Raw genomic sequence first — 72,089 nt, forward strand, 5'->3', positions numbered from 1 at the left:
AAGGTTCGAAACCAACCTGATCAATCTTGGATGTTACAAATAAAGTAACCGCTCAATTAGATGGAATAGAAAACCGGACAACGGAAAGAATATTCACAAGGGTAGGCTTCTAAACCCACTTTTTGAATACCTTACCTCATATGCAAATGTGTATTACATGAATGACAGCTTAAGAAAAATTCGGCAGCATTTCCCCTTAGCTCCCAAGTATATATAAAATTATATACCCGAGGAGCAAAGAGAAAATAACAAGAGAATCTTTCTTAAACAATCAATCATGTAATACACATTCATATCCTAAATGAGGTAAAGTATTCAAAAAGCAATCCCAAAACGGGGACTGCCCGAAACTAATTTCTAAATCAATTTCGAGCGGGTGTTTGTAGGCTTTTGATGATTTAAACGGAAGAGACTTAAACTAAAAAAACCTAATTTTTTATTATAGCATTGTACTTTAAATAATTCAGTTATTAAATTATAACTTAGTAGATTTAGCGTCCTAATTTTCCATTTAATTTTATTTTTTATTATAGCATTGTACTTTAAACGATAGTGTATATTTGTTATTTATATCATCTTTCTTTTCCATATTTTTATTTTAATGTCAACTTATTTTTTTTTAATTTTTCGATTATGACATTGTACCTTTTCATATTTATTTTTATTTATAACATCTTAATTATTTTGTTTTTTATTATAGTATAGTACTTTAAAAAGACAATGTAAATTATAACGTCCTATTTTTTCAATTATAACATCCTATCATAACATACATTATACACACATATACATACGATATACACAAATATTCTTTCACATAGATTTTTCACATACATTTTTTCATATATATACACACATATACATACATTTCACATTCAAATACACGTATACATATATTTTCACATATACTTTTTCATATATATACACACATATACATACATTTCACATACAAATACACTTATACACACATTTTCATGTACATTTTTTCTTACATACAAATACATTTCATATACAAATACATATACATTTCACATACAAACACCTACATTTCATATACATACATTTTCAAATACAAATACCTACATTTCATGTACATACATTTTCACATATATATAAGCATATACATACATTTCATATACAAATACACTTATACACATTTTCACATACACATTTTCATATATACACATACATTTCATATACAAATACACATACATATACATTTTAGATACATATTCATATATTTCATATACATTTCACATAAAAATACCTACATATCATATACCTACATTAAGAACAGAAAAAGAAAGAAGAAAAACCTATCACTGGGAAGGGAAGAAATTAACTGTCGCCAGAAAACAGAAGTTGTCGCCAAAAAACCAAAGCTGGCGGTGACGACGGTGTTGCTGTGGTGGTGGTATTCACCTGTGACAACAGGGGGTGTGGCATATTCACTTAAAAACACCAAAATAACGTAACTAGGGTGAAATATTGGTAAGAAAATAAGAGAAAGAGAAAAGGGAAAAGAAAACACATGTTATCGGAGGTTACAGGTGGTGAGTGTTGTCGTCGGAAATCACCGGATAATGCCGGAAATCACCGGAAAACGACGGCCTAGAAGCAATCGCTGGCCAATGGTGGTTTATGTGGGTGAATTATGCTGGAAAATCGAACCACAAAGCGGTGGTGAGTGTTGTCGTCAGAATTTTGCGAGAAAATTTGCGTAGGAAATGGGTCGTCTGGGACGAATGAGGATCAAAAGGTGCTTACCCTTTAGCGGCGATGCCTTTAGCAGTGACACTAGGGCAATAGCAGCGATATCTGAGAGGGAAACTTATGCGCCTTCTGTCGTGTTTTATTAGCCTCCCGATATACGGCCAAGATTTCGTTCACACAGATCACCATCATTAGCGACGACATGTCGTCGCAATTGGTGTCACCTCTATTACCTCCCACGAGATTAAACCCTAACCGATGGATCGGTTTAAAGAGGTACGGTCAGGATCAAGTTTCGTGTGGGACGACAAGATCGCCGGTGGAAGGCCTTTAGCTACGACAGGAACCTTTTGCGGCGACAAAAGGCACGTTTGTCTGATGTCGTCGCTAAATGTGTGTGTCGTCGCTAAGGTGGCGTCACTAATGGGCTTATTTCCTCTTGTTTGAATGATTTGTACAAGTCATTGATGTAGAAGTAGAAATAGACCACCATACAAGCAATGAGTGATGGAGACTTAAAAAGGTCACTCGATAAAACCTATACAAAAAAAAAAAAAAAAACAACAACAATATTAAACTCAATACCTTGCTGTCTCCAATATATACTTAGAAGACCCTTAAGTCATTCCAAAAGTCTTGCCACAAAAAGTTAAATCCTAATCAACTTAACTGTTACAAATTTCTTCCTCTGTCACAATCTTTTCTCAATGCAATAACAATACATGGATAATGTTGATTCAACATGTAATAAAAATAAACTATTATAAGAAAACTTTTGAAAGCAAAATATTGCAATTCAGATTCCAAAAAAGATTAAAGTTACAATATCGCAAGTGTGAATATGTATAGTAAATTAAAGAGAATGAGTTTTTCAAAATTGCTTTAGCCTTATAGAACAATGGGATTGACCTCGTATCAAATACATTAAAATCAATAACATGATACACAACTTGTACAACATGCAATCAAAGCCATACATGGCCAACAATCATATTGAAAAACTCCATGTTCCCCTACTCTTATTCTGTTTGTGAATTTTAGTACCTAGAAATTTGTACATTGTCTTGACCATATATTGTTTGTTTTCTAGAATCAACAACAAGCCTTCCTATTGTTAAATTATTTAAACATGTATTCTCAATCATGGTCATGTCACAATGAGTAAATTCATGAATTTATTGATCCCAAAGTAAGCTTTCTATCGAATCAGATCTTCATCCTTCCCTAGTTATAAACTTGCCCATCAAAAGAAAATATTAATCTAAAAATCGAAGCCAAAGCCCGGTAACACAATGTTAGGCCACCATTATGATACATGTATTCTAGAAGGTCAAGATAAGAAGCCAAAGATGAGTTAATTAGTAAGGAGGTGGGTCAGGTACAAGGGCGGCTCAACCAGTTTGAGAGCTCTAACCGAATCAAAAATATGGGGCCCTTATGTCTTTACTATAATCATTGTTATAAACCCTTATATTTTAAACTTACTTGGCTGGCCCTAATAGAGTAATAGATAATAGAAAATTAGAAACGCATACCGTTATAGTTGAGGATATGAACAATTGAGAAATGAGAAGGAAGAACAAAAGATAAATGACACTTCAGTTTAAGAATCAAGATCGTTGCACTCCTGTCTCCTACCGCATGTGTTTTGCTCTGTCGCTCACTGTGATTGCCGATTGAAATTGTGGATTGTGGCTATCGGACATTAAGACAATTACTAATAGACGAATTCAGTAATTGAGATTTGAGATATATTGAGTTAAGTTTGGACAATATGAGGCTCTTTAGAATTTGGGGCCCTAAGCCCTAGCATAGAATTTTACAAGGTTGAGACGGCCCTGCTCAAGTATCGTCTTATGATCATTTTATTTCCGATTGATGAGATATGTCCTGTTTGTCGCAAGGCATGCTTGGACTCCTTTGGGGAGCATGCAGTTTATTGTAGAGAGCTCCTGAGTTTCAAGTACCAACACGATCTGGTCAAGGATGTTATGATTGACATATTTAGGCACGCCATGTTTCTGCCAAGAAAGAGGCACCTGCGAACTTTCTTTCTGACTCACCCGTTGGAAGAAAGATCAACACTTAGACCGACTGGTGTTTTAGTTTTTGGATGGGCCGGAGGGAAGCATGCATGTGTGGATCTAAGAAGGGTTTCCCCTCTTATGGGCTTGGGGAGTGGGGTTTTCAATGTGGGGCAAGCTGGTTTAAAAGCTGCATTATGCAAAGTGGCAAAACATGAGAAAGTGTGCATAAAAAATCAATACACATTTATACCTTTTGCATTTGATATTTTCGGCTTCCTTGCGCGTAATGTTGTGGAACTCCTCCATAAGTCCAAGTACAACAGGTCATGCATAGTAATGTTATGACCCCAAGATCTATGGATGTTTTTAAAAAATTAGTTTTGTCATCCAAAAAGGGGTTGCGGCACAACTTGTTGCTCGTTTACCCGATACGTCTGTATAAAACTTTTATTATTTAGTTAATGATATTAGAAAAGTCAACAGAAGTTAGTTAGTTCAGGAGCATCGTGTGTCATGGGAGAGGGATGGAAATCGGTTAGAAAGATGTAGGTGAAGAGTATTAAGGTACTGTAGTCGGTATCTTTCATTTGTAATAGCAAATTCCGTGGAGATCCAAACCTCTTGAATGTTGGAAATCATGATATAAAGAATCACCACTGCCACCACAATCTCCACCGTGTCCTTGAGCCACAACAAAACACATGACTTCACAGCAGATCACAGTTAAAATTTTTTGAAGGCATAACTTTTGTAAAGCGGATAACTATTAAAGAGTTAGTATATCAATAAACAGCACATAACTACTAAACTTGATTTGGATTTGGAATTACAACAATGCCCGAGGATATGACGTTTAGACAGAATTAGCAACACAATTAATATTCTTGATGGGATGAACTAGTAATGCAATAAAGTATACATGTACTTGTACAAGAGTTACACTACAGAGATGACAAATGAGAAGCAAGCTACACACAGCACAATCAGGAACCTGCAAAACACCCTGAACGAGCATCAGTTTTTCTAAGATGACTTATACATATATACAATATAAATCTATCTATACAGATTTTAAACAAGATCAACTGCAGCCTGCAGCCTATATTATTAACATGTTGGTCAATGAATTTAAACATCAGGTTCAGTGTCTTGTTTCTTCATTCATCGAGGGCAATACTGACAGATAAGTTGACAAAATATTATTTTTTTAAGATAAAATCTATAAGTGGGGTCACATTAATTAGGGGCATCTCTCCCCTCAGTTATACTACTGTACATCCGCCTTTTTTCTAGAATCTGGATCACATTTATTGCTGGATAACAAACAAGCTACAACACAATAATTTGACTACTACGTGACACAATCAATACACATAAATTATGTCCAGCATAGTCAACCATTTTGAAAAAAAAAAAAAATCCATACTTGATAATACAAACAATTAATTAATCCCATCCAACCTCTTTGCTACTGATTGACAATAAGTATTGGTTTATAATGTGAATATTTTTATAAGCGCCAGCTTTCCATTCAAGTAAGATGCAAGCATAATATTATAAAATGTTTTTTTTCTGAGTTCAATCTATTCAAAATACCACATCTATTTGTAGCAAGTGTAAAAATTCTTAAAAATTCAATAAAAATGAGTAATTCAAAGTTGCTTCTCTCATTGTTCCCTTTTCTTTTCTTTCCCTTTATCTGTTTTGCTTCTTCCTCTTCTTTCAATACCACTCCCAAATGCTCTCCTCAGCAGACCCTTGCGTTGCTTCTCTTTAAACAAAACCTTTCTTCAATGCATGCCCCAGATGATTTGGCATGTCGTCATTTGCTTGGCTCTGATTATTATCCAGTTATGATGAACTGGAAGAAAAATACAGACTGTTGCAAGTGGAATGGTGTGACTTGCAACCACAACACTGGTGATATTATCGGTATCAACTTAAGTTGTGGGATGCTACAAGGTATCATCCACCCTAACACCTCCCTCTTTGATCTTCCTCATCTCCAAAAACTAAACCTTGCTTACAATGATTTTACTGCTTCCCAACTTCCACCTGAAATTAGTAGGTTTTCCAATAGTCTCACACATCTAAATATCTCTTCATGTGGGCTTGTCGGCGATATTCCTGTGGAAATCTTGTTCCTTCCTAAATTGGTTTCTCTTGATCTCTCTTCAAACAATGGATTGAAAATGAATCCTTATGTTTTAAGGAATCTGTTGCGAAATTCCACTCATTTGAGAGAGGTTGTCATGGCTCATGTTGATATAGGTTGGGTTTTACCCACTTCTCTTAATATCTCTTCTTCTCTAAAATCACTAGATCTTAGCTGGACTGGTTTGCAAGGGAAATTACCTGATAACATGTTCAATCTTCCATATTTGGAAAAACTTGACTTGGCAAACAATTGGTACCTTACTGGTCCATTGCCCAATGTTAACAAGAGCATTAACATCCCTCTAAAGTATTTGGGTCTCTCATCCACCAATTTATCAGGAGATACATTAGACTCAATCGGCTATCTCACGTCCTTGAAATATTTGGATCTCTCTTCTTGTAGTTTGCTGGGGGCGTTTCCCAAATCCTTATTTAACCTTACACATCTTACCACTCTTAATGTAGAAGGTAACATGCTTAATGGAACGTTGCCTTCTTCGTTATTTACTCTTCCCTTAATAGAAGACGTTGTTCTTGGTTTTAACTTGTTTAGTGGAGGCTTACCATCAGAGTTGTTCAAGTGTTGGTCATTAAAACAGTTAATCCTTCGTGCGAACCAATTAGATAGCGAGATTAATCAAGCCTCCACTCCTTTGTTATTCATCCAACTCATCAACCTCAGTCTCCTTGACCTTCAATCGAATAATTTAAGAGGTGTGTGGAATTTCGAAACCTTGTTATCAAGCCTACCAAACCTTACAGGACTCGATCTCTCCTATAGTGGCTTAACTGTTCTCAGCGACGATTCCCCTACCTATGTCAACCCTAATTTCTGGTTTTTAAATTTGGCATCTTGCAACCTAAATGTGTTTCCGGAGTCCTTACGAGCTATGAAAAAGCTTCAATATCTATTATTATATGGCAACAACATAGGGGGTCATATTCCTGATTGGGTAGGGGAGATAGGAGGAAATCAGTTGATTGCTGTGGATCTCTCAAATAACTCTATTACAAGCTTGCCACAGTTTCAATGGGGTGGAGTAACTCAAATGTCCATCAAGTCCAACATGATTCAAGGACCATTCCCTCCATCAATTTGCAACATGAGAAATCTAGAATATCTTGATATGTCCAATAATAGCTTTGATGGAGTGATTCCACAATGCTTTGGAAATATGAGCTCTCTTGGGATGATACATTTGGGGACCAATCTTTTTATTGGAACCATTCCAAATGTGTGCGCATATAATCGACAATTAAAGTGGCTTATTTTGAATGGAAATCAATTTGATGGAGAGGTTCCTATTTTTTTATCCAAATGTAGAGATTTGGAAATACTTGATTTGGGAAACAACCAGTTGTATGGCACATTTCCTGGCTGGTTAGGAGACCTTCCAGGGCTACAGGTTCTTGTTCTTAAATCAAACAATTTTCATGGTCCTATTGAAACATCTTCTACAATTAAACTCCCATTTTCACTTCTGCGAGTTCTTGACATATCTCATAACCAGTTTGCCGGACATCTCCCCGGGAAATATTTTCAATATTTCAATGCCATGAAGGATGCGGTACGGATGGGCTCGACACCAGAATATTTCGAATTCAATGGAAAGTATTACTCTATAGTAGTTGGGGTGAAAGGTCATCAACTTCCATTTCCACAGCTTTTGGTTGACTACACAATTCTTGATTTATCCAGTAACAAATTTGAAGGAAAGATTCCTGACATCGTTGGCACTCTTAACTCACTTATAGTGCTCAACTTATCCCATAACAACCTCAATGGTGGAATCCCACATACTCTGGGTAGTCTCTTGGAGATTGAATCATTGGACCTATCATGGAACAAACTTACAGGAGAGATCCCTCAAAGTCTTGCAGACATCAATAATCTTGCAGTGTTAGACCTCTCACAAAATCATCTTGTGGGACGTATTCCACAAGGAACACAATTCAACACGTTTGAAGGGAGGTCTTTCGAAGGGAATTTGGGATTGTGTGGGTTTCCGTTGACCAAGCATTGTGAGCATCGACGTTCCCCACAACTTGAAGTTACTGATGGTGATGGAGATGAAGATGAGAGTGGATTTACATGGAAAGTGGTGATGTTGGGATATGGATGTGGCACCCTACCTGGATTCGTTATAGCATATGTCATGTTGTCAACTGGAAAACCAAAGTGGTTAAATGCAATATTCGATGCAGCAGAGCATATGATCCAGACAAGGAAAAACAAAATAAGAAGAAGATACATATTTATTGGGAAGTAAACTAGTTTCTGTATGGTATGTGCTTCACATGTTTTCCTGTTTGACCCGAATATGATAAACACCTTATTTTTTTTTCATAGAGAAATTTATGTATTCTTAGTTATGTTTGTTTTTAGTGTTTTTCGAATTTGGATTATTTTGTCTATATTTATTACTTAAGTTAGTTGGTAGGTGGGTGAACATGTTTTAATGGATGTAGAATCTTAATTAATAGCAGTTAAAGTATATACTTTTGTTATTTTGATTCCTTTAATGTTGTTAAATCTTACTCGGGAAATCTCCAAAAAAATCATAATATTTTGGGCCAATTTACGGTTTAATCCTAAATTAATTTTTGTTTACAAAAAAAGACAGATTACCGGCTAAAACTTCGGAATAACCCTTCGTGGCCGGTTTCACAGATTTAGCCAATATCTCGTCTTTTTTCGTTAATTGATCCAAATTTTGAGGCTTTTTCATTAATTGATCAAAATTTTAGGGTTTTTTTTTCATTATTTTTTGCCAATAACCAAAATATTTGGACTTTTTTGAAGATTACATTTAAACTAATGTACATTATATGATCTAAGTTAATATGTACCATTCCCCATCTTCTTTCTTGCGCTCTTTCTAAGCTCACTGTGTGTTTCGTCGCCGTCGTCGAACCCAACAACAAAAGCTCACTCACAAGCATCGTTAACTCCATTGATTTTCCAAAATCATCCATTCACAACTCTGTGATCACTTTCAATCTCCAAATGAAGAAAGGAGAAAATCCTTGCTGATCACATGGATGTTCCTATTACCTAACCATGACTCGAACCATGGTTTGAACCCATACATTAATGGCATTGGCCATAGTGTTGTTAACAACATAAGACGAATCCCACATGGTTTAACCACTGATACCTTGGCTCAAGTCTTACTTGACCCTCGTTTCCCTACAAAAGGGCTAGAAAACCATGAAGAATGAACAATCGAGCTTAAAAAACTCAACATGGGTAAAAAACAACATTTCTCCTTTCTTCATTTGGAGATTGAAAGATGATCTTAGAGTTGTGAATGGATGATTTTGGAAAATCGATGGAGTTAACGATGCTTGTGAGTGAGCTTTTTGTTGTTGGGTTCGACGACAACGACGAAAACACACGGTGAGCCTAGAAAGAGCGCAAGAAAGAAGACGGGGAATGGTACATATTAACTTAGATCATATAATATACATTAGTTTAAAGGTAATCTTTAGAAAAGTCCCAATATTTTAGTTATTGGTATAAAATAATGAAAAAGCCCTAAAATTTTGATCAATTGTGTTTTGGGGTTTAAGTATTGAATTTATGGTTTTATTGAGAATAAAGATGTAGGAGATCAAGAAGATAGGTGCAAAATGGTGATTTGTATATATTTAATGTTTGGCTGAAAGCATGACAAAAGTTTACAATTCAGGTATGAAAAATGTTAATAGTTCTTTTCATGGACCATATCCATTAAAATCAACAAACCACAGGGACAAAAAATTGTACTTTAATTATAAATTGTAGTTGAAAAGTCCACACAAGTAGTCAACAATTAAATCATAGTTGTTGACCGAGTCATATCTGACTGAGTCTGAAGCTCTGACTGCATCTCAGTGAAATTATGTTGTTTGATTACGTATCTGACCGGCTATGTTGACTACTGAAAACGACCATTTTACCCTTTTGTTCTGCTTTGTGACAAATAAAATATATATGTTTGATGAAATATCTAAATAGTTATACAAAATCCAAATGAATAAATATTGCAAATATATAACAATTAGATGAAGTTATGATCTCCTTTGAAAGAATCCACATGAATAAAGATTGCAAATATATAACAATTGCAAACAACAAAATAACTCATCTGTTGAGCTGGTGGATACCGTTTGACATTCAATCACTTTACATTCCAGGTTGTGGTCATGACTCATGCATATGCAAATCGTTCTGGGGTAAGATACATGACAAACAGATTAAAAGTCTATTATGTCTCTTGGAAACCATTTCTAATGCAAAACACATTAATACCAACTTTCTATGGAACACTCCCATTTGTGAGAACAATTATCATTCGTGAAAAGATCTCATTAGTCCATGGTCATCAAGCTTTTTCAACTCTTTGTCATGAAGCTCTAATGCATGCACGAACAATGGGTTATAAAGTTTTATTTACTGATCATTCATTATATGGTTTTGCTGATATTGGAAGCATTCATATGAACAAAGTACTCCAATTTACTTTAGCAGATGTGAGTCAAGCTCTCACATACAAGTAAAGAAAACACGGTTTTAAGATCTGGGCTTCCACCCGAAAAGGTTTTTGTTATACCAAATGCTAATGCTGTGGACACAATTTATTCAATAACTCATCTATTGAGTACGTGGATACTGTTTGACACTTCTCTCTCAATTCTCTAGATCGGTGAAAGGGGCATGATAATAGTGTGAAGGTAAGAAGCAATAATTCGTATTATGATTAAAGAGAATATGGGACTGTGTTTTAAAATTCGATCAGGAACAAGATGCCTTCACACTATTATCAGGAACAAGATGGAGGAAACGAAAGAAACAACACCAAGAAGCAATCAATTCAGAGGCAATACCTTTTACATATGCAATTCGATTAGGAGCATAAACGAAGAACAAGCCACAATGTAGAAGGAAGCGATGGTGAGGCAGGAAGAAGACGGAGCCGGCGCTGGGCGGAGGTGGGAGGAGCCGACGCCTGGAATAGATGACGAGGAAGGAGACTGCAAAGGAGCGTCGTTTGTGATGCACGAAGGGTATAATTGTGGAATTGACCCAGTCAGCATCTCTTTCCCTCATTACCGAGTCAGAACGACTTTTCACACTTATCAAACAAACTGACCGGACCCAATCAGCACACAAACAAACAGTTCCGAACAACCAGCTGTCTTGTTTTTCTTACACGAGTCAAAATTGGAAGCACAACGTAATAAGAAAATTAAAGTCGAGGGCCTATCCAAGATGCTCCATACTACTGAGAAATTATTAAAAAAAAAAACATTTTGACCAAAACCATTGCTACAAATTAATATCTGTTGATAGTTGTGAATTGATACATAAATACATTTTAAAAAGATGTTTGTTTGTTTTTTTTTTTTCGGCAATGACCAATAATAAAAGTAACAAATTTTATGGATGAACGAAGTGGTAAAGTATGTGAACTCGATCCAAATTCGAATTATGTATGTACTTATTTGAGTGAGTTTATGAACATTTGCTGTCCTAAATTAATGTTTTCGGGTTTCTTTATGCCTTCTATAATTTTGTATGTATATATAGTGTTGAAAAGTCAAAATAAGCATACATCATTAACTAATCACTAAAGACCCCCCATTCTCCAATTCAGAGTCTTGGATAACCCCCAAATTCCACAAGGACTTAAAATCCCAGCCAACTTGAATGAAAGACTTCATCAAATAGTATTGTTTACAGCACATAGAACTGGAATTTCAACTTTATGCACAAGTTGCAAGAAGACTAGATGTAATCAAGGACCTACCCACCATATTTAATTTCAAGAAAGACACAACCCAAGTCTTCCCTTCATATGCACCATTGGATCACAAAACATATAAGAGCTTGTTGAATTACTTGGAAATAGCTAGGTAAGTGTTTGTTGAATTCACTCAGAAGATTGCTTTAGATTAGATTAGACATCTAAAAACCTTAATAATATGATTTACCTTTGACTGAGGTATCATATTATCATAGAATCATTTAATTAAAGTTAGGGATATTTTGGTAATTCTCTATGTACCGCCAAAAATTAATTATCTCGAGTTCAAATCTCAATAAAAGACAATAATAGCTATCGAAGGTGTCGGATAGCAACTCCAGACATATACTTTTTATACTAGAATTGAGTATATATACTTGAGCATGTTCAAATGTTTATAGCAAATTAAAGAGGATGAGTAATTCAAAGGTGCTTCTCTTCTTCTCCCTTTTCTTTTTCCTCATCTTTGTTGCTTCTTCCTCTTCTTTCAATGCCACCACTCACAAATGCTCTCCTCAACAGACCCTTGATTTGCTTCTCTTTAAACAAAACCTTTCCTCCATCAATTTCTCATTCGATTACCCTCCATATTATTCCCCATGCCAAGATTGGCTTGGTTCTGATTATTATTATCCAATTATGATGAACTGGAACAAGAATACAGACTGTTGCAAGTGGAGTGGTATCACATGCAACCAAGACACAGGTGATGTTATCAGCATTGACTTGAGTTGTGGTATGCTACAAGGTACCCTCCATCCTAACACCTCCCTCTTTCGCCTTCCTCATCTCCAAACACTCAACCTTGCTTACAATGATCTTACTGATTCCCAACTTCCACGTGACTTTTCTAATAGTCTCACACATCTCAACATCTCTCGATGTAGGTTTACAGGTGAAATCTCTTCGGAAATCTCATTTCCTCCTAATTTGGTCTCTCTTGATCTCTCTGGGAATAATGGATTGCAAATGCAACCTTATGTTTTGAAGAGTATGCTGCGAAATTATACTCATTTGAGAGAGCTCTTGATTTCCGAACTTAATATTTTAGGTTGGGTTTTACCCACTTATCTTGATCTCAAGTCTTCTCTAAAATCACTCGATCTTAGCTACACTGGTTTGCGAGGGAAGTTACCTGATAACATCTTGAATCTTCAATATTTAGAGAAACTTCACTTGAGAGGCAATTCGTTTGTCACTGGTCCAATACCCAAAGTCAACATGAGCATTAACGTCCCTCTCAAGTGGTTACATCTCTCCTTCACCAACTTATCAGGAGAGATACCTGACTCGATTGGCCATCTCAAATCTTTGAACCACCTGGGTCTCTCTTCATGTGGTTTAGTGGGGTCCCTTCCTAAATCTCTTGTTAACCTTAGGAATCTTACTACTCTTAATGTAGAAGGTAACATGCTTAAAGGAACGTTGCCTTCTTCATTGTTTACTCTTCCATTGCTAGAAAACCTTTATCTTGGTAATAACATGTTTACTGGAGGATTGCCATCAGAGTTGTTCAAGTGTCGATCATTAAAGAGATTATCCCTTGACAACAATCAGTTGCATGGCGAGATTAATGGAGGCTCCACTTCACCATCATTCATCCAACTCATCAACCTCACTCACCTTGGCCTTTCATCAAATAATTTCACAGGTTTGTGGGAACTTGAAGTATTGCTATCAAGCCTACCAAACCTTCAATTACTTATGCTATCTGATAGTGGCTTATCTGTTGTCTCCGACAATTCTTCCAGCTATGTCAACCCTGAATTTTCCTTCTTAGGTTTGGCATCTTGCAAATTAAATTTGTTTCCAGAGTCCTTACGAGCCATGAAAAATCTTTCATTTTTAGATTTATCAAATAATAGCATACATGGCCCCATTCCTCATTGGGCAGGGGAGATCGGAGGTGATTTGTTGGATTATTTGGATCTCTCGTATAACTCCATAACAGGCTTGCCACAATTTCAACAAGATGGAATAAATTATCTGTATCTGCAGTCCAACCAGATTCAAGGACCATTCCCTCCATCAATTTGCAACCTGATAAATCTAATCTCTCTGGATATATCCAATAATAGCTTTAGTGGTGTGATTCCACAATGCTTGGGAGATATCAGCTTCTCTCTAGAGTATTTGAATCTCAAGTCCAATCTGATTCAAGGATTCTTCCCTCCATTAATTTGCAACCTCAGCGCTCTAACATTTCTGGATATGTCCGATAATAATTTTGGTGGTGTGATTCCACAATGCTTGGGAAATATCATCTCCTCTCTTTTGATGATGGATATGGGGAACAATCATTTCCATGGCACTATTCCAAATGTGTATGAAGAGTGTGGACAATTAGAGGGGCTTATTTTTAATGGAAATCAATTACAAGGAGAAATCCCACGTTCCTTGTCCAAATGCCAATACTTGAAGGTTTTAGATCTGGGGAACAACCAATTAAATGACACATTCCCCGAATTTTTAGGCGATCTCCCAATGCTGCAAGTTCTTGCCCTTAAATCAAACAAGTTACATGGTCTCATTGAAACTCCATCTACAATTAAAAGTGCATTTCCAAGCATGAGAGTTCTCGAATTATCTCATAATGAATTTGTAGGTCATTTTCCACGAGAGTATTTACAAAATTTCAATGCCATGAAGAACACGGTAACGAATAGCACAAAACCAAAATCTTTGCCAGTGGGTGGAAATTATTACTCTGTCAGTGTGGTGAAAGGCTTGGAGCAAGCGATTCCACAAATTTTGGTTGATTATGTAATTTTGGATCTATCGAACAACAAATTTGATGGGGAGATTCCGAGTGTAATCGGTTACCTTACTTCACTTATGGTGCTTGACCTATCCCACAACAGCCTCACAGGTCGAATTCCCTATGTTTTAGGGAATCTCTCGGAGATTGAATCCTTAGATCTATCATGGAACAAACTCAACGGAGAGATCCCTGGAAGCCTTGCAGAATTGAAATTTCTTAGATCCTTAAACCTCTCGCAAAACCATCTTATGGGGCGTATTCCATTAGGAACACAATTCGGTAAATTTGGCAATTCATTTGGAGGGAATCCAGAACTCTGTGGTCTTCCGTTACCCAAAAAGTGTGGGCATCCAAATGAATAAATAAATTATCTTGTGATTGGTATCTAGTTTACATGTTTTTCTATTTCTTGAGAATGCACCAAATGGTTTACTTGTTTTCTCTATCTAATTTTCTATATATAGGCAACGAAACCCATCGGAGCACCTAGAACTTTTATATTATGCAGTTGTTGATTTGTAAGTGCCAAGATCATGTTGTATATGAAGTTTGTTTGGTTTTATGTTGAATTTACAATTAGAATTATATTTCTTAGAGATGTATTAAAGGTTTTATATATTAAGAGATAATAATAGTACTTATAGGATTTGATCCAAAGCGCCTATGGCCTAGCGTATTAGGACTTTTGGCAAGGCGCCCCTCCGCCAATTGGAACAAAATTGTAGATTAAAAAGTGCGTTATTCAACTTGTGAAACATCAAGACCTCTAGTGATCATTAAGTCATAGTTCAGTGTGATGTAGTTGAGCATAAAATAAGTTGTAAGACTTATTACATCCATTTGATATCATTTGGAAGAGTTATCAGTTATGAAAAGTTTGGGAGCATTTGGACCAAAGTATATTACCTTAATGATTGAAAGAAGCAGATTGTGGGCTTACTACTGCTCGTGTACTTCCCATCACTGCTTGTGTACTAATTAGTCAAGATTTCATGTTTTTTCTATCACTAATGCTTGGCTGATCCGTTTGACTTCAAACCAATTACATTGTTCTTCTAATGATCTCCCTAGTTATTTAAGTTAAGAGATGAGTTGTTGAGCTGAGTTTATTAAGAACTTAATGGAAGGCTTTAGTGATAAGTATAACTATCTATATAGGTGGACATTGAACGCATAACCAAGGCCGAGGATTTAAATATTCTCAAATGCCCTGGACGAGCGAGAAAAAAGAGGCCTTTATTGCTATTATAAGTTTTTTATTTTTAAATAAATATACATACATATATAATATAAAAAAAATTGGGTTCCAAAAAAAAAAAAAATTAGGTTCCAAAAAAATAAAAATTAGGCCCTAGCAGTTGCCCACTTTGCCCCTCCCTCAACGCCCCATGCGCATAACCATTATTGAGTTGAATTGTTAGTTTCACATGATAATAAAGAGTACATATCCTTTAAAATAATTTTATTACATTATCTATATTAAAATAATAGTTGTTATTAAGTTCAAATTAGTTTTGTGCTAGTGGAAAATTTTGTAAGAAAATCGGGATAAAATAGCCTTGGAAATTCTGAGAATTGTGGTTTCACTTTCAGATTAAAGTATTTGGGTGGTACTCCCAATCTTTAATCGGATAAGACTTAGAATTGAGAAAACAGAAGAGAAAAATGTTCAAGATGTTATGAAGAAGAAGAGTAGCAACAACAGATTTTGGATATGATCATATAACCAGAAAAACTTCCGGTCTTAAAACTGCCACATGACAGTTTTATGTCCTAAAACTGTCAAAACATCATAAACTAACTTAAATTCGGGTCTAAAATATGGATCACAAAACCGGGTATATTTACCAAAAATCCAGATTTCTGATGCATTTTTAACATAGTAACATAACATATATAAAAATCCAGCTCGACCCCAGCCAGGGGCTGCCGCCCCTTGGACCCCGCCAGGGGCTGCCGCCCCTTGGACCCCGCTCCCAGGGGCGCTGCCCCCGGACCCCCGTCGGTTCAGGGGCTTCGCCCCTAAATAGCAGTATACTTTCAACAAAGACAAAATTAAACAAAATGTGCACTCCGCACCATACCGATTTGTTCAATAATTTGTCAAAGTGACATTGATCAATAAATTAACCCCATCACACTTAAATAACATTAGTGATATAAAATCACCAACAAATTTCAACCGATTCTTGTGTTAGAAAAATATTCTAACATAGAGAAATGGTTTGTTGATTTTTTTATCAGAGAAATGGGAATGATTTGTGTAATTTGTGTTAGTGAAAATATTTTACTTTTAATTATTTTTATTATATTAATTATATACCGGCGATCTGACTCCGCCACCGGCCCCTAAAACGTTGTGATCGCATTTGCTGCCGCTTTCTCCCTGTCTTTCGCCTCTCACTCAGGGTTGGTTGCCTTCGGTAAGTTCCCTTAATTAACGTCAATTTCTGGTTGATTTTTTCCCAAATGCGTGACTCTTGGTTTTAAATAGCGTAAAGCGCCTCAAAGCGCTTTGGGCTTTGGGAGTAAAAGCGTTAAGCGCTAAGCGAAAGCGCCCGCTTAGAGCACACGAAGCGCACATTATTAAAAAAAATTAAAATATAGAAATTATATACAAATACTTAAAAAAAACCATATCCTGCATATTGCATAAGGCATCAATTTCAAAAGTCAAAAGTCAATTTCAAAAGTTAAAAGTAGCTTCAGGCATGGTGATAAAAAAAGGCAGAACTTAAGTCCTAAATTCTTAATCCTTAATCATAAAAACTAAAAATATGCGAAACGGTCATCATCATCGTCAACTTGGACAACATCATCGTCAACTTGAATGTTGATTCACTTGATTCCAACTGTTGTGTTCAGAGGAGAGAGGAGGGCAGGAGGCTGAAGATGAATATGGAGAAGAAGAAACGTTTTCCCGCCTACTGATGTTACAACACGTATGAATTCTCATTTTAATAACCCTACAACCTATGTATCTAATTAAAAATACACTAAACCTGGCCCAGCTAATTAAATAAGCCCAGTATACCAAAAGCGCGATTAAGCGCCGCTTTACCAAATCGGAAAAAGCGGCAAAAGCGCCGACTTAAGCGGTGAGTTAAGGAATCTGAGCGCATTACTAATTCAAAAGCGGTTTTGATTTTCATATGAGCGCTTAGCGCTTTAAGCGGTCCAAAGTGCCGCTTTTTAAAACCAAGGCGTGACTAAATCCTTGAAATTATATTATCTTGTTATGTTCGCTTTGACTTGTGTCAAACATTCCTTTTCCTATGGTCAAATATAAGAATCTTTGAATCAATTTTGAAATTGTGTTTCTCCAACTAGTGTTGGTTCCTCAGTAGATCAATCGATCTCACCTGAGCCACGACTTAACGTTGGAAAATTGATAGATTAAACCTGTAAGTTTATATCCACGCAGTGTGAATTTTGTTATTGAACATAGTGTGATTCGGTTTCAACAGGTTTGACTTCAAACGATCAAAAATTGTAACTTCAATTTAGTTTGATTTTACCCTGTGCTTCATATTTCAGTTCTTACCAGGTTACTTCAGTTCTTGGCCTAAACCATCATCATCACTTTATGGGCATACATTATGTGTTACTTGCTTGTCTATTCTTGATCATGGAAGACAATTTATGAGCATGTTTAAGACCAATTATGTTGCACATGTTTTTGACTCTGTACTTCCCATGTCCATGTCCTGCTTAAGAAGTTTTGATTTTGTGCCATCCATGTATTATGTATATATGTCATGCCACTTCAATCAACATGATGCATACACATTTTATTTTTCTTGTTCATAAGTTTATACTTTCTTGGACAAAGACCATTGCTACAAAGTAATATCATTCATTCACATGCACCATTGAATCAGAAAACAGATAAGAACTTGTTGCAGAAACTCTGTAGGTACCTTCTCCTCCAAATCTGAAACATTTTTGGCAGTAAAAAAATATAGAAAATTGTTTTTACACTTTATTAAATGTGTGCCTCTACATTTGAACTATGCATCACTTTTTTTCATGTTACCTGTGTGCATTTATGCATGCTCTTCTGATATATAGGAAGTTGTGCATTTTTTAAAGTTTAGTATTGATTAAGTAATAATGATGTGATTTTGTTCAGTCAAGTAGGAGTCGAAAATTTTACACAATTAGATAACATAATTTATTTGAAGGCCTACCACATACCACATGCCAAATGTCAAATAGCATAAATATGTTCAATCTATCATCTCTCTCCCTTTTATTATCTACAGATTTTGCTCCAGATTTTCCTCTCCATCTAGTCTCTTCATAATGTATAGCCCAATTCGATCGGCCATTCAGAATTAAATGTACTTGTGGCTTGTGCAGATTGGTTCGCCGGAAAAGTTTATACGAACGTATAACTAAAGATCTCACCTATTAAAATAAAAACTTAGGGAAACCTAAAATCAACATGAAAGTATTATTATATATATGTAAAGACTTAATTCCTAATTAACTTCTTCTGGAAGAAGTTTCATCAACTGATCTTTTGATCGATAAGTTAATTAGAAGTTGGAGATTTTTCACAATTAGAGAGAATTATAAATATTGAGGACCCCATTCAGAAGACCTGAACAACTCATACCTTATGTTTAGAAAAAGAATTAGACCACAAACTATTGGATGTTGACTAGACCTTAAACTCTCTGATTAACAACTCCAAGCAAATAACCATGAATATATATATATATATATATATATATATATATATATATATATATATATATATATATATATTTGGGTTTGTGTAAAAGGTTATAACAAATTAAAGAGGATGAGTAATTCAACGATGCTTCTCTTCTTTTCCTTTTTCTTTTTCCTCATCTCTGTTTCTTCTTCCTCTTCTTTCAATGACACTCACAAATGCTCTGCTCAACAAGCCCTTGATTTACTTCTCTTTAAACAAAACCTTTCACCCATCAAATTTTCATACGATTATACCCCATGTGAATATTGGCTTGGTTCTGATTACTATCCCATTATGATGAACTGGAACAAGAATACGGACTGTTGTAAGTGGAATGGTGTGACTTGCAACCACTTCACGGGTGATGTTATTGGTATCGACCTAAGTTGTGGTATGCTACGAGGTACTATCCACCCTAACTCCACCCTCTTTCGCCTTCCTCATCTCCGAACACTCAACCTTGCTTTCAATGATCTTACTGATTCCCAACTCCCACATGAAATTCATAGGTTTTCTAATAGTCTCACACATCTCAACATCTCTGGATGTAGGTTAGCTGGCCAAATTTCTAGGGAAATCTTAGTTCTTCCTAGATTGGTTTCTCTTGATGTCTCTTATAATTATAGATTGCAAATGCAACCTTATGTTTTGATGAATCTGCTGCGAAATTCTACTCATTTGAGAGAGCTCTTGATTCCCGGAGTTCAGATACGTTGTGTTTTGCCTACTTATCTTAATATCTCCTCTTCTCTACGATCACTCCATCTTAGCTATACTGGTTTGCAAGGGAAACTATCTAATAACATATTTAATCTTCCATATTTAGAAGAACTTGAATTGTCTGGAAATTACTTAATTGGTCCATTGCCCAAAGTTAACACGAGCACTAACATCCCTCTCAAGTGTTTAGATCTCTCCTTCAACAACTTCTCAGGAGAAACACTCGACTCGATTGGCCATCTCACCTCCTTGAACTACTTGGATCTGTCTTCTTGTGGTTTGGTGGGGTCCCTTCCCAAACCCCTAGTTAACTTTAGGCACCTTAAAACTTTTGATCTATCACTTAACATGTTTAGTGGAGGCTTACCATCAGATTTCTTCGGTTGTCGATCATTAAAGATATTATCCCCTGAGAGCAATCAATCTGATGGAGAGATTAATCAAGGCTCCACCACAGCATCATGTGTCCAATTTATTAACCTCACACGCCTTGACCTTTCATGGAATAATTTCACAGGTGTATGGGATTTCGATGCATTGTTATCAAACCTACCAAACCTTCAATCACTTGATCTCTCTTATAGTGGCTTATCTGTTGTCTCCAACAATTCCTTCAGCTATGCCAACCCTGATTTTCTGAGCTTAGGTTTGGCATCTTGCAAGTTAAATATGTTTCCAGAGTCTTTACAAGCCATGAAAAATCTTACATTTTTAGATCTATCAAATAACGATATACATGGCCACATTCCTGATTGGGCAGGGGAGATAGGAGCAAATAGGCTGTACTACTTGAATCTCTCACATAACTCAATATCAGGGTTGCCACAATTTCAATGGGATGTAATGGAAGATTTGTATTTGCAATCCAACCAGATCCAAGGAGCATTCCCTCCATCAATTTGCAACATGAGAAATCTATATGATTTGGATATATCCAACAATAGCTTTAGTGGAGTGATTCCACAATGCTTGGGAAACATCAACTCTTCTCTAGAGTATTTGAATGTAAAGTCCAACCAGATTGAAGGACCATTCCCTTCATCAATTTGCAACCTGAGACATCTATATTTTCTGGATATGTCCAATAATAGTTTTGATGGAGTGATCCCACAATACTTGGGAAATATTATCCCCTCTCTTTCGATGGTAGATATTGGGAACAATCATTTTCATGGCAGCATCCCTGATGTGTACAAGGATTGTGAACAATTAGAGGGACTGAATTTGAATGGAAATCAATTACAGGGAAAGGTCCCAAGTTCCTTGTCCAATTGTCAATCCTTGATTGTACTAGATTTGGGGAACAACCGGTTAAATGGCAAATTCCCTGGATGGTTAGGCGATCTTCCAAAGCTGCAGGTTCTCATCCTCAAATCAAACAAGTTGCATGGTGTCATTGAAACCTCTTCTACAAATAGAAGTGTATTTCTAAGTATGAGAGTCCTCGACTTATCTCATAATAGGTTTGTAGGCCATCTCCCACGAAAGTATTTGCAAAATTTTAGTGCCATGAAGAACGTGGTAAAGAATAGCACTAAACCAAAATATTTATCTGCGTATGGAAAATATTACTCTGTCATTACCACGGTGAAAGGCGTGGAGCAAGAGTTTCCACAAATTTTGGTTAACTATGTAATTGTTGATCTATCAAACAACAAATTTGAAGGGGAGATCCCGGGCGTCATTGGTTCTCTTTCTTCACTCATAGTGCTTGACCTATCCCACAACCGTCTCATAGGGCAGATTCCATCTGTTTTAGGGTATCTTTCAGAGATTGAATCCTTGGACCTATCTTGGAACCAACTCACAGGAGAGATCCCCAGAAGCCTTGCAGACTTGAATTTTCTTGGATTCTTAAATCTCTCTGACAACCATCTTAAGGGACGTATACCAGAAGGAACACAACTTAGTACATTCGAGGCTTCATTCGGTGGGAATCCAGAACTGTGTGGTCTTCCGTTAGCCAAAAAGTGTGTGCATCCACTTGAAACACAACTTGAAGCTGATGAAGATATGAGGAGCGGATTTACGTGGAGAGTGGTGATGATGGGGTATGGGTGTGGGATCATACTTGGATTAGTCATGGGTTATGTCATGTTGTCTACCGGACGACCAAAATGGTTCAATGCGATTGTTGATGCAGGAGAGCACATGCTCCACACAAGGAAAAACACAAGAAGATTTATATATATTGGAAAATGAAATTGGCTTTTGACCGGTATGTATGTATTTTACATGTTTTTTCGTTTCTTTAAAATGCGCTGAATGGCTTACTGTGTTTTATTTCCCCGATACATGTAGAGAACTTGTGGGTGCACTTGGAACTTTTGGATTATGCAGCCCTTGATTTGTAGGTGTTTGAATCTTGGGTTTACTTTTTATTGTCCTTTTTCTTTATATAATTTCGTTGTTCAAATTTTTTCCAACGCCATTAATATTAAGGGAATCTTGGTTTGTGGATTTCTTGAAGCGTTAAGGCTGTAATCATATCCTAAAGGTGAATTGACTAGGTATATCATGTGAGGTGTTGATTTGGATAATTAGTTGCAATAACCATCGATCATAATTAATCTGTGTTGTAAAATACGACGGATCCAAATTGACTTAAATAATATTAGCTTAATGCGGAATGAGATCAAAAATTATCAAAGCGTAACAATCACAACGTAATACGAATAAAATAAATAGAATAGAGACACATGAATTTACGTGGAAACCCAAATCGGGAAAAAACCACGGGCGGAGGAAGCCGAGAAACAATTCACTATAATTTGCAGTGTTTACAGGGATTATGAAAGAGATTACAAATAGAGTGGGAGAGCTAAAATATACGGTGGTGTATCAATATATATATATATATATATATATATATATATATATATATATATATTTGATTTTGGTTCGTGGGTTCTTGGGTTAAGGTTATAAGTTCTATGACTTAGGCTATTTATAGCCAAAACATAAAATATGAAAGGAAAGAAAGAAGATGTCCAAAATTGTAGGCGGAAAAAGGTTTGTAGGCGCCTACCATCCATTCTTCATTCCAAAATTAACATATATATATTATAATATTAACCACCGTCCATTCTCATTTCCAAATTCACACTTATATTACTATTCATAGTCAAACTATGAATAGTAAATGATAAGTTACGGAAATAACCCCTGAACTATTTGCCACTTGCTAATTTTGGAGGTAACTTTTCCACAATCTCCACCTTGACATCAAAATTAAGCAAGTCATGCTTTACGATTAGTCAAAACCTATAGCTCATCAAACTCCAAAACTTCCATAAGAACCTGCAATTTTATATAGAGAAAAAATTGTTTCCGAAAAAATAAATAATACTTCCTCCACCTACGAGCCTTCAGGCTCAACTGCGATCAGAAACACCCACCATGTCCAAACATAATTTGAACTTGGCTATAGGAAGACTTTTAGTGAACATATCAGCGGGATTATAATCTGTATGAATCTTGTCCACAACACAATCACCTTTTTCAATGATATCCCGCACAAAATGATAACGAATATCAATATGCTTTGTTCGGTCATGAAACATTTGATCTTTACTCAAGAAGATAGCACTCTGGTTGTCACAGAAAACTATGGTCACCTTTATTCTATCATCGAGTTCTCCGAATAACCCCTTCAACCAGATATCTTCCTTAACTGCTTCTGTAATCGCCATGTACTCTGCCTCGGTAGAAGACAGGGAAACTGTAGACTGTAACTGGGCTTTCCAACTAACAGCACAACCATTTAGTGTAAACACATACCCTGTAATTGATCTTCGTTTATCCAAATCTTTTCCATAATCTGAATCAACATATCCGAACACCCCAGTGTTAGATTTGCCAAAACGTAAACACATGGAAGACGTACCTCGTAAATAACGAAAAATCCACTATACTGCTTTCCAGTGTTCTTTCCCCGGGTTCGCCATGTATCTACTAACCATGCTAACAGCATAAGCCAAATCAGGGCGTGTGCAGATCATAGCATACATTAAAGATCCAACAGCACTAGAGTATGGAACACGTGCCATGTAAGCCATATCAGTCTCATTAGTAGGACTCAAAGCGGATGATAGCTTGAAATGAGCTGCAAAAGGTGTGTTGACAGACTTTGCTTCGTGCATATTGAAGCGTCTTAGGACTTTCTCAATATAACTTTTCTGAGAAAGATGCAAGATCCTAGACTTCCTGTCACGAATAATTTCCATACCTAAAATCTTTTTGGCAGCTCCTAAGTCCTTCATTTCAAATTCAGCTTTCAACTGGTCTTTTAACTTCTGAATCTCCTTCATATCTTTTGCTGCAATCAACATGTCATCCACGTACAAGAGTAAGTAGATCTTTGAACCATTGTCACCTTTCTTGAAATAAACGCAGCTATCATAGGTGCACCTGCTGAATTTGTGACTGGTCATGAAAGAATCGAACCTCTTGTACCATTGTCTAGGAGACTGCTTGAGGCCATAAAGAGATTTGTTCAACTTGCATACGTAGTTCTCCTTTCCAGGAACTACAAAACCTTCAGGTTGTTGCATAAAAATCTCTTCCTCAAGCTCACCATTTAGGAAAGCTGTAGTGACATCAAGTTGTTCTAACTCAAAATCGTTAGAAGCAACCAACCCTAACAATACACGAATGGAAGTATGTTTGACAACTGGGGAATAAATGTCAGTGTAATCAATACCAGGAATCTGACTGTAGCCTTTAGCTACTAACCGAGCTTTGTATCTTGGTTTATCATTTAGGTTGACAGGTTCCTTGAGCTTATAGACCCACTTGCATTTAACTGGTCTCTTCCTTTTCAGAATAGGAACTAAATTCCAAGTACTGTTTCGCTGCAAGGATTCCATCTCATTTTGCATAGCGAGCATCCAATCATTTGAGTCTTCAGATTTGATAGCCTCGTCATAATTCGCAGGCTCCGTTGCGTACTCAATATTATCAGCAACAATAAAAGCATAGGCAACCAAATCAGATTCAGCATACCTCTTCGGAGGAATAATCTGTCTTCTCGGTCTATCTCTTGCAATGCTTGGAGTAGTAGCTTGTGGTTGTGAAGGTGTTGAATCTTCACCAACAACATGCTCATCCGACGAAGAAGAATCTTGATGCTGATTTGTACTCTGATTAGTGGTAGGTGAAGTAGGAAGCTCCACCTCCATTTGAGCATACTCTTTATTTGCTTCGGATGATACATCTGATGCATCTGTTCTTTTAGAAGAGTCAGCAACTGGTTGAATCATAGCAGACTCATCAAAAGTAACATCTCTTGAGATGATAATTTTCTTCAAATCAAAGCTCCATAACTTGTAACCCTTTACACCTTGATTGTACCCAAGAAAAACTCATTGGATTGCTCTTGGTTCTAGCTTCCCATTGTCAACTCGTGCATACGCTGGACATCCGAATGGTTTTAAATCTGAATAATTTGCAGGTTTACCGGACCATAATTCAAACGGAGTTTTCTTCTCGATTGCTCGTGACGGTGATCGGTTGATAACATAGCAAGCAGTCGAAGCAGCCTCCGCCCAAAAAAACTTTGGCAATTTGGAATTAGAAAGCATACACCGGACCTTCTCCATAATGGTGCGATTCATCCTTTTAGCTACACCATTTTGTTGAGGTGAATGGACTACTGTGCGATGTCGAGTAATGCCTTCCTTTTGACAATAGACATTAAACTCTTCTGAGCAAAACTCAAGTCCATTATCCGTACGAAGATACTTTACCACCAGACCTGATTGCTTTTCAACCTGAACTTTCCAATTTCTGAAGGTATAGAAAACGTCTCCTTTATGTTTTAAGAAGAAAGACCACACCTTCCTGGAGAAATCATCAATAATAGTGAGCATATAAATAGCTCCACCTTTTGAAGCAACTCGAGCCGGTCCCCACAAATCCGAGTGAACATAATCAAGTGGTCCTTTCGTTGTATGGATGCCACTTGCAAACCTCACTCGTTTTGCCTTGCCATATACACAGTCTTCACAGAAATCCAAATCAACAATCTTTTGTTGACCAAGTAAACCTCTTCGACTCAATTCTGACATGCCTTGAAAACTCATATGGCCGAGTCGAAGGTGCCAAAGACGGGACTGATGTGGATAAGAAAGAGACTTTGAAACAACAGCAGCATCACTCGAAATTGTTTGCCCGTCAAGAAAGTAAAGATCTGATGTTTTTCGTTTGGCTCTTAGTTTGTCGGAACCGTCTTTAAATACCCTGAGAACTCCACCTTTACCAGCAAACTCGTATCCCTTTTTGTCAAAGGAACTGAGAGATAACAAGTTTCTTCTGAGGTCAGGAACATATCTAACATTCCCCATGGTTCGAATAACTCCGTCAAACATATGGATCCTGACTGAACCATGTCCAAGAACTGGACATGTAGTATTGTTACCCATCAACACATAGCCCTGGTTAACCTTTTCAAATGTGTAAAACCAACTTTTGTTGTGACACATATGAAAAGTACAACCAGAGTCGAGTATCCAATCACCAGTGGAATCCAGTTTATCTGAATAAACTGTCAAAATTTCTCCAATACCTTCGACCTCAGCTACATCGGCTTCACCCGAAGTGCTAGCTTGTTTACCATTTGCTGCCGTCTTCTCTTTTTCTTTATTCTTCAACTTGAAGCATTCTTCAAGCACATGTCCCTTCTTGTGACAATAGTTGCAAAACTTTCGTTTGCCTTTTGACTTGGATCTGGTTCTGTTAGAAGATTGAGAAGTTTTACTTCTCTCTGTTGTTCTTCCTCTGGCATTCAAACCTTCGGCTTTAGCATCACTTGAACCACCACCAGTAATATGCTTCATCTTCTCTTTGGAATCCAAAGCTGTATAGACTTCATCTAAAACTAGAGTGTCACGGCTATAGATAATAGTATCACGAAAATGGCTATAGGATTCTGGCAACGACGATAGTAAGAATAGAGCCAAGTCTTCATCTTCATACTGAACATCCATATTCTCTAAGTTATTTACTAACTCTTTAAATGTGGATATATGTTCAGTTAAAGAGCCTCCTTCAATCATCTTGAGATTGAACAATCGTTGCTTCAAATGCAACTTGTTTGGTAAGCTCTTGGTCATCAACAGTTGCTCCAACTTTAGCCATAAAGAAGCCGCTGACGTTTCTTTTAGAACATCTTGCAAAACATCGTTTGACAAGTGCAAACGAATATGGGATAAAGCCTTCAGATCTTTCATCTCCTTTTCTTCTTCGGTCCATGTATCAGGCATCTTATTGAAACCCAAAAGCGCCTTGTGTAAATCCATCTGAATGAGAATGTCTCTCATCTTTACTTGCCACAACGGAAATCGTGTGTTACGATCCAGTAGTGGAATATCGTATTTTACCGAAGTCATGATTAATTACTTGATAAAATGATCCCAACGAGCTAATATCACAACCCGGATGCTCTGATACCAATTGTTGTGGGTGTTTCTGATCGCAGTTGAGCCTGAAGGCTCGTAGGTGGAGGAAGTATTATTTATTTTTTCGGAAACAATTTTTTCTCTATATAAAATTGCAGGTTCTTATGGAAGTTTTAGAGTTTGATGAGCTATAGGTTTTGACTAATCGTAAAGCATGACTTGCTTAATTTTGATGTCAAGGTGGAGATTGTGGAAAAGTTACCTCCAAAATTAGCAAGTGGCAAATAGTTCAGGGGTTATTTCCGTAACTTATCATTTACTATTCATAGTTTGACTATGAATAGTAATATAAGTGTGAATTTGGAAATGAGAATGGACGGTGGTTAATATTATAATATATATATGTTAATTTTGGAATGAAGAATGGATGGTAGGCGCCTACAATCTGAAAGTACGACAATCTTTGTGTGTGATTTAGAGATTTGGTGTTGTACAATCAAGCTCTATGCTACTCCCCCACTTCGACTAGCATGGCCGTCCACAAATTCCCTATGTTGCGTTCTCCCAGTTACTTTTTGCTTATCGTCTTCTTATTTTGTTCAACATCGTTGTTTCCTGATGCAGTCATCTAACAATATGCTTTTTGTAGGTTTAGATTTACTAATTAGAGCATGTAATGATGACATTTATTCCATTTGTTGCTTATTTTTATGGTTGGTGAAGGAAGGTTTATGTTCTTTTCTTGATTAGTTGTACGGAACTTGCGAATCAAAGATCATAGCCCATGATGCCATCTTTAGTTTTGTATGTGGACAGTATTAGTCATCATCCATTCCACACCTCTTGACCTTCCTTAATGTGATAGCAGGGTTGTTAATAGCGATCGCTACCCTCGCTATAGCGAATAGCGTAGCGTAGCTGTGATGGGTCGCTACCATGCCTGTAGCGATGAAATAGCGTGTGTAGCGATCCGGCAAAATTGATTTTTTTTTGTTTAAATCGGTAAGAAACGTAGCAATTAGGCTCGGAATAGGTTTAGGCGGGGAATCGTACAATTAATTTTGTGTCTTCCCCTCTAATCGACTAAGATTGTACGATGGCGCCAAAATCACCAAAATCGATTTTGGCGGGTTATTTCTCACTTCTGCGACAGTAGCGACAACAACACATCTCCCCTTCTCCCCAGACGACTCCAACTATTCCAGAATCGATCTCGATTGTTCAACTTCAGAAAGGTAAGACTTTTAAATTGCTCTGTTTTTTTTTCTAACTTCTCGGTTTCAGGCTTTAACTCATTTCTTCTAATTTCAGCTTTTAACTTCTATCTTTTGATCAATTCTGCAAGACTTCAACTTCAAAAAAGGTAATCTTTGGCTTCTTTCTTGCTTCTAAATTCTGAGATTCTTTGAATTCTACTGTATGATCTTTGATTATGTGATTCTTATGATATTGGCTACTATCTTCTGATCAATTCAAGAGAGGATGATATTGGCTGGAAACACGGCAAAAGAGTTGAAGGAAATACAAACTGGGTGTTGTGGAATTATTGTCCAAATGTTGCCAAAGGTGGGATTACAAGACATAAACATCACCTTGCTGGTGATTCCACTTCAGTTTGTAAATGTCTTAGAGCTCCACTAGATGTTAGGAAACTTTTTAAAAACATTTTTGAGAAACAAAAACAAGACAAAGTTGAAAGGAATCGCATTCCTCTCTTTGATGATGATGTGGTGGATATAAATGATGAAGATGAAGAAGAAGCTGGTGAGGTTCCTTTCTCGTTAGGCAAGAGGGCTATTTCGTCCTCCAAGTCAACCCTACACCACAAGAAAGTAAAAGGCGCTTTGGATACTTATTTCAGGCCATCCAATGAAACAGGGAAGAAGAAGGGGTACTTGGTGGGAACCCCCGAACATATCCAACTTCACAAAAAACTAAGAGGTGAAGCGGTTCAGAAGTTCGCTCTTTGGATGTATGATGCAGGTCTTGCATTCAACGCGGTGAAGTATGATAGTTTAGGGCCCGCACTTGAAGCCATTACTATACATGGTCCCGGTATGAAACCCCCTAGCTACCATGAGGTACGTGTTCCCCTGTTGAAGCTAGAGAAGGAGCACACAAAGAAACTTTTGATACTTAATGAGACCGAGAAGAAGGCAATCGGGTGTTCTTTGATGGCTGATGGTTGGAGGGACCGGAAAGGAAGAGCACTAATCAACTTCTTAGTGAATACTCCACGAGGAAGTATGTTTCTAGAATCTGTAGATGCATCTTTCTATTCTCATACAGGTATTCATTGTTCTTGTTTTTTTACTTATGTTTATGTTCTATGTTGTTTATGTTATGTACTTTACTTATGTTTATATTCATTATTCTATGTTGTTTATGTTATGTACCATGAAAGATTAATATGTTATCGACTGTTATGTACTTTACTAGTATGTTCTAACATTGGCTGTTTATGTTCTTTACTATTTTTGACTGTTATTCACTCTTGTATTGAATGTTATTGACTATTTTTGTTGTTGTTTGAACATGAGAGAATTTGTTTAAGTTGTTTGACCACTTCATCAAAGAAACTGGCCCCGATCATGTGGTTCAAATTGTAACAGATAATACTGCCAACAATGTTTTGGCTGGGAAAATGGTGGAAGCAAAATATTCACATCTATTAGACTCCGTGTGCTGCGCATTGCATTGACCTCATGCTTGAAGACATCTTCAAAGTGACTCATCTTAAGAAGACACTAGACAAAGCAATTGCGGTTAACACTTACATTTACAACCGTACATTGCTCTTGAATATGTTGAGAGACTTTACGGGTCAAAGAGATATGATTAGGCCCACAAAGACCCGATTTGCAACCGCCCTCTTAACTCTGAATTGCTTTAGGAGTCATAAGGCAAGTTTGAAGAAGCTGTTCACGTCTGAAGCGTGGAACAAAAGCAGGTTCAAAGGGGAGGAGGGAGGAACTCAATGTGTTGCAACTATTTTTTCACCTAGTTTTTGGATTAACATTGACATTGCTGTCAAAGTTGGTGAACCATTACTAGCGGTGCTTCGATTGGTAGATAGTGAAAGAAAGCCGGCTATGGGGTAAATTTATGAAGCCATGGATAGGGCAAAGGAGCAGATTGAATACTCATTCAACAACAAATTTAACAAATACAAAGCTTTCTTCAAAATCATTGATGACAGGTGGAATTTTCAACTTCACCAAGATTTGCATGCGGCTGGTCACTATCTGAATCCGAGTATTTTTTACAATAACCCATGAGTGAAAGAAGATAGTGAAGTAATTAAGGGCTTGATGGCATGCATACATAAGATGTCATCAGAAGAAGACGAGACCAAGATTCACCAAGAGCTCTCTATATATACTGGTGCAGAAGAGTTATTTGCGCAACATATGGCTGTTAAATTAAGAACAACGCTTGCACCAACGAAATGGTGGATGCAATATGGATCATCAGCACCAATACTTAAGAACTTTGATGTGAAGGTGTTGAGTCTTACTTGTAGTTCATCAGGGTGTGAGCGTAACTGGAGTGTTTTTGAACATGTAAGTTCATTTTTTTAAGATTAATATCCTTTGCACTATTTACTAATGGTTTAATTTTATTTTTGTAGATCCATTCGAAAAAAAGAAACCGTCTTGAACGACAAAAACTAAATGACTTAGTTTACATCAAATATAATCGAGCATTAAGGAGGAGGTATGATATGCGGGATATGATCGACCCGATCATCTTGGAAGACTCGCACATACATGACCCGTTCGAGTGGTTGGCGAGTGATGATGATGGTCTCGTGTTTGGGATGTTGTGGCAGAGGCTATGGGGGGTAGATGAGCCTATTCATCTAACTAGAAGAACAATAACACCAGGTGGGAGGCAAGGTGGGATGCAAGGGGGGATGCAAGGGGCTGTTGGGGTTGCAAAGTCGAGCTCACAAGGTAGAGCTAGAGCTAGACAACCCCATTTGGTAGATGAACCTGAAGAGGAAAATGATGTTGGGGTTTATAAGGAGTTTGTTGAAATAGAGGGGGAAGATGAACTCGTATTTGAGGAGGATGAGGATAACGATTAGTCGATTAGTGGTATTTTAGAGTTTAGACTTTTAGAATCATAACACTCTCTTTTGTGGTATTGAAACATACTTTTAGACTTTAGAGTCTAAAAATAACCATTCTTTTGTGGTATTAGAACTTAATTTTAGACTTTAGAGTCTAAAACTAACCAATCTTTTGTGGTAAAAAACTTTTGGAACTTAATGTTAGCTTAATAGAACTGGTACTTGTTAGTTCTATGTGTTATTTTTAATTGTTGAATAGGTGCAGGTAAATATAGTGTTTAATTTTATAAGAAATCACAAAACATGAAATAACTGTCGCTATTTCATCGCTATCGCTACGTAGCATATAGGTGGGTTGTTGCTATTTCCTCGCTATCGCTATCGATAACCTTGTGTGATAGAACTAATTGTGTTTGGTTGACAAAATCAAATGAATTCCATTAAATTATGCATTCTACTGACATTCTTTGGTTAAGGGTATGTTTGATTAAAAAGACAAAAATGCCCTCCACCTCTTTTTTATTTTAGCCATGATTTATAAAATCATAACAAAATATCATCTCTCCCACACACCCACCACCCTTAATATTAGTTTGTATACAACATATTATTAACATATATAATATGATATTAGGTTGCATATCTTAACTTATTTGTTAATCTATAATCTATTTATCGATGTAAGTTTATGTGTTACTTGACTTGAAAAGTCTACTTACCTTAAGTGAAGTCTTTAATTAGTTGACAAGTATTAACCTGTTGGATTGTAACGACTTCAATTCTAATATATACCTGGAAGACGTTTCACTGATACAGTAAAAAAATAAGAAAATAAAAGTAAAGGTCCGTCTATAAAATAACTACAAATACTACGTCTTCTGTTATATTATCTCCAAGTTTGAAAAAATGCATAAGAAGTTAAAAGCTAAGGCCCCACCCTCCAATTTCAAGACATCTTGTTTCTTTGAGTCAAATCTTTCATCTACCAGTAAATGTTGGACCACAATTTCATATGGACAGTGGGTGTACGGCATGGCAGTTTTCTTATGTGAAATTTCAACCTTCAACTTGATGTAACACCATCTCAAGGCATTAACAACATTTCTTTACAAGGTGATTGCCCAACCCGGTTTTGTTGATGCATGGATTAGTCTGTTACTTATTCCTCGTATGATGCAGGTGTTTAGGCTCAATAATAGACAAGAATGTAGGTATGGAAATAGGAAATCCTTACAACAAAGTTCTATCTTGAAGTCCTTGGCTACATGGGGGAAGATGATGGTATCAACACATTAGTTATAAACATGTTAGACAGTTTCGGGGTGGGGTCCATGGGACAGGGTGGATGCATCTTTCAAAGGAGACAACATCGAGTAACACCAACATTATGTAGTGCCTTCGTTAGGTAGAAGATTGGCATTTTACCACAGCAGTGAAAGTGTTATGCTCCACCGGTGTTGTGCCATACAATGGTGATACTATTAATGCTGCGGAGGATAAGCACCCGTTCAGACCAGCCCCATCCATGTTGAGCCCCATATTTTCTGAACCTCCCCTTGTAGCAGAGATTGAGTGTGTGTTTAGCTGCATTAAATCTTTCCCTAAAGGAATTTCATGTGGGAGAGATGGTGTAACAACCCGCTATTTCGAATCAATGTAATAGTATAGATCAATTTGTTGTTCTTTTTAAAATAATAAAGATAAATTTTTGTATACTATGTACATTTACATAATCGACCCTCAAAAATGAAATGTTAAATAAACCTGTTTGGGATGAATATACTAGTAGAGATCGTGTCAAGGATTCCAAAAATATAAAGAACGCCCAAATCCGAGTTACAACGAAGAAGTTATGACTTATCGAAAATCCACGACAAAACCGGCAAAATACTGTTTAATGTAAAAAGTGAGTTTTCAATAAATTGATTTTTAGCCTTAACTTTCTAAATGAAAGTTATAGTATACGTTAAACCGAGAGTGTCCATAAAAAGAACGACTAAATATGACTGCGTATGAAGAAGTTATGATTTTTCTAAGTTTCGACACAACGGTACGCAACCCGAAACTTGAAATTTAGATCAAGCAACTTTTGGCCAAAACAACCTAAATGAGAATCAGAGACCTTATCAAAAGAAATTCAATGGTAAAAAGACAGACAAAAACGGACGTCGGATGAAGAAGTTATGAATTTTTAACGGACTTTTCCTGTCCCGGCCTGTTAAAAATATAACTTTAAAAATAAAGTCAAAATTAGCGTAAGAAGTCTGAACGAAAGTTGTAGAGCATGGTCTCACCTACGTGTGGATATAAAGAACGTCAAAAATAGAGTTCGTATGCAAAAGATATGAATTTTTGAAGTTTGATAAAAGGAAGTACGCCCCGCGTACATGAGTAAGCCCAGCGTACTCGAAAGCTAGGCCTCGGATTGACCACATCGCCTCTTTACTCGTATGCGACACGTAGCTCGTTCAATCAACACGTCCGAAGCCAGGTAGCCATTACGCCCTGCGTACGAAAAGATTACACCCATCATAATGGGACTAGCCTCGACGCGTGCCTCGTAGCCTCACCACGTCCGAAGATCGGATAAGACTCAAACCAGTACGCCCCGCGTACAAGACGTACGCCCAGCGTACTGAGGTTTTCAGTAGTACACCCAGCGTACCGAGGGCCAGACCCCTCCTATAAATAGGATGCGAGACCTCCGGGTTTTGTTTAGAATTTTCAAATCCTCTCTCCACTCAAACACTCCTTTAAGCCTTTCTAAACCCTCCGATGTCCCGAGAACCTCTTTACCACCTGAAGCAAGCCCCAAAGCCCCGAAGTCCTCAATTTCAAACTGAAACTCTGCCCGCGTGAAGCCGACTTTTCATCAAAAACTCTCAATTTCATCAAGAAAACTCTTTTCTAAGAAACGAAACGCTGCCCAAATCACCACCTATCAAGTGAGTTTATACCCCTATATTTTCACAATTTTTATAATGTTTTATGGGGAAAATACAAGTAAAATACGAGGAAATATTGTATTAATAACAAAAATGATTCAAATAGTTTACAATTGTTATTTTTACTAAAATAAATATACTATTTTACCAGTTCAGGATTTCATATAAAAACAAACATATAAACTATAATAGGTATAGTTTATGAGTCATGTATACTTATCAATACAGTTGATGGAACTTACATATTTCTTTTTATATTCAGAAATAACTTATGAAAACAACTATATAAATTATATTAAATCTAATTTATGAGATATTTACAAAATATCTTTTACAAAGATATTTTTATTATTCTACACGTAATTATCAATATAGCGTTTGTGACTCACGCTTCAAGTACTTATTTAAATATAAAACAAAAGTCCTGAAAATTATAACCAGAGTCTCCTTGAGGGAGAGCGTGACACTTGTGTATAGATCTATACGGGACTGACAATCCCGCACCAGAGCTGCTTGCAACAGCTAGGTCGGCAGACCTGTGGTGACAACTGTCGTACCCTATTTCGACGCCTGAAGAACGTTGTGTTTCGGGCGAGGCTTAGGTCATGAAGCATGGTTATGATAAGTCACAATTTGGTATTGAATAATGCGTTTAGTGTAAGAATAAGTAAACAACTTCACATAGTTTTATATAAATAAAACTATAAAGGTGAATTTAGATATTTATAACTTCATGAGTTTTTATTACAGAATACTATTCTAATACAGAGAAAACTTACTTTTCATAGTTTTATGGGAATTTAAAACTATATCATACTATTTCAGAACACAAATACATATACAACAGAAAATATGGGATTTTCTGGGGAAAACATACTTGCATTTTTCAAAGGAATAAATAATAGATTTCTATTACAAACATGCTTATGAACTCACCAACTTAATTGTTGACACTCTTTTCAAAACTACTTGTATTTTCAGGAAATCGATAAACAGGTACCCACAAGTTTTGAGGAAGACAGAGTCTCATATAATTATGTCTTTTAATTATACTTTTTGGTGTCAAATGTACAATGATTTGAACACAAATGTAAAGTTATATTTTATCAATGTAATGAATGTTGTACTTTGATTACTATTGTGCATTGTTGTGATACTACAAATGAAGTCATCTACCCTCGAACGTTTCCGCCGTTCCGGTTTGGGGGTGTGACAGATTGGTATCAGAGCATTTTTTATAGTGAACTCAGTATATCAATTCATAAAAGATATACAACTATAAACACCCGGTAGCCAGACAACATTTTCATGGTCCGACCCCGACATGGGGTGAAGAACTACACAGGTGGAGCCACCAACAAGGACACTGCCCTCCATTTGGTATGAACAGAGACTATTATGACATCAGTAATGGAGGATCGGCTGACAGGGCCCTCCCTGTTATAGTGCGTCGTATTTCTCGTCAGGTTGATCAATCTCGTATATCGATCAACCGAATTCTAGAAGTCACAGCTGCCTCCCAACAAAATGCCATAAATATTCATCGTCTAGACGGAGATCACGATGAAACCAGACACCACACAGACATGCTCCATGGAGAAATGATTGCTGTTCAAATCGAAATGAGAGCACTCCAAGAGCGTCAGACTACACTGGAGAGGCGTTTAAGGGAATCAGAACCTCATGTGGCTGAGCCCAGTTTTAGGAGTCGTACTCGCCGCAAGTAGTGTTTACACTACTTCTATTTTCTATTTTAATGTAAATTAAGATATCGAATGTATATACTACTTTTTACTATATGTAAAAAAACTTCACCCTACGATTAAGTGAATATACTACTCGTAGGTAGTAATGCTGTCAAATTTCCCTTTTTGTTGATATAATATACACCTATATCCAGGTCAAATTCTCCCAACTTCATGTATAAAACAATATATCAATGAAAATGATAAACATTTTACTTCCTTAGGAGTTATTACAAATTTTCATAAACATCTTACTTCATAAATTTTGGTTACAGACTTAAAAAAGACCCATTATGTTCAACTATACAAATTCATTACAAGTTTTGCTATAAATGAAATTAGTGATGGTTTACTTATATTAGTAAACTTTTATCGTTTAATAGAACACTATAACAGTCAGGAATTAATGCAATTGAAATCAAGATATGTCTTGTCAAATTTCACCTGACTCATGATATTGTACTTATCATCATTTTTCTCTTAATTTATTCTAGAGAAAGATGCCTCCCAGCAAGTCTAACAGAAAGAATAACAACAATCCACCAAATCCACCACCACCACCCCCTCCACAATTTGATGCTTCTATCTTTCAAGCAGCAGTGGCTGCTGCTGTGGCTGCTGCCATGGCACAAATCAACTTCAGGGGTAATGGTGGAGCAGACAGTGGTACTCTAACTTCCGGTCATGGCGAAGGTCTTGGATATCCTCGTGAGTGTTCATATAAAGACTTTACTAATGCAAAGCCCAAAACTTTTGATGGCACAGGAGGTGTCATTACTCTGACTCGCTGGTTCGAGAAAATCGAATCAGTGTTCGAAATCTGTGCTTGCCCCGAGGCAAGCAAGGTTAAGTTTGCAGCATGTAGTTTCCAAGACAGAGCCCTTTCCTGGTGGAATGGCTATGTGAAATCCTTATCCCTTCCAGTTGCCAATGCTATGGGTTGGGATGATATAAAAATCCTGATGCTAGCGGAATATTGTCCTCGAGGTGAAATTCAAAAGCTAGAAGAAGAACTTTGGAGTCTGACGATGAAAGACTCTGATATTACTGCATATACTGCCAGGTTCAGTGATCTGGTTATTCTGTGTCCAGGGATGGTTCCCACTGAGAGCAAGAAAGTTGAGAGATATATCTGGGGACTCTCTCCTCAAATACACGGAAATGTAATAGCCGCTAACCCTTTCACTTTTGATAGTGCCAAGCGTTTGGCACAGACGCTAGTAAACCATGGAGTCCGTCAAGGCTTTATGGTACCCATCCCGAAGCAACTCAAGGAAGGGGGCAGTAAGAAGAAATTCTGGAACAAGAAAAAAGGGAAATCATCTCACGAGCCCTCGAAAATGCAACAAACAGTGGCGGCACACGCTGCTATTGTTCCTGCTGCTGTTCCAACCCCTGTTCCTACCACTGTATCTGTCACTCCAGCAACTCCAAGTAGATATGATGGATCGTTGCCAAAGTGCAATAAATGCAACTTCCATCATACAGGAGCTTGCAAAGAAATGCACTGCAAGAATTGTAACAGAAAGGGGCATACTGTCCGTTTCTGTAAGGCACCGACTCAGCCTATTTCTCAAGTCCCTGCTACGGGAGTTATCCAAGCTTGTTACGAGCGTGGCGAAATAGGCATTACAAGAGAAACTGCCCAAAGACAAAGAATGTTGGGGGTATAGGAAGAGTTTTAACAATTGGCCACGAAGAAGCGATGGCAGATCCTACCGTGGTTACCGGTACGTTCCTTCTCAACGATTCTTACGCATGCATTCTTTTTGATAGTGATGCGGAGAAAAGTTTCGTGAGCCATGAATTTAAACACCTACTAAAACAAAAAATCCAGTCCTTAAAAGACACATTCACTGTAGAGATGGCTAATGGCAAGACCGAGAGCACAAATGATATATACATAGGGTGTACACTTACTTTAAACAGTTATTCCTTCCAAATAGACCTTATGCCGGTCTCCATAAAAAGCTTTGACATCATCATTGGCATGGACTGGTTAAGTACTCATCGTGCCGATATTCTATGCTACGAAAAAGCCATTCGCCTCAATTTACCAAATGGTGAATCCCTTATTATCTATGGCGACAAACCTAGTGCAAAACTTCAAATCATTTCTTGCGTTAAGGCCAAGAAGTATCTTCGCAAAGATTACAGTGCCTTCTTAGCTCACATAGTTGATAAAACACAAGAAGTGAAAAACACCAAGGATATTCCTGAAGTCTGTGATTTCCCTGATGTATTCCCTGAAGATCTCTCAGGAGTTCCTCCTGAACGCCAAGTCGAATTCCGAATCGACTTGATTCCCGGAGCTACCCCTGTAGCTAAATCCTCGTATCGTCTTGCACCTTCAGAAATGCAAGAACTGTCCAGCCAGTTGAACGAACTACTCAGCAAAGGCTTCATTAGACCAAGCTTCTCACCCTGGGGAGCGCCGGTCTTGTTCGTGAAAAAGAAGGACGGATCATTTCGTATGTGCATAGACTACCGAGAATTAAACAAACTTACCATTAAAAATCGATACCCTTTGCCACGAATAGATGACCTCTTTGATCAACTACAAGGAGCTAGTTTCTTCTCCAAGATTGACCTGAGATCAGGATACCATCAGTTACGAGTCCAGGAGGTCGACATTTCAAAGACTGCTTTCAGAACTCGCTACGGTCACTACGAATTCGTAGTGATGCCCTTTGGTCTAACGAATGCACCTGCAATATTGATGGACCTGATGAATCGAGTGTGCCGACCTTACTTAGACAAGTTCGTTATAGTCATCATTGACGATATACTAGTCTATTCTCAGAGTAAGGAGGAACACAGCCAACACTTGCGATAAGTTTTGGAAACCTTAAGGGCAGAGAAATTGTATGCGAAGTTCTCAAAATGTGAATTCTGGATTCGAAAGGTGGAATTTCTAGATCATGTAGTCAGCAAGGATGGGATACATGTTGACCCCTCCAAGATCAAGGCTATCGAAAGTTGGGCGACCCCACGAACCCCAACAGAGATTCGTCAGTTTCTAGGTCTCGTTGGCTACTACAGGAGATTCATCCAGAACTTTTCAAAGATCGCAAAGCCACTCACCACCTTGACCCAATAAGGTGTGATATTCAAATGGGAGGAGAAACAAGAAATTGCTTTCCAGACATTAAAAGAAGCCCTTTGTAGCGCACCGATCTTATCCCTCCCAGAAGGGACAGAAGATTTTGTAGTTTATTGCGATGCGTCCAAGCAATGGCTAGGTTGCGTTCTGATGCAGCGAGGAAAGGTTATATCCTATGACTCAAGACAGCTTAAGAACCACAAAGTCAACTATATTACATACGACCTCGAACTGGGAGCAGTGGTTTTTGCTCTAAAGATCTGGAGGCATTACCTGTACGGTACTAAATGCACAGTCTTTACTGATCACAAAAGCCCCCAACACATATTTGATCAGAAAGAACTTAATATGAGACAACGATGATGGGTAGAACTACTAAATGATTACGAATGTGCGTGATATTCGTTATCACCCCGGCAAGGCCAATGTGGTAGTAGATGCCCTTAGTCGGAAAGAGTACTCAGGCCGCCGAGTAAAGTCTCTGACCATGACTATCCATTCCCACCTATCTACACAAATCAAGGAGGCTCAGCTGGAAGCCTTGAAACCCGAAAACATGACAAGAGAAGCCTTAAGGGGAATGGAAAAGAACTTGAAAATCAAGGGTGACGGAGTTCGTTATCTCATGAATCGAATTTGGACACCGAAGTTTGGTGGCTACAAAGATGTTGTCATGAACGAAGCCCATAAAACTCGATACTCCGTTCACCCGGGTTCAGACAAGATGTATCTGGACCTAAAGAAACTCTATTGGTGGCCAAACATGAAAGCCGAGGTAGCTTCTTTTGTGGGCAAGTGTCTAACTTGCGCCAAAGTCAAAATAGAATATCAAAAGCCCTCAGGTTTACTTCAACAGCCAGAAATACCTGAGTGGAAGTGGGAGCGGATTACAATGGATTTCATAACCAAGTTACCCAGGACAACGAGTGGTGATGACATCATTTGGGTTATTGTCGATAGGTTAACCAAATCCGCACACTTCCTGCCAATAAAAGAAACTGATAAAATGGAGAAGTTAACAAGGACGTAACTTAAAGAGATAGTACGATTGCATGGTGTGCCAATATCTATTATCTCTGATCGAGATAGTAGATTTACCTCCCGGTTTTGGCAATCATTGCAAAAGTCCTTGGGAACCAATCTTGACATGAGTACAGCGTATCATCCTCAGACCGATGGGCAAAGCAAGAGAACCATACAAACGCTGGAAGACATGTTAAGAGCTTGTGTTATAGATTTTGGTAAAGCTTGGGACACCCATTTACCACTAGTTGAATTCTCCTACAACAATAGCTATCACACTAGCATCAAAGTTGCACCCTTTGAAGCTCTCTATGGTCGTAAGTGCAGATCTCCTCTGTGCTGGGCTGAAGTGGGCGATACGCAACTAGCCAAGAACCAAGTAACCGACAGTACTCTAACTGGTCCCGAGATCATTCGAGAAACCACTAGAAAAGATTATACAAATCCGGGAACGATTGAAAGCTTCTCGTGATAGACAGAAGAGTTATGCGGATAAACGACGAAAACCCTTGGAATTTCAGGTTGGTGACCGCGTTCTGTTAAAGGTCTCACCCTGGAAAGGAATGATACGCTTTGGCAAAAGTGGAAAACTAAGACCAAGGTACATCGGACCATTCGAAATCCTTGCTAGAATTGGTCCGGTTGCTTATAAACTCAAACTACCACAGGAACTCACTAACATTCACCCCACTTTTCACGTCTCAAATCTCAAGAAGTGTCTGTCTGATGAGACTCTTTTAATTCCACTCAATGAAATTGAATTAAATGAGAGTCTACACTTCGTAGAAGAACCAGTGGAAATCATGGATAGGGAAATCAAAAGAACAAAACAAAGTCGTATACCAATAGTGAAGGTTCGCTAGAATGCTAAACGGGGACCTGAATTCACTTGGGAACGGGAAGATCTGATGAAACAAAAATATCCACATCTTTTCCCTAGTCCATAAATACCACTTTAGAAATAATTTCGGGACGAAATTCCCTCTAACGGGGGGATAAAGTAACAACCCGCTATTTCGAATCAATGTAATAGTATAGATCAATTTGTTGTTCTTTTTAAAATAACAAAGAGAAATTTTTGTATACTATGTACATTTACATAATCGACCCTCAAAAATGAAATGTTAAATAAACTTGTTTGGGATGAATATACTAGTAGAGATCGTGTCAAGGATTCCAAAAATATAAAGAATGCCCAAATCCGAGTTATAACGAAGAAGTTATGACTTACCGAAAATCCACGACAAAACCAGCAAAACACTATTTAACGTAAAAATTGAGTTTTCAATAAATTGCTTTTTAGCCTTAACTATCTAAATGAAAGTTATAGTATACGTTAAACCGAGAGTGTCCATAAAAAGAACGACTAAATCTGACTTCGTATGAAGAAGTTATGATTTTTCTAAGTTTCGACACAACAGTACGCAGCCCGAAACTTGAAATTTAGATCAAACAACTTTTGGCCAAAACAACCTAAACGAGAATCGAATACCTTATCAAAAGAAATTCAAGGATAAAAAGACAGACAAAAACGGACGTCGGATGAAGAAGTTATGAATTTTTAACGGACTTTTCCTGTCCCGACCTGTTAAAAATATAACTTTAAAAATAAAGTCAAAATTAGCCGAAAGAGTATAAACGAAAGTTGTAGAGCATGGTCTCACCTACGCGTGGATATAAAGAACGTCAAAAACAGAGTTCGTATGCAAAAGATATGAATTTTTGAAGTTTGGAAAAAAGAAGTACGCCCCGCGTACATGAGTACGCCCAGCGTACTCGGAAGCTAGGCCTCAGATTGACCACGTCGCCTCTTTTCTCGTATGCGACACGTAGCTCGTTCAATCAACACGTCCGAAGCCAGGTAGCCATTACGCCCCGCGTACGAAAAGATTACGCCCAGCGTAATGGGACTAGCCTCGACGCGTGCCTCGTAGCCTCACCACGTCCGAAGATCGAATAAGACTCAAACCAGTACGCCCCGCATACAAGACGTACGCCCAGCGTACTGAGGTTTTCAGTAGTACGCCCACCGTATGTGAAAATTACGCCCAGCGTACCGAGGGCCTGACCCCTCCTATAAATAGGATGCGAGACCTCCGGGTTTTGTTTAGAATTTTCAAATCCTCTCTCCACTCAAACACTCCTTTAAGCCTTTCTAAACCCTCCGAAGTCCCGAGAACCTCTTTACCACCTGAAGCAAGCCCCGAAGTCCTCAATTTCAAACTGAAACTCTGCCCGCATGAAGCCGACTTTTCATCAAAAACTCTCAATTTCATCAAGAAAACTCTTTTCTGAGAAACGAAACGCTGCCCAAATCACCACCTATCAAGTGAGTTTATACCCCTATATTTTCACTATTTTTATAATGTTTTAGGGGGAAATACAAGTAAAATACGAGGAAATATTGTATAAATAACAAAAATGATTCAAATAGTTTACGATTGTTATTTTTACTAAAATAAACATACTATTTTACCAGTTTTGGATTTCATATAAAAACAAACATATAAACTATAATAGATATAGTTTATGAGTCATGTATACTTATCAATACAGTTGATGGAACTTACATATTTCTTTTCATATTCAGAAATAACTTATGAAAACAACTATATAAATTATATTAAATATAATTTATGAGATATTTACAAAATATCTTTTACAAAGATATTTTTATTATTCTACACATAACTATCAATATAGCGTTTGTGAGTCACGCTTCAAGTACTTATTTAAGTATAAAAGAAAAGTCCTGAAAATTATAACCAGAGTCTCCTTGAGGGAGAGCGTGACACTTGTGTATAGATCTATACAGGACATACAATCCCGCACCAGAACTGCTTGCAACAGCTAGGTCGGCAGACCTGTGGTGACAACTGCCGTACCGTATTTCGACGCCTGAAGAACGTTGTGTTTCAGGCGAGGCTTAGGTCATCAAGCATGGTTATGATAACTCACAATTTGGTATTGAATAATGCGTTTAGTGTAAGAATAAGTAAACAACTTCACATAGTTTTATATAAATAAAACTATAAATGGTGAATTTAGATATTTATAACTTCATGAGTTTTTCTTACAGAATACTATTCTAATACCAAGAAAACTTACTTTTCATAGTTTTATGGGAATTTAAAACTATATCATACTATTTCAGAACACAAATACATATACAACAGAAAATATAGGATTTTCTGGGGAAAAGATACTTGCATTTTTCAAAGGAATAAATAATAGATTTCTATTACAAACATGCTTATGAACTCACCAACTTAATTGTTGACATTCTTTTCAAAACTACTTGTATTTTCAGGAAATCGATAAACAGGTACCCACAAGTTTTAAGGAAGACAGAGTCTCATATAATTATGTCTTTTAATTATACTTTTTGGTGTCAAATGTACAATGATTTGAACACGAATGTAAAGTTATATTTTATCAATGTAATGAATGTTGTACTTTGATTACTATTGTGCATTGTTGTGATACTACAAATGAATTCATCCACCCTCGAACGTTTCCGCCGTTCCGGTTTGGGGGTGTGACAGATGGCTTGAGGGATCAACATATTCTAGATTCTATTTGTTGAGAAGGGTCACCTATAGCCACATATCTTCTATGTGTTATCATTGCAATTGTTAATTTATGGTTAGAGGGGAGATGTCCGTCTATTTTGGCAGAGTTTGATGCATCCGCTCCTCTCACGCCTCTCATTAAACCAAACAACGGGATCCGACCAATTGTAGTAGGTACTATATGGAGGCGTTTGGTTTCCAAGGTGGCTATGAAAGGTGTGGGTAAAGAGATAGCCAAGTACCTAAATGATTTTTAGTTTGGGGTCAGTGTATCCAGAGGTGCTAAGGCTGTATTACACAGCGCCAATAGGGTATTGAGTGAACACCACTTGGATGGGTCTCTTGCTATGCTTACAATGGATTTCTCGAATGCCTTTAACCTGTTGGATAGACCAGCCTTACTTCACGAGGTTAGGAGGATGTGCTCTTCTATTTATTTGAAAGTGGATTTCTTATATGGGCAAGCAATGAGACTTTACATTGGAGACAAGCATATATGGTCTGCCATTGGGGTGCAACAAGGCGACCCTTTGCGACCTCTTCTTTTTTGCCTTTGTTTTGCACCCACTAGTGCATAAGATTAGAGACAATTGCAAGCTCCTTCTCCATGCCTGGTATCTAGATGATGGGACTATCATTGGAGATTCAGAGGATGTGGCTAGCGTATTGAACATTATTGAGGTGAATGGTCCAGGCTTAAGTCTTGAGCTAAATATTAAGAAAAAGGAGATTTTTTGGCCATCGTATGATGGTAGAAAACTTCATGCAGATTTATTCCCAACTGATAGAAAGAGGCCGTCTTTAGGGGTAAAACTCCTTTAGGGGGCGGGGGGCGTTAACAGGTACACGATGTTTATTAGTGGGTTGGCTATGAAGAGAGTTGTCAATGTTGTTGATTTGATGAGTCTTCTTCCACAACTATGTGACACGTAGAGTGAGATCATTTTGCTTCGTTCATGTATGGGCATTGCAAAACTTTTTTTTGGTTTAAGGATATTCCAACCTGTGTACATAGAGGAGGTAGCTTTGTTCTTTGACAAAGGATTGCACGACACTATCGAGGATATGGTGGTTTGTGGAGGCCCATTCTTTGGAGACATCCAGTGGCGTCAGGTATCTTTACCGATTCGGTTCGGTGGTTTGGGTTTGTGCTCGACATACAAGGTTTCGTCCTACACATTTGTAGCCTCAAGGGCCTAATCTTGGACATTACAAGACCATATCTTACATCACAGAGGCATATATGGTACGGACTCTGATTACATTTTTTCTTTGACTCGTCTTAGTGATACGATTCTAGGATTTGATTGTAGCGATTTCACTAACAAGGACACCGCCCCACCTAAATCCCCACCTAAATCGTCAAAGATATGGAAGTCGACATGCACATGTCTGTTAGACAGAGAATAGTTTTTGAGTATGGCCCGTCGAAAATCCGAGTTATAACGAAGAAGTTATGGCCCGTCGAAGTTTCGCTGCAAAACCGGCACTGCACCGGGAGACGTAAATAGTGAATTTACGATAGAGGACTTTTTAACCTTAATGATCTAAACAAAAGTTGTAGTATATGATAAACCGAGAACATACAAAAAAAAAAAAGAACGCCCAAATCTGACTTCGTATGAGGAAGTTATGATTTTTCTAAGATTTGGCATAGCAGTGCACGACCCGAAACTCGAATTTTAGTTCGAGCGGTTTTTGGCTTACGCAACCTTAATGAGAGTTGAATATCTCATTAATAGGAACTCAACGGTAAAAAGACAGACGAAAACGGAGTCCGTATGAAGGAGTTACGAATTCTTCGTGGTTATTTAACAGTCTAATCTCATCCTACTGCTAAATTTAAGATCGGTCGAGAATTAGCCGACGGAATCTAAATGAAAGTTGTAGATCTTGTTTTTACCTACGCGTGGAAAAAAAGAACGTCGAAAACGAAGCTCGTATGTGAAAGTTACGGGGTTTAGAAGTCGGCAGGGTGCTGCTGCAAAAGAGGTGACGTGGCAGAATATGGGACAAAGTTTTCTCCGCAAGAAAAGCCATCAGGTGATGACACGTGGCACCGACTCGGCGAGTCCATCAGGATTTCACCCTATAAATAGAAGTGTCGGGTCATGCCATTTCCTCACACCTTCAAACCCTTCTTTCTCTTTCTAGAACCTCTCTCTAAGCCTCCCTAACCCCCCAAAGCCTAGGGTAACTCCCTAGCACGAGGCGGAAGCCCCGGAGCGCCTGACGGCTCCGAAAAGGAGAGCCCTCGGCTCAGAAACTCTGCTCTGGCGGAGCCCGGTTTTCGAGAAAACCCGCTGTAAGTGAGCTACGACTACCCTATCTTTAGTATAGCTTATGTTTTAATATAGTAACATTATTAGGACCTTAAAATAATTATTTGGGCTATTATTATGAGTTATATAAGAGTGTTGCTTAACGCTTATATAATAGTAATAATAGCTAGACTATTAATTAGTCGCAGTTAACGTTAGACTAAACCCTAGTGGTATTGATACTAGGTTTTGTCAAGGGAAAATTGTTTTGAGATAACGAAGTGCTGTCCGAGTACCGAGTCACCACCTTTTCAAGTGAGTGCATAGTTACTTTCATCTTACACATAGATATGAAGTATTTTATATAATTTACGTGCTATGTGTGCATATTATCTGAATACTTGTTGTCTATGTTGGATGAATGATTTTATACATGTTTTAAATGATTCAAACTGTATATTTATATCTACAAATATGTTGGGATAAAACATGGGTAGATGAAATAGTTGGTGTGTGATGAAATAAAATGATGAGAGATAGGTGATGATAGGAAGGTGATGATAATTAGGTGATGATAGATAAGTGATGATGAATCGGTGATGTAGGATGAAAAATACCATAACCTTGTCCGGAAATGTGGAGATGTAGTCATCTACCAGAGTATAGATGGCGACCACTGACTATTCTAGACAACCCCGTGGAAACACCAGCAGACTTATAACCTGTAGGTGATGAATTACGAGTTCAGGCGATGTTGTGACTGCGTATTCATGTGATGATACTCTAACCCTTACTATGAATTACGAGTTCAGGCGATGTTGTGACTGCGTATTCATGTGATGATACTCTAACCCTTACTATGAATTACGAGTTCAGGCGATGTTGTAACTACGTATTCATGCCTTAGGAACGAACATATAAGGAAATGTGATGTAAAGAGATGAGAGGTAAATACGACATAGGAAATGACCCTTAAGATAATTCTTTAGGGAATATTAAATGAAGAAAATGGGGATGGGTAATTGGGTTGATTGTTTAAACATAATAATTATATTATTGTGGGTTGAAAACCCTATGTACTCACCAGGTTTCCCAACCTGACCCACTCAAGCTTATTTGTATCACAGGTGTCGATATGAAGCTACTTTACACTGAGAGATTTAAAAGAGATGTAGATCACTAGAGTAAATGAATGTAAGTTCTGTTTATGCTTATGTTTCTGTATTGACGATGACATCCCAATGTTTTGAAAATGAATGAAATACATTTCTTCGGAAATGATTTGATAACGTATTTATCATGTTTTTCTGGGAACAAATTCCGCAACACATTTCTTTAAAAGATACTCTGATTTTCAAAATAAAGCATAAACAAATCGGTCTTTTCTGGCCGTGAAAATGGGGATGTCACACGCTGGATGGAAGATCCACACTCAGGTCGGCTGGCATTTTGGTATGTGGATGGGTAGGAGGGAAGCATGTTTGTGTGGATATTACTAGGGTCTCCCCTCTCATGGGTTTAAGGAGTGGGGGTTTCACAGTGGGACATGATGCTTTGAAAGCCGCCGCATGCAAAGTGACAAAACACAAGAATGCATGCATTGAAAATCCACATGTGTTTATATCTTTCGCATTTGACACCTTTGGTTTTCTTGCACCAGAGGTGGTGGAGCTCCTCAACAAAGTCCAACGGGTCATGCATAGTAATGTTATATCTCCTAGATCCACTGATGTTGTTTTCAAAAGAATTAGTTTTACTATCCAGAAAGGGCTAGTGACTTGTTGCCCATTTGCCTTCCGTAGATATGTATAGACTTCTTTTTAGTATTATTATCTTTAACTCTAAATAATAATAATAAAAAAAGAAACCAACATATTGAGTAAATTATACGAATGGTCCCTGTGGTTTGGGGTAATTTGCGCGCTTAGTCCCTAACACTTTTTCTAACTCGGACCGTCGCTATTATGTATTTTCGTTGCACGCTTGGTCCCTACCAGACTTAAAAAGACTTAATTGCCCTTGAATATTTCTTTTTTAATTAATTTAATGTTTATTGATTTTTTTATTTTAGAAAATATTTAATAAATAGATGGGTCCTACCACCCTAATCTTATTCCACCCAACCCAACCCAATCCACCCCTCCCTCACCCACTTCCTCGTTCCAGTTACTCCGACCCCGACAACTAATTCATCTTCTCCAGCAAGAAGAGTACCAAATATTGAATAAACCATATTAAATCAAAATGAAGTCAATCTAAATAGAATTATACCAGAAAATGTTTTTGTTCATTACAACATACATGGGAAATCAAATTCGACAACTTGGGTCAAACCAAATACAATCCAAATACGAACAGTCCATGAACAAGAGACCAAAAATAAAGTTATTCAGACATGAATCAAAGCAAACCTAGAGCAAATTTAGTCCTCAGATATCTGGAAATTCAAAACAGTTGAGGAACCACTTCATCTTCTCAAGCAAGGATGCAAAAAGATGTCTAAAAAGCTTCAAATCGAAACCAAACCCAGTTGCAAAAAGACCTCCAAACTTTTCACTTCAAAATCAAATTCTTCCTTAAAAGTGAATCCATCAGATGCGAAAAACCCCTGATTTCTTGTTCCACCATTATCAAATATATAACTTTTTCACCTTCAAAATCCCACAGTGAAACCCTTATTAAGAATGAAGATGGAATTAAGATACTTAAGCTACATAGAAACGCAAAATGAAGATGGATTTGAGACAACAGATTTGTAAATAACCGACTTCCCCAAATCCATCTTCTTCAAAATGTTTGTTAGCTTCCTGGACGTTGGAAATATCCATGTCATGATGCTTTAACAGAAAAAAAGGGATTGAGGTCTCGTCCGGTTTCTATGGAAGCTTACATCTTCTGTATCCACCTTGAAGGTCTCGTCGGATTTCTATTTGCCAGGTGCTAGAAGGTTGGTGGAGACAAAGAGAGGAAGGAGATGGAGGGTTGCCGATGATAGTGGTGTTTTACGGCAAGCAGAGGTGTGGAAGAGCGAGGCGGCTCTTCTTTCACTGATCCATGGATGAAGAAAAGGTAAAAGAGATGAAGATAGGGTAAAAGGGATGAAGAACTGTACTTTGGTTGTGGAGAGGGGTTTGATGGTGGGACCCACCTACAAGTTATAAACAACAGACTTTTAAAAAACCATCAGACTTTTAAAAGTTATAAACAACAGAAGGGAGGGAAATAAAGGTTCGTTTATGAATTAATAGTATACAAAAGGATTTATGTTATTTTGCTAACAGTTCCTTTCAAGGGAGATAAATGACTGTGCCTTTTTGTAAATTTCATTGTTCTTATTCGATATTTCTATTTGTTATGGCATGGTTACTGCAGGTGCATTTTTACAATGTCAATTAACAATTGGATTTGTAACCCTTTATAGGCACCTTGAATTTCAATAAACAATTCTCTGTAAATACTTATATTATTCTTGCTTTCATTCTGCGTCCTTATTGAAAGAAGCTTCATTGATACTTTCGTAGTGTTGTTAACATTATTGAAATGAAATTTGAAAATTTGCACAAATACCTAATTTAGGGCCTACTCACCAAATTTCAAAGTCGTCCATTCACATGTACGATTGGATCACACAATATAGATAAGAGCTCGTTAAATTACTTAGAAAAAGACAATAAGTGTTTTTTAAATTTTCATTTCAGAATGTTGCTCTAGAGTAATTGACAATTAGAATCTTCTTGTTTTTATTATATTTTATTGCTGGACTATAATCTATCCTACGAATTATCATTTTCGACAAAATAGATAAAATCTTTGTGACAAGTGATAAAGAGTTCCCTTCTTTTTCACTCCTTCGTGAGTGTTATGCGTTACCCTTCTTGATGTGATGATAATGGCTATAAGAACTTTGTTAATAAAGAGTTTCAATTCATTTGCATATTTGGCAATGAGTTGAATGGGAGGGATTAATTCCCATTGAATGGTTTAAGTATTCAACCAAATTAACAGTGGGACCCTCTATTTATTTAATGTAAAATTATATGAAACCATAAATTTGATTAGACACATTTTGTTATTTAATGTAAAATTATATGAAACAATAAATTTGATTAGACACATTTTGTTATTTAATGGTTGTTTTATTTTTATTTGATTAAACCATGGATTTAATTAATTATAATTTAATTTAATTCAACTAAGAATATTGTATAATAGTTGATATAACATGTTTTAGAGACGACCTTATAGTTAAACCACAAATTTAATTATCCATGTGTTTTATTTTGCACGTTTATTGTATCAACTATTATACAATATTCTTATTTATAAAATTATAGATTTGTTAAAGAAATAAATGATTAAAAATAGAATGTTGTGGCAATCCAATAAACTACACAAAATTTAATAGAATATGGTGATAACTTGGAACTCTTAAAAGTTCAATGTATTGGATGGAGATTACCTACGAAATTTAAATACTCATAGATACTCAACAAATTACATAAGTCCAAAAGTCAATATGTGAGTGAGTTTTGCGCTGTGATATAATATTAGTGGACCACAAAGACTTAAAACCTAATCGACAAAGTTTGCTAAAAGTTCCATTAAAAAATTCTAGTTTAATGTTTTGTCAATTACACGGAAATTTAACACAATAAGACGGGAAAATATAAATAAACAAGGCCCACAAATCACAATACCAGTACAACCCAAGTCTTCCTTCAAAAGTGTGAATGGAATTCTAAGAATATTCTCCTAATATCGCCATGATCATATATATAAACTTGTATCAAATACCTAATTTAGGGCCTACTCACCAAATTTCAAAGTCGTCCATTCACATGTACCATTGGATCACACAATATAGATAAGAGCTCGTTAAATTACTTAGAAAAAGACAATAAGTGTTTTTTAAATTTTCATTTCAGAATGTTGCTCTAGAGTAATTGACAATTAGAATCTTCTTGTTTTTATTATATTTTATTGTTGGACTATAATCTATCCTACGAATTATCATTTTCGACAAAATAGATAAAATCTTTGTGACAAGTGATAAAGAGTTCCCTTCTTTTTCACTCCTTCGTGAGTGTTATGCGTTACCCTTCTTGATGTGATGATAATGGCTATAAGAACTTTGTTGATAAAGAGTTTCAATTCATTTGCATATTTGGCAATGAGTTGAATGGGAGGGATTAATTCCCATTGAATGGTTCAAGTATTCAACCAAATTAACGGTGGGACCCTCTATTTATTTAATGTAAAATTATATGAAACCATAAATTTGATTAGACACATTTTGTTATTTAATGTAAAATTATATGAAACAATAAATTTGATTAGACACATTTTGTTATTTAATGGTTGTTTTATTTTTATTTGATTAAACCATGGATTTAATTAATTATAATTTAATTTAATTCAACTAAGAATATTGTATAATAGTTGATATAACATGTGTTAGAGACCACCTTATAGTTAAACCACAAATTTAACTATCCATGTGTTTTATTTTGCACGTTTATTGTATCAACTATTATACAATATTCTTATTTATAAAATTATAGATTTGTTAAAGAAATAAATGATTAAAAATAGAATGTTGTGGCAATCCAATAAACTACACAAAATTTAATAGAATATGGTGATAACTTGGAACTCTTAAAAGTTCAATGTATGGGATGGAAATTACCTACGAAATTTAAATACTCATAGATACTCAACAAATTACATAAGTCCAAAAGTCAATATGTGAGTGAGTTTTGCGTTGTGATATAATATTAGTGGACCACAAAGACTTAAAACCTAATCGACATAGTTTGCTAAAAGTTCCATTAAAAAATTCTAGTTTAATGTTTTGTCAATTACACGGAAATTTAACACAATAAGACGGGAAAATATAAATAAACAAGGCCCACAAATCACAATACCAGTACAACCCAAGTCTTCCTTCAAAAGTGTGAACGGAATTCTAAGAATATTCTCATAATATCGCCATGATCATATATATAAACTTGTATCAAGTACGAATGTTTATAGCAATTTAAGAGAATGATTGATTCAAAGTTGCTTCTCTCCTTTTCCCTTCTCTTGTTTTTCATCTCTTTTGCTGCTTCCTCTTCTTCTTTTATCAATAACACTCACAAATGCTCTACTCAACAGGCCTCTGCTTTGCTTCAATTTAAAGAAAACCTTTCCTCCATCAATGACTCATCTCATGCTTGGAAATGTCACAATCAGCTTAGTCCTATCATGAACTGGATTAAGAATACAGATTGTTGCAAGTGGAATGGTGTCACCTGTAACTACATTACTGGTGATGTTATCGGAATGGACCTGAGTTGTGGCATGCTAAGAGGTAATATCCACCCTAACACCACCCTCTTCCACCTACCTCGTCTCCAAACACTCAACCTTGCTTACAATGATTTTACTGATTCCAAACTTCCACGGGAAATTGGCAGATTTTCTAATAGTCTCACACATCTCAACATCTCTCAATGTGGGTTTATCGGTGAAATTTCTTCTGAAATCTTATTTCTTCCTAAACTGGTTTCTCTTGATATCTCTCAAAATTGGAACACTGGCTTACGAATTCGACCTTCTGTTTTAAACAGTCTCCTCCGAAATTCAACTCATTTGAGAGAGCTCTTGATCACCAATGTTCATACTGGTTGGGTTCTACCCACTTATCTTAACATCTCTTCTCTAAAATCCCTCAATCTTCGTAACACTGGTTTGCGAGGAAAGTTACCTTGTGATATCTTCAGTATTCAATATTTGGAAATAGTTGACTTGTCACAGAATGATTACCTCATTGGTCCATTGCCCAAAGTTAACTCGAGCATTAATATGCCTCTCAAGTGGTTAGATCTATCAAAAACAAACTTATCAGGAGAGATACTCGACTCAATTGGCCATCTCAAGTCTTTGAACTACTTGGATCTCTCATACAACAACTTATCAGGAGAAATACCCTACTCAATTGGTCGTCTAAAGTCTTTGAAACACTTGGATCTCTCCTACAACAACTTTTCGGGAGAAATACCCGAATCAATTGGCTATCTCAAGTCCTTGAGATACTTGCAACTCTACCATTGTCGTTTGGTGGGATCACTTCCCAATTCCCTAGTAAACCTTAGGCAACTTGTTACTCTTTATTTAGCATCTAACATGCTTAATGGAACGTTGCCCTCTTTCTTGTTTACGCTTCCCTTTCTAGAAAACATTCTTCTTGGTGATAACATGTTTAGTGGAGGCTTGCCATCAGAATTCTTCAAGTGTCGATCATTAAAAAGATTATCCCTTTGGAGTAATCAATTTGATGGTGAGATGAATAAAGGCTCCACTCTACCATCTTTTATCGAGCTCATGAACCTCAATCACCTTGACCTTTCATGGAATAATTTCAGAGGTTTATGGGAATTGGAAACAATGTTATCAAGCCTACCAAACCTCCAAGCACTCTATCTCTCTAATAGTGGATTATCTGTTGTCACCGATAATTCTACCATCTATGTCAACCCTAATTTCCATACGTTAAATTTGGCATGTAGCAAGCTAAATGTGTTTCCAAAGTCCTTACGAGCCATGAAAAATCTTCGAGGTTTAGATCTATCTGGAAACAACATAGGGGGCGACATTCCTGATTGGGCAGGAGAGATAGGAGGAAATGGGTTGATTTATTTGGATCTCTCAAATAATTCCATAACAGGCTTGCCACAGTTCCATTCGGATAGACTAATGCAATTGTATTTGCAGTCCAACAAGATTCAAGGACCATTCCCTCCATCAATTTGCAACATGAGCACTCTAGAATATCTTGATATCTCCGATAATAGATTTGATGGAGTGATTCCACAATGCATTGAAAATACCGGCTTCTCTCTTCGGATGATAGATTTGGGGAACAATCTTTTTCATGGAACCATTCCAAATGTGTGTGTGGAGTATGGAGAATTAGAGGGAATTGTTTTGAAGGGCAATCAATTTGAAGGAGAGGTGCCCACTTCTTTGTCAAAATGTCGACATTTAAAAGTACTTGATGTTGGAAACAATCACTTAAATGGCACATTCCCTGAATGGTTAGGATATCTTCCATGGTTGCAGGTTCTTGTTCTCAAATCAAATAATTTTCATGGACATATTAGAACCTCTTCTACGATTAATATATCATTTCCACTTCTGCAAGTTCTCGACTTATCTGATAACGGGTTTGTAGGTCATCTCCCTCGGAAATATTTCCAATACTTCAATGCCATGAAGGACGTGGTAAGAAAAGACACAAAACCAGAATATTTGAACACTGGTGGCATGTATTACTCGATCATTGTTGTGGTGAAAGGTCAACAACTGCCATTTCCAAAAATTCTGGTTGACTACACGATTGTAAACCTATCCGGAAACAAATTTGAAGGAGAGATTCCAAACATCATTGGTAATCTTAACTCGTTGATAGCACTCAACTTTTCCCACAACAACCTCAATGGTCGGATCCCACATGCTCTAGGAAATCTCTCACAGATTGAATCGTTGGACCTATCATGGAACCAATTCATAGGAGAGATCCCTCAAAGTCTTACAGACATAACTACTCTTGCAGTCTTAAATGTCTCACAAAACCATCTTGTGGGACGTATTCCACAAGGAACACAATTCAACACATTTGAAGGGAACTCTTTTGGAGGGAATTTAGGGCTTTGTGGGTTTCCACTGCCCAAGCAATGTGAACATCCAAGTTCTCCACAGTTTGAAGTTGATGAAGATGAAGAGGAGAGTGGGTTTACGTGGAAAGTGGTGATGATGGGATATGGATGTGGCACCCTACCTGGATTGTTGATAGGATATGTCATGTTGTCAACAAGAAGACCAAAGTGGTTCAATGCAATTGTCGATTCAGGAGAGCATATAATGATCCAAACGTGGAAAAACAAGGGGAGGTACACATATATTCGGAAATGAAATTGGTTTTAGAACCATACATGTTTTCCTATTTTACCAAATCATGCAAAACGCCTTACTTTTTTTTTTTTTTTTTTCTTTTTCATTATCGTCTGATGCATGTAGAAAAGTTTGCAGCAGGACTAGAACTTTTGGATTGTACAATTGTAGATTCAATCAGTCTGGTCATGCAGATTCTTAGTTATGTTGCGTTTTCAGTCCCTCTAAAATTTGGATTATTCTTATATATATGTTGAATTATTACTTAAATTACTTGGTACACTACACGAATACATAGCTATGGCGACGACACCTATACCGACGACAAAAGTCGTCGCTACAACTCCGCCTATGCCGACGACAAGTCGTCACCACACGTTTTGCCAACTTTGACCAAAATCGTTTGACCCGGATACTTGTGCCGACGACATGTCGTCTCTAAACCTCTGGCGGGAACGACCAAAAAATACGCGGTATGCTGAAAACCTATGCCGACGACATGTCGTCGGTATAGCTTTCGATAAATCTATTTTCCAATTATTTATATTCGATGGTCCGGTTTATCAAAACGACCCAGTTTTACGGAATCTATACCGACGACTTGTCGTCGTGATAGGTGAAGCTATCGCGGCGACATCTATACCGACGACACTATTGACCTATGCCGACACGCCTATGCCGACGACTCTATCCCGACGACATGTCGTTGGCATACCCTATGCCGACGACATGTCGTCGGGAGAGAGCCCGAATTCGTCGTCGCTATAGCTTGTTAATGTTGTAGTGGTAGGCCGGTGACCTCATGTTAGTACCGAGGAATCTTGATCGCAGTTGAGTATATATTTTTGTTACTTTGATTGGTTAGTGTTGTTGAATCTTAATATACTTCATTTATTACTTATCTGCTTACTCTTCTTTTTTTAGTTTCTCTTTTTTTACCTTTTTTTTTATGGAGTTAAAACCTTAGCAAAATCGAAAAAAGGTCAAATGCAATAACAAAATCCTTTTGTATCAGGTTCTTTTTTTTTTACTCTCTTTTTAGTGGGTTTACATGGAAAGTGGTGATGTTGGGATATGGAGTTGGCACCCTAGCTGGATTGTTGATACTTGATAATATATATCAACCACATGACCAAAGTAATCTGTCAATATGTAATGTTTTTTTTATCAAATTGATAAAATAACTTAAGGAACAAGTCATCATTTATCATTAGGGCTTTGCACTTTGTAAGTGGTCAGCTCGAGAACTCAGCTTGAGTTGACTTGGGTCAACCCAACCGTTTTGGGTTAAATGACCCGGTTAATAGCCCAAATGTTTGTAGGCCCAAGTATGTTTGTTTATATGCTATTTTCAGCTCTAAAGAGAGATAGAACGTAAGTCTTGTAACAGGGGATAAAAGTGAGGTAAATTACTTCTTAACCAAATACAAAGTTTTCTCTTTTTTGGTGGATGTAAGCAGGTTATTGCTGAACCACGTTAAATCTGTTGTTCTTCATTATCTATTTACTTTCTTTATCTCGGTTATTGTCATTGCTTGTTCTTCAGTCTAAGGGCAAAACGGGAATACAAGGTTAGCTACTGTCAAAGTTCTATATTCTACATTTGGTTTATATTTTTCTGCATTGTTTCGCTGAAGTAACAATTGGTATCAGAGCTTAATATCAAATCCAGGTGGTAGAGCTCAGATTTGAGATATTTAGGTGGTATTTTGTGTTCTGCACACAAGGTGTTCGATAAAAGTCCTAAGAGAGGCAGATTCTGAAACAAGCGGGTAAATGGCATTTACGAGCGGAACAGTTAAAGTTGGGAAGTATGAACTAGAGAAGTTCAATGGGAAGAATGATTTTTCTTATTAGAGGATGCAAATGAAAAATCTATTAATCTCACAGAAGTTACACAAGGCTTTGGCGGGTAAGACAAAGAAGCACAAAGATATGTCTGATGAGGATTGGGAGGAGTTAGATCTTCAAGCACGATAATCTATCATTTTATGCCTTGAAAGGGATGTTGCTTTCTTGGTTGGTAATGAGGAATCGGCAGTTGCGGTGTGGGAAAAGTTAGAGGCAAATTTCATGACGAAAACTCTAACAAATAGGATCTATTTGAAGTCCAAATTGTTTACTTGCAAAATGGATGAAGGTTCTTCAATCTGGGAACACATCAGTAAATTTGATAGGTGTATATCAGATTTAAAAGACATTGATGTGAAGGTAGAAGATGAGGATCAAGCACTTTTACTACTTCTTTCGTTGCCAAAGTTTTATGAGAATCTTGTACAAACATTGATGCTTGTGGGTGACAGTCTTACGATAGATGAGACTAGAGCGTCAATTCTAGCGGATGATCTTCGAAAGATTACAACCGATGACATGGTTGTTGCTAGTGGTAACAAAGACTAGGCACAAGGATTGTTTGCAAGAGGTATAAGTAATGAGAGAGGAAAAGGCAAGGGAGGAAAGTCTGGATCTAAATCTAGACCTCTTGCAGAAAGACAGTGTTTTAAGTGTGGCGAGCTTGGACATTTCAAAGCAAACTGTCCTAACAAAAAGTAGGATGGAACAAAGAAAACAACAACAATTACAATGGAAATGCACAACAGAAGCAAGAAGCTAGTTACGCCTCGGGAGAAGAAAGCAATGATGATTGTTACTTTGTCACTTCTGATGAAGAAATCTCTGGTAAATGGATTATTGATTCAGGTTGCTCGTACCATATGTTCCCAAATAGGAAGTGGTTTACTAACTATAGGAGCATAGATGGTGGAACCATGGTAATGGGAAATAACCATTCCTGCAAAACGGTTGGGCTTGGTTCTGTTAGCATCAAAATGCATGATGGAGTGGTTAAAACTTTGTTAGATATGAGACATGTTCCTAAGTTGCGAAAGAATCTCATCACTGAAGGTGTATTGGACTCCGGTGGGTGTAAGATAGTTACATGGGAAGGAGTAAAGAAGGTTGTTCGTGGTTCTTTGGTTGTAATTAAAGGTATTCGTCAAGGAAACATTTACGTTCTTTCAGGTACAACTGTGACAGATGGTGCAGCAGTTGGAACAAATGGTAGTGGTGGTGACCCATGTGAAAGCACTCGGTTATGGCATAAACGGCTTGGGCATATGTTTGAAAAAGGTCTTGATCTACTTGGTAAATAAGGTTTGTTGAATAACTTGAAGAAGCCTTGCATGAATTTTTGTGAGCATTGCGTGTACGGTAAAGCACATCGGGTTCAGTTCAAATCAAGCAAACACAAAAGTAGAGGAATTTTAGACTATGTGCATACAGATGTTTGGGGTCCTGCTTCAATCACTTCCAAGGGAGGTTCCATATATTTTGTCACTTTTGTGGATGATCATTCTAGGTATGTTTGGATTTACTTTCTAAAACACAAGAATGAGGTATTTTACACATTTAAGAAGTGGAAAGCAATGGTTGAGAACAGAACATGCAAGAAATTGAAGACACTTCGATCTGATAACGGTACAGAGTATACAGAAGGTGCCTTCAAGAAATTTTGTGATCATGAAGGAATTGTTAGACATTGGACGGTCAGGAAAACACCACAGCAGAATGGGGTCGTAGAGAGTCTGAATCATACATTGCGAGAGAGATTTATTGTAACATACACGTTTTGAAATCGTGTTTTAAGTAAATAATATTATGAAATATTATATAATTATGAGTATTGAGTTCTAACAGATAGTTTTTACTAGAAATGAAGTAAAACTATGTTTAGAATCAATCGAAAAATATTGGAAGTCTTATGAGATTCCAATTAAAAGACAAATATCGAAATTTAGCGAAAATATAAAATTTGAAATAAGTAAAATTTTATTATTTAAAGTTGTAAAGAATCTCGTTAGAAACATTTAGGCGAAAACCTCATCGAAATACGAGTTATAACGAAGAAATTATGACCAATCGAAGATCCGCGACAAAACCGGCACGGCGCCGAATGACGTAAAAAGTGAGTTTTTGATAAACTACTTTTTAGTCTTAGTGATCTAAATGAAAGTCGTAGTATTCGTTAAACCGATAAGTTTGATAAAAAGAACGGCAAAATCTGACTTCGTATGAGGAAGTTATGATTTTTCTAAGTTCCAGCTTAGCAGTAGACAGCTAAAAACTCGAATTTTAGATCGAGTGATTTTTAGCCAAAACAACCTAAACGAGAATTGAAGATCTCGTCAATAGTAGTACAACGGTAAAAAGCCTTATCCGGTAAAAAGCCCGTATGCGAACGTTATGGATTTTATAAGATTTGGGTTCATTTTCCGAGGAATCTCGCATGGATAAGCCTTATCCGGAACCGGCCACGTCACCCTCTATCCGAGTAGGCCGCGTGTCCGAAGCATCTTAGTCACCCGATGCGTTGTGCGTCCGAACGTCCGACGTGTGTTGCCTTCTGATTGGACCGAAGCCGAAGGCTATCCCCGTCCGACGTGCCTCGCCCCGTGTCGCGTCCGAGTCTCGCATGCGCGCCAGCTCCTCTCGCTTCGTGGCCTTCGCTCCAGCATCCGCGTGTCCCCTTCTCGGCCGAACCCTCGCATCCTCGCCCTATAAATACAAGGGCTGCGAACCCTCCCGAGGAAAATGGGAAATTAGCCATTTTTCACCCCCTTTTTAATATTTTTATTATTTTGACATCCCCCGAAGCCCCGATATCATTTTTAACACCCGAACCACGCCCCGAAGTGCCCGTGAAGCCCGATAAATTTATCTTTTCGGTTTGAAGCTCTACCTTTGCAGAGCCCGGTTTTTCAATAAATCTCCCAGTTTTCAACGAAGGAAGTTATATTTAGAGCCGAAGTGCTGCCCAATTTACTATTTTTACCCCCGGTTATTTCACGGTGAGTTTAATATATAGGAACAATTGTATGTTATGTGTTATATGTGCTATGTGCTTTTCGGTGTTATTATTTCGGGTTATTTTCCCGTGTTATTTTTATTTCCGTTATTTATGATAGCAAAGCTATACCTTTGACCATGTGATCAGTGAAAGGACTTAGATTTACGGTGGTACTGGTACGTAGCCTCTGGCCATGTAGAGCATGTCTCCTTAAGAGAATAACTTTTATTCTATGACATTGGCAGATGGTTAGACAAGGATATAAGCCTGAAATCTACCGAAATGTTTAAATCAGAAAGTGTATGTCTTCTGTGCCATTTGGGCCGAAGCTTTATTGATCGTATATCTTTGTATCAAATCATTGATTGATATGGAAAGTTTGTCTCATGATTTACATATGCCTTTGTTGTTCCTTGTTCCTCTTTGCTTCTATCATATTGAAGTATATATATATGGAATAACGTTATATTGTATCTATTATTGAACTCACTAAGCGTCACCGCTTACCCCTCTCAATGTTTAACAAATTTGCAGGAGATAAGTAACCAGTATAATCGTATACTGTCGGAAGATGTAGAATAGTTTTTACTATTACTTTGTATTTCGGTTTATGTTTGTATAAAATTACAATGTCCTGGGTAATTATGTAAAATATTAAAACATAGTCGGTTTGTATCCAATCTTTTGTAATCACTTTATCAATGTAAGATATTGTTTTATAAATATGCATGTAGCATGTTTTGGTGTGACAATGTCTTTAGTACGAAAGTTAGGGTCTTTCAATCATGGTATCAGAGCGGTGGTTTAAGTGAACTAAATTCCACGGATTGGTATTTAGACTTAAACCGTCAGAAGTTCAATATATGAACGGATTCATTAGGAGTATATGGATACAAACTATTGGAAAGACTTAAGTAAAGTATTAGGAAATAATAAATCCTAATATTCTAAAATACTATATTGCTCCAAATTTTCAGAAGAATAGTTGAACAGGAAGGTAGCCATACCCCTGAGGTGGGTGGAGATCCTCAACCTGGTGAAGTAAATACTCCAGTATCTCCTCGTGAGGAGCGACTATTGGGTAAACTTACTGGTATTATTCGGCCTTTTTTTGAAGAACACAAAAAGAATGGTGATAAAGGAAAAGAGAAAGCCACTGGAGAATCTTCAAAAGGGGAGGTGAAGCGTCCCTCGTTCAAAGATTTCAAGAGTAGTGGTGCTACGGAGTTTTCAGGTGTTCTTAATCCCATTGTCGTTCTTACCTGGATCTAGAACACAAAGAAAGTGTTTCGTATTTCTCATGTGGATAATGAAGACAAGGCTAATTATGCTTCTGTTATGCTCGTCAGAGAAGCCTTGGTCTGGTGGGAAGCAACATATGAAGCTCTCAACGAGTATGACCAGGAGAATTTATCCTGGGAGATGTTCAAAACTCATTTGCTAGAGAAGTATTGTCCTCTAGACATGAGGAGGAGATTGGAGAAAGAGTTTCTTGAGCTTAAGCAAGAAGGAATGACCGTGAATGAATATGAAACTCAATTCAATCAAAGAGCACAGTTTGCCGCAAAGTATATCCCAACTGAAGACGATAAAATTCAGTTATTCTTGGATGGACTGCGGTATGAGATCCGCGATTTCGTAGCTAATCGGGATGTTCTGTCCTTTGACAAAGCTGTTGAGTATGCTCGAAAGCGTGAGCATGACTTAGAAATACGTGGTGCCACTTTTTCTGTTCCAAAGCATCCACATATCGATCAAACTGTTCCTGTTTCCTCTATCCCACCAGCTCGATCTGTTCAATCTGATTCTAATACAAGAGAGTAATCTCAGAGCGTCGTTCGAGGTCACGTTAGATCACAATCTTTTTCTATTCAATCGCCATCATGTCGCATTTGTGGAAGGAATCATCTGGGCCAATGCAAAATTGTAATGCCCGTGTTTCTAGGCTAGGCATTTATATTGACATTATAGTCTAGGTTAACCTTTGTAACTCATTTTGAAGAAATGAAAAGGAATTATGTGAATATTATGTGAATTATGTGTTTTATGCTTAATTATTAGGGCTTAATTAATTAAGAATAAAAATGAGCGTCAAAAATTAAATTTTAGATAAAGCCGATATATATTTAGAAACTTGTAGTGGGCGTGACAAGGATTACGGATATATAAAGAATGCCGAAATCCGAGTTATAACGAAGAAGTTATGACCTGTCGAAGTTTCGCGACAAACCGGCACGGGGCCGAATGTCGTAAAAAGTGAGTTTTTGATAAACTACTTTTTGGTCTTAGTGATCTAAACGAAACTTGTAGTGTTCGTTAAACCAAGAGTAGGTATAAAAAGAACGCCCAAATCTGACTTCGTATGAGGAAGTTATGATTTTTCGAAGTTTCAGCTTAGCAGTAGACAGCTAAAAACTCGAATTTTAGATCGAGTGATTTTTAGCCAACACAACCTAAACGAGAATCGAAGGTCTCGTCATTAGTAGCACAACGGTAAAAAGTCTGACGAAAACGGACGTCGGATGAAGAAGTTATGAATTTTTAACGGATTTCCTGTCCCGGTCTGTTAAAAATAATAATATAAAAATTAAAGTCAAAATTATCCGACGAAGTCTAAACAAAAGTTGTAGAGCGTAATTTTACCTACGCGTACATATAAAGAACGTCAAAAACGGAGTTCGTATGCGAAAGTTATGGATTTTAGAAGTTTTGGAGCGAAAATCGAGAAAATTCGCATAGTCACGTTTTGCCACGTCACCTTCGCTGAAAGAGTGCCACGTGTCCGAAATTGGTGAGTCATGCGAAGCCACGTGTCACCTTCCCTCGCATGAACAGTAGCTACATGTCGGATTTTGATTTGACCGAAGGGAGGCCCAATTCGAAGCTCGCACATGGACCGAACCTCGCACCCCTTAGCCTCCGAACCTCGCACATGGACTACTAGACCGCGGTCCAATCAGCAACTGCCACCGAGGCTTCGCATGCGCAGATCACGTGCGAGCACATGCGCACCCTCGCCCAGCTGCTGCCGCATGGCCTTCGCTCCTGATGCCACCTGCCTTCGCATGCTGACTCCTCCCCTTCTAACCGACTTCGGACCCCCTATAAATAGAAGGGTCATGCGAGCCTTCTCGGATACATTTGGAATTTTGCCATCTTTCACCCCTTTCTTCGTATTTTCTTCATATTAACATCCCCCGAAGCCCCGGTATCGATTATAAGCCCCGGAATACGCCACGAAGTGCCCGTGAAGCCCGAAAAATTTATCTTTTCGGTTTCGAAGCCCGACTTTTGTAGAGCCCGGTTTCTCAATAAAACTCCCGGTTTTATTAGAAACGAACGTTTTAGGAAACGAATTGCTGCCCGATTATCATCAAAACAAGTGAGTGTATAGTCACTTTCATTTTACACATAGATATGAAGTATTTACCTTATAATACGTGTTATGTGCGAATATATTAATTGTTTATTTGAGGTGACTATTGAGTTGATGTTTTATATGAGTTTTAAACTGTATAAGTATTTTTATCTACAAATATGTTGGGTAGAACATGGGTAGATAGTGATGTGTGATAAAATAAAAGTGATGAGAGGCCTCGATGTGATTTGTGATTCAGTCATCTAGCGGAGTTTGGATGACGACCACGGACTTTCTAGACAGTCCAGTGGGAAGCACTAGCAGGCCCGCAACCTGTAGGTGTTAATGAGCTTGGGTGTTTATTCGCTGTACTCCATCCCCCTCATGGTTGCCTTTAGGACGTATATGGTTGAGGAAACCCCTTAGCAGTAGTGTCCATCCTGATCATATTCTTTAGGCTAGGTCCCTTGTGAAAAGTGTTTAGGGACGTAAAGTGAGGATAACGGGAACGGGTAATCAGGGTTATTGTTGATTGGTGAACTTAATAAGTTTATTATTACTGTGGGTTGAAAACCCTATATGCTCACCAGGCTCCCAAGCCTGACCCACTCAGTTTTTTTTATGATTACAGGTAGTGGACCCCGAGCATAGTCGGAGGATGACGTGAGATTTTTGGATTATAGGCTAGTAGTTGTAAATAAATGTAGTAAGGCTTATAATGTCTTGTTTATGCTTTTGATCTGTATCGGAACATGACATCCCGAGGTTTTGAATATATGGAAAGTATATATACCTTCTCAATGAAGGGTTTTGATAAACTTTTATCATATGTTGTTTGGGGACCAATTCCGCAACATCTTTTGAAAAGATTTCTCTGATTTTATTTTAAAAAGCATAAATTAAATCGGTCTTTTCTGGGGTACAAGCAATGATACAGACGATGCTGGATCGCCAAATGGAGGAGACGAGGCGATTACTACAACAGAATAGGGAAGAAACTATGATGCCTGTTGAACAGCCCGTATTAATGAAGGGCAATCAGTAGGAGGGAACTATAGTGGGACTCTTGGTCAAGCCAACCCACCGATAGTTAGACAAAACAACCAGGATGGAGGAGCTGATGGACGCGGGTGCAAATATAAAGATTTCATGGCATCTAAACCACCATGTCTATCTGGGTGTCCGACACCGGTGGAAGTCATGAACGGGATCTCCGAAATGGAGACGATGTTTGAAAGTTGTGAGTGCAGCAACAAACAAAGGACCGCACTTGCAATTCCTCTGCTAAAGTCTGGTGTGTTGAGCTTGTGGAAATTACTAGCTGATTCGATGCCCAAGGGAGAAGCTAGTAAGATGTCTTGGGAAGACTTTGTGATACAACTGAAACTGCAATACTGCTCTGAGCAGAACCTTTTGGAAATTAATAATGAGTTCCAGAATTTAAAGAAGGGAAAGATGAGCGTTACTGAATACGCTGCTAGTTTTACTGAAAAGATGAAGCTTGTTCCTTACCTAGTTCCGACTGAACTCTCTAAGGTCAACAAGTTTGCCCTCGGATTACCAGCGGACTTTGGTCCGATGGTTAAGCAAGCAACCACTTTGAAAGCCGCCATCTGGGTTGCTAAGAATGTGGAGGTTCAGATCAGGGAGAAGGGTCTGAAGAGGGCAGAAGTTGGTGAAAAGAGAAAATTTGAAGGAACTTCAGGTTCCAACAAGAGAAGCAAATTTTCTAAGTCTAAGAAGTTTGGAGGAGGAGGAGGTGAAGTGAAATGGTGTGAGAAGTGCAAGAAAAAGCACTCTGGGAAATGTAGCGAGGAGGTGACTTGCTACAAATGTGGAAAGACTGGGCATTATGCCAACGTGTGTCCATCCAACAAGAGGGTATGTTTTGAGTGCCATGAAGAAGGGTATGTTTTTAAAGACTGTCCAAAGAGGAAGGATGCAGCAAAGCCCAATCTACCACCAAATCCAAAGGCGAGAGCCTTTCAGATGACCCTGGAAGCTGCAAAAGAAGAAGTCGATGTCGCTTCAGGTACCTTTCTCGTAAATGAATTGTCTGCCCAAATTTTGTTTGATTCTGGAGCCAATTACTCCTTTATATCGCATGAATTTGGTAGAAAACTAGCTTTGCCTGTTGATAGACTAGTTAATGCCTTATTAGTTGAAATTGCTAGTGGCAAGTTTGTACCTGTTAGCCATCGTATGAAAAATATCCTCATTGACTTGGATGGGAATAAGTTCCACGAGGAATTATTGCCTATCGAGTTAAATGGTTTCGACATAGTTTTAGGAATGGATTGGCTTAGCGCCAATGATGCTGAGATACTGTGTAGGCAGAAAATAGTAAAAGTAAACCCGCCAGGGAAAGAGTCGTTTATGGTGTACCGAGACAAATGCAGAGTAAACTCTGGAATCATTTCCCTAATGAAAGCCAGAAAGTGTTTGGCCAAGGGGTGTACATCATATTTAGCGTTCGTGATCGATGCTAAGAAGGAAAAGAAGGAGGTGCAGGATATTGCGGTGGTGTGTGATTATCCGGAAGTCTTTCCCGAAGATCTTCCCGGATTGCCCCCTGATCGAGAAGTTGAGTTTCGTATCGACTTGTTACCAGGAACGACACCAATAGCCAAAGCACTGTATCGATTAGCACCAACCGAAATGAAAGAACTTATGACACAACTTCAAGAGTTATTGGATAAAGGTTTCATTCGACCTAGTTCATCACCCTGGGGAGCCCCTGTGTTGTTTGTAAAGAAGAAAGACGGTAGCATGAGAATGTGCATCGATTACAAAGAGCTGAATAAAGCGACAATAAAGAACAAGTATCCGTTGCCGATGATCGATGATCTGTTCGATCAGTTGCAAGGTTCGAGCTATTTCTCGAAGATCGATCTTAGGTCCGGATACCATCAACTAAAGGTGAGGGAGCAGGATATCGAGAAGACTGCATTCAGAACAAGATATGGACACTATGAATTTTTGGTTATGTCGTTCGGATTAACCAATGCCCCAGCAGCTTTCATGGATTTGATGAACAGGGTTTGTAAACCATACCTTGATAAATCCGTGATATTATTCATAGACGATATCTTGATCTATTCGAAAAGCAAGTAGGAGCATGAGAAGCATCTGCGTGAAGTGCTGGAAGTTTTGAAAGAGGAGAAGCTGTATCCAAAGTTCTCCAAATGTGAATTTTGGATTCAAGAAGTCCAATTTTTAGGTCATGTGGTTAACCAAGAAGGAATAATGGTTAACCCAACAAAGATCGAAGTTGTGATGAAGTGGGAACAACCAAAAAGTCCTACGGAGATTCGAAGCTTTTTAGGATTAGCCGAATATTATCGCCGATTTATCCAAGGCTTTTCTTCGATCGCTACTCCATTAACAGCTTTGACCCACAAAGGAGCTACTTATGCTTGGAATGAGAAGCATAAGGAAGCCTTTGAGAAGTTAAAGAAGAGACTGTGTGAAGCACCAATTCTTTCGTTACCTGAAGGAGTTGAGGACTTCGCAGTCTATAGTGATGCCTCTGGAGTTGGGTTAGGATGTGTTCTGACCCAAAGGGATAAAGTGATAGCATATGCATCGAGGCAGTTGAAAGAACATGAAAAGAACTACCCCACTCATGATCTGGAGTTGGCAGCGGTAGTGTTCGCCTTAAAGATATGGAGGCATTATCTTTATGGTACTAAGTGTAAACTTTTCACTGATCATAAGAGTCTTCAATATCTCTTTAATCAGAAGGAATTGAACATGAGACAGCGGCGCTGGCTGGAACTACTCAAGGACTACGACTGTGAGATACTTTACCACCCTGGTAAAGCAAATGTTGTTGCTAATGCTCTCAGTCGAAAGGTAAATCTTGAAAAGAGAAGGCCAAGAGCGTTGAGAATTGAAGTTGTCTCGACAATTGTGGAAAGTATAAAGAAAGCTCAGGAGGAAGCTTTAGAGAAAATTGACCGGAAGGAGGAACGTTTGGGTAAAACGTTGGTGTTTGATACAAACGGTCAAGGATTGAAGGTATTCAAAGATAGGATTTGGGTACCTAAGACGGGAGGAGTAAGAGGTCTTCTGATGGAAGAAGCTCACAAAACCATGTACTCGATTCATCCCGGCAGTACGAAAATGTAGAGGGACCTAAAACCCTATTACTGGTGGCCGACGATGAAGCTCGATGTTGCTAAGTATGTGGCCGAGTGTGTAACTTGTGCTAGGGTTAAGGCACAACATCAGAAACCGTATGGGAGTTTAGAACCTTTACCTGTACCCATGGGTAAATGGGAAGATATCACTATGGATTTTGTGACTAAACTGCCCAGGACAAGGAACGGTCACGACATGATTTGGGTGGTCGTTGATCGCTTCACTAAGAGTGCGCATTTCATAGCCGCTAACGAGAAATGGTCTATGGATAAACTTGCGAATTCTTACGTGAAGGAAATTGTGAGGCTACACGGTGTTCCGTTAACGATTGTATCCGATCGTGACAGCCGTTTTACCTCAAGGTTTTGGAGAAGTCTACAAGAGGAATTAGGTACCAAGTTGTGTTTGAGTACAGCTTACCATCCGCAAACCGATGGTCAGATCGAACGAACGATTCAAACATTGGAGGATATGCTGAGAGCATGTACCCTAGAATTCCAAGGTAACTGGGATGAACACTTACCTCTAGTAGAATTTTCCTATAATAATAGTTTCCACTCGAGCATCAAGATGGCACCTTATCACGCTTTGTATGGGGAGAAGTGTCGAACGCCATCATGCTGGCTGGAAGCTGGGGAAAAGCAGTTTATGGGACCTGAAATAGTCCATCAAACTGCTGAAAAGTTGAAAGTGATAAGGGAAAGGATGTTAGCTGCTCAAGATCGACAAAAGAGTTATGCTGACAAGAAAAGACAACCGATATCCTTCGATATTGGAGATTCGGTTTTACTTAAAGTCTCGCCGTGGAATGGACTTATAAGATTTGGTAAAAGGGGAAAGTTGAGTCCAAGGTTTATTGGACCATTTAAAGTTCTTCAGAGGATCGGGAATCAAGCTTACAAGCTAGAATTATCGGAAGAACTGGAGGGTATTCATAACACATTTCATGTGTGTTATTTAAGAAAGTTCACGGGAGATGTGCCCGACATAATTCCCATTTCTGAGTTAAGGTTGGATGAAAACAAGAGGTTGGTCGAAGAACCTGAGGCAATCGTTGACCGTAAGACTAAGAAGCTGAGATGCAAGATGGTCGATTTAGTACTTGTGCGTTGGAAACATACGAATGGGCCAAATCTCACTTGGGAAACGGAGAGTGACATGATGAGTCGCTACCCGCATTTGTTTGCTGATGTGTGATTCCGGGGACGGAATCATCCTAAGGGGGAGAGAATTGTAATGCCCGTGTTTCTAGGCTAGGCATTTATATTGACATTATAGTCTATGTTAACCTTTGTAACTCATTTTGAAGAAATGAAAATGAATTATATGAATATTATGTGAATTATGTGTTTTATGCTTAATTATTAGGGCTTAATTAATTAATAATAAAAATGAGCGTCAAAAGTTAAATTTTAGATAAAGCCGATATCTATTCAGAAACTTGTAGTGGGCGTGACAAGTATTACGGATATATAAAGAATGCCGAAATCCGAGTTATAACGAAGAAGTTATGACCTGTCGAAGTTTCGCGACAAACCGGCACGGGCCGAATGTCGTAAAAAGTGAGTTTTTGATAAACTACTTTTTGGTCTTAGTGATCTAAACGAAACTTGTAGTGTTCGTTAAACCGAGAGTAGGTATAAAAAGAACGCCCAAATCTGACTTCGTATGAGGAAGTTATGATTTTTCGAAGTTTCAGCTTAGTTCGTTAAACGAGAATCGAAGGTCTCGTCATTAGTAGCACAACGGTAAAAAGTCTGACGAAAACGGACGTCGGATGAAGAAGTTATGAATTTTTAACGGATTTCCTGTCCCGGTCTGTTAAAAATAATAATATAAAAATTAAAGTCAAAATTAGCCGACGAAGTCTAAACAAAAGTTGTAGAGCGTAATTTTAACTACGCGTGCATATAAAGAACGTCAAAAACGGAGTTCGTATGCGAAAGTTATGGATTTTAGAAGTTTTGGCGCGAAAATCGAGAAAATTCGCATAGTCACATTTTGCCACGTCACCTTCGCTGAAAGAGTGCCACGTGTCCAAAATTGGTGAGTCATGCGAAGCCACGTGTCACCTTCCCTCGCTTGAACAGTAGCTACGTGTCGGATTTTGATTCGACCGAAGGGAGGCCCAATCCGAAGCTCGCACATGGACCGAACCTCGCACCCCTTAGCCTCCGAACCTCGCACATGGACTACTAGACCGCGGTCCAATCAGCAACTGCCACCGAGGCTTCGCATGCGCAGATCACGTGTAAGCACATGCGCACCCTCGCCCAGCTGCTGCCGCGTGGCCTTCGCTCCTGATGCCACCTGCCTTCGCATGCTGACTCCTCCCCTTCTAATCGACTTCGGACCCCCTATAAATAAAAGGGTCCTGCGAGCCTTCTCGGATACATTTGGAATTTTGCCATCTTTCACCCCTTTCTTCATATTTTCTTCATATTAACATCCCCCGAAGCCCCGGTATCGATTATAAGCCCCAGAATACGCCACAAAGTGCCCGTGAAGCCCAGAAAATTTATCTTTTCGGTTTCGAAGCCTGACTTTTGTAGAGCCCGGTTTCTCAATAAAACTCTCGGTTTTATTAGAAACGAACGTTTTAGGAAACGAATTGGTGCCCGATTATCATCAAAACAAGTGAGTGTATAGTCACTTTCATTTTACACATAGATATGAAGTATTTACCTTATAATACGTGTTATGTGCGAATATATTAATTGTTTATTTGAGGTGACTATTGAGTTGATGTTTTATACGAGTTTTAAACTGTATAAGTATTTTTATCTACAAATATGTTGGGTAGAACATAGGTAGATAGTGATGTGTGATAAAATAAAAGTGATGAGAGGCCTCGATGTGATTTGTGATTCAGTCATCTAGCGGAGTTTGGATGACGACCACAGACTTTCTAGACAGTCCAGTGGGAAGCACTAGCAGGCCCGAAACCTGTAGGTGTTAATGAACTTGGGTGTTTATTCGCTGTACTCCATCCCCCTCATGGTTGCCTTTAGGACATATATGGCTGAGGAAACCCCTTAGTAGTAGTGTCCATCCCGATCATATTCTTTAGGCTAGGTCCCTTGTGAAAAGTGTTTAGGGACGTAAAGTGAGGATAACGGGAACGGGTAATCATGGTTATTGTTGATTGGTGAACTTAATAAGTTTATTATTACTGTGGGTTGAAAACCCTATATGCTCACCAGGCTCCCAAGCCTGACCCACTCAGTTTTTTTTATGATTACAGGTAGTGGACCCCGAGCATAGTCGGAGGATGACGTGAGATTTTTGGATTATAGGCCAGTAGTTGTAAATAACTGTAGTAAGGCTTATAATGTCTTGTTTATGCTTTTGATCTGTATCGAAACATGACATCCCGAGGTTTTGATATATATGGAAAATATATATACCTTCTCAATGAAGGGTTTTGATAAACTTTTATCATATGTTGTTTGGGGACCAATTCCACAACATCTTTTGAAAAGATTTCTCTGATTTTATTTTAAAAAGCATAAATTAAATCGGTCTTTTCTGACCGAGAAATTAGGGGATGTCACAAAAATAGACAAGGAATCCGTTGTCTGTTATGGATGTGGAGAAACGGGTCACATAAAGCCAGCTTGCCCAAGGAAGGATGTTACTTGTTATGCATGTGGTATTACTGGCCACAAGAAGCGTTTTTTCCCCACTCTTACAAGTCAAATGGCGGGGAGTCAAGCTTCCGTTCAGCAACCAAAGAATACTCCAAAGGAGGAGGTGCCAAAAGCTAAGGGCCGTGCATTCCAGATTACCACAAAGGAGGCATGCGAGGACCCGAATGTTGTGACGGGTACATTTCTTGTCAACTCTAGGCCTACTCACATCTTATTTAATTCTGGTGCCTCAAATTCTTTTGTGTCTCATGAATTTGCGCATTCTTTTCAAATTGCTTGTTATGCACTCGTGCAACCATTTCACGTAGATACCATAGGAAGTGTATCATTACTTGCTGGTAAAGTCCATAGAGATTTTTGCATGGAAACTGAAGGTTATAGTTTTCTTGTTAACGTGATTCCCATCTTCTTGCCCAACTTTGATAATATTCTCGGCATGGAATGGTTGTTAAAGAACACACTCAGGCGTGAAAAGTTTCTTTGTGAAAACTTATGAATGGCGACTTGGAAACTGCGAGACAATACTTGGGACGAGTATGAGTAGGTGTGAATAGTAGTAGAGGCCTATACTACTGGAAGCACAGGATTCACACTTGGATCAGGGAAAGTCACAAGGTTACCAAGAAACAAGTAATCGATTCCGTTTTGTTCGAGTATGTCATTACCTTCGTTTCGGTGATGACTAAGAAGATGATTTTCGTTTAGACCTTAATGGTCGTAAAGAATTGATTCCGACTAAAAATAGATATGCGAAGTGAGATGATTGGTTCAGAGAACCATGTCTCGTGTAGTGGCGAAATTTCAGTCAAAGAATTTAAGAATGAGATGGTCAGACGGAGAGAAAAATCCGAACAGTAGAAGATATGCTTTGTGCATATGTCTTGGAGTTGGTGCACGTCAAGTGGAAACACCATCGAGGCCCAATTATAATTAGGAAAATAAGAATGAGATAAGAGCGAAATATTCCAAGTCATTTTTATCGTTATGATTTCGGGGACGAAATCCTCAAAATGAGGAGGTATTTGTAACATACACGTTTTGAAATCGTAATTTAAGTAAATAATATTATGAAATATTATATAATTATGAGTATTGAGTTCTAACGGATAGTTTTTACTAGAAATGAAGTAAAACTATGTTTAGAATC

General features: G+C 37.8%; 6 protein-coding genes and 2 long non-coding RNA genes across 8 annotated transcripts; 6 read left to right on the top strand and 2 right to left on the bottom strand.

Moving 5' to 3' along the window:
• Positions 1 to 5,294: 5,294 nt before the first annotated feature.
• On the top strand, positions 5,295 to 8,356 carry LOC145161385 (receptor-like protein 9DC3). Its single transcript, XM_079080896.1, has one exon. The coding sequence runs from the start codon at positions 5,384 to 5,386 to the stop codon at positions 8,165 to 8,167; it is 2,784 nt and encodes a 927-aa protein (XP_078937022.1). The 5' UTR covers positions 5,295 to 5,383; the 3' UTR covers positions 8,168 to 8,356.
• A 1,557-nt stretch (positions 8,357 to 9,913) lies between these two features.
• On the bottom strand, positions 9,914 to 11,098 carry LOC145157093 (uncharacterized). Its single transcript, XR_013737085.1, has 2 exons — positions 10,767 to 11,098; positions 9,914 to 10,295 (listed from the first exon to the last, which is right to left on the bottom strand). It is a non-coding gene; the product is annotated as an uncharacterized LOC145157093 (long non-coding RNA).
• A 980-nt stretch (positions 11,099 to 12,078) lies between these two features.
• LOC145161386 (receptor-like protein 6) lies at positions 12,079 to 14,971 on the top strand. Its single transcript, XM_079080897.1, has one exon. It carries the CDS (start codon positions 12,101 to 12,103, stop codon positions 14,807 to 14,809), a length of 2,709 nt encoding a protein of 902 aa, XP_078937023.1. The 5' UTR covers positions 12,079 to 12,100; the 3' UTR covers positions 14,810 to 14,971.
• A 4,286-nt stretch (positions 14,972 to 19,257) lies between these two features.
• On the top strand, positions 19,258 to 22,253 carry LOC145157094 (receptor-like protein Cf-9). The gene is made up of 2 exons (XM_079076230.1): positions 19,258 to 22,108; positions 22,192 to 22,253. The coding sequence occupies exon 1, from the start codon at positions 19,258 to 19,260 to the stop codon at positions 22,090 to 22,092; it is 2,835 nt and encodes a 944-aa protein (XP_078932356.1). The 3' UTR covers positions 22,093 to 22,108; positions 22,192 to 22,253.
• Positions 22,254 to 28,383: 6,130 nt separating this feature from the next.
• Positions 28,384 to 29,988, top strand: LOC145158635 (uncharacterized). The gene is made up of 4 exons (XM_079077500.1): positions 28,384 to 28,417; positions 28,572 to 28,650; positions 28,765 to 29,576; positions 29,828 to 29,988. Exons 1-4 carry the CDS (start codon positions 28,384 to 28,386, stop codon positions 29,986 to 29,988), a joined length of 1,086 nt encoding a protein of 361 aa, XP_078933626.1.
• Positions 29,989 to 30,616: 628 nt separating this feature from the next.
• LOC145158636 (uncharacterized) lies at positions 30,617 to 31,377 on the top strand. Its single transcript, XM_079077502.1, has 2 exons — positions 30,617 to 30,850; positions 30,919 to 31,377. Exons 1-2 carry the CDS (start codon positions 30,617 to 30,619, stop codon positions 31,375 to 31,377), a joined length of 693 nt encoding a protein of 230 aa, XP_078933628.1.
• A 16,868-nt stretch (positions 31,378 to 48,245) lies between these two features.
• Positions 48,246 to 49,357, bottom strand: LOC145161387 (uncharacterized). Its single transcript, XR_013738487.1, has 2 exons — positions 48,902 to 49,357; positions 48,246 to 48,662 (listed from the first exon to the last, which is right to left on the bottom strand). It is a non-coding gene; the product is annotated as an uncharacterized LOC145161387 (long non-coding RNA).
• Positions 49,358 to 52,024: 2,667 nt separating this feature from the next.
• On the top strand, positions 52,025 to 55,163 carry LOC145161388 (receptor-like protein 7). The gene has a single exon (XM_079080898.1). It carries the CDS (start codon positions 52,057 to 52,059, stop codon positions 54,964 to 54,966), a length of 2,910 nt encoding a protein of 969 aa, XP_078937024.1. The 5' UTR covers positions 52,025 to 52,056; the 3' UTR covers positions 54,967 to 55,163.
• The last annotated feature ends 16,926 nt before the right edge of the window (positions 55,164 to 72,089 follow it).

This window comes from Lactuca virosa, chromosome 2, assembly GCF_052849685.1.
Source record: "Lactuca virosa cultivar CGN04683 chromosome 2, Lactuca_virosa_CGN04683_v6, whole genome shotgun sequence".
In the NCBI taxonomy this organism is placed as follows: domain Eukaryota; kingdom Viridiplantae; phylum Streptophyta; class Magnoliopsida; order Asterales; family Asteraceae; genus Lactuca; species Lactuca virosa.

Excerpts from the sequence above, each read along its gene's own strand:
- LOC145161385 (XM_079080896.1), top strand. The coding sequence starts at position 5,384 with ATGAGTAATTCAAAGTTGCTTCTCTCATTGTTCCCTTTTCTTTTCTTT.
- LOC145161386 (XM_079080897.1), top strand. The coding sequence starts at position 12,101 with ATGAGTAATTCAAAGGTGCTTCTCTTCTTCTCCCTTTTCTTTTTCCTC.
- LOC145157094 (XM_079076230.1), top strand. The coding sequence starts at position 19,258 with ATGAGTAATTCAACGATGCTTCTCTTCTTTTCCTTTTTCTTTTTCCTC.
- LOC145158635 (XM_079077500.1), top strand. The coding sequence starts at position 28,384 with ATGGCGCCAAAATCACCAAAATCGATTTTGGCGG. Across the intron at positions 28,418-28,571 it reads ACCAAAATCGATTTTGGCGG|GCTTTAACTCATTTCTTCTA; the intron begins GTTATTTCTCAC and ends TCTCGGTTTCAG. Across the intron at positions 29,577-29,827 it reads ATCTTTCTATTCTCATACAG|AGAATTTGTTTAAGTTGTTT; the intron begins GTATTCATTGTT and ends TTTGAACATGAG.
- LOC145158636 (XM_079077502.1), top strand. The coding sequence starts at position 30,617 with ATGTCATCAGAAGAAGACGAGACCAAGATTCACCAAGAGCTCTCTATA. Across the intron at positions 30,851-30,918 it reads ACTGGAGTGTTTTTGAACAT|ATCCATTCGAAAAAAAGAAA; the intron begins GTAAGTTCATTT and ends TTATTTTTGTAG.
- LOC145161388 (XM_079080898.1), top strand. The coding sequence starts at position 52,057 with ATGATTGATTCAAAGTTGCTTCTCTCCTTTTCCCTTCTCTTGTTTTTC.